We start from the raw sequence: 70,328 nt of genomic DNA, 5'->3' as shown, positions 1-70,328 counted from the left end.
TGATCAACTCTGAGCTCCGGGCAGCCATGGGAGCCAAGCCAATAAAACCCACTTGCATTTGAATTTAATTAAACAGAGAGAGAGAGAGGAGAATAATTTAGAACTGTAGATCTTTCTAAGCAAACAGTAATAAACCACTTCACTTCCTCCCTCTCTTTCTCTCTCCTACCCAGGTACTCCCAGACGTGCTTTTTTCTGTTTGTTTTGCTTTTTTTCAAATCCATAGAAACCATCTGCTTCACTGAGGTTGTTCTCCTACCCTCTCTGTCTCTCTCTCTCTCTCTCTCTCTCTCCACACCCTCTCCACACCTACTCTTTTCCCCTGTATCCATCCATCCATCTCTCCCTCTCTCTCTCTCTGCATCGTTTTGACAGACTTTACTAAATGGATCCAATCTGCCCTGATTATAATTAGCCTATGACTCCCCCTGTCCCCCCAACATGGAAATAATACACACAGTAATGCATTCAGACACCCCCATCCCTCTCTCTCTCTCTCTCTATGTGTGCTGGCAGAGTAATACACACCTCCCTTGACCACACACTGAGTCCGTCCTTTATTATTATTATTGTGGATGTTGATGTTGGTCAGACATCAGACCAGGTGTGTCTGCAGGTGCGTGGCCCCCTCCGTCCTCCGTCCTCCATCCCTCTCTCTTTCCTCTCCCTCCCTCCCTCCCTCTCCCGTTGCCAGGCAGCAGCGAGAGGCTGAGCCGAGCGGCCATCTGTGATCTCAGAGCGGTGTGTGTCGCATCCAGACCCCTGCCGGCCCCTGTCTCCGCGCATCTCTCTGTCTCTGTGTGTCTCATTGTGTATCTCAACACAACAACAACAAAACTCCCCACAGCAATCTCTCTCTCTCTCTCTCTCTGTCTGTGACTTAAACAGTTTGGATGCACCGGCAGTCTTATGCAGCTGCTCCGTCTACCCCCCCCAAGGTAATTGGCATCATTAGTTACAGTAACCTGGCTCCAGTCTCCCTCTCTCTCTCTGATCGCACACACAGCATCCTTCTTGTTTGGTCAATGTGTTGTTGTGATTCAGTCCCCATTAGTCTCGGCTCACACTGCGCCGGTGACCTTTGGTGCCGCTGTTAATTTCCTGACTGCCTGCGAAATATTATACAGCCCATGTACTGGGGATCGATAGCATAACCACACACACACATACACACACACAAACTCACGACACACACAAAATAACAGGTAAACCGGGACCCTCACAGTAACACTCAGAAATTCTGTATCTGCAGTTCAGTATCAGCGGTTGTCCTTTACCTGTCTCTGACTGTGGGGCTGACAGACACTGAGCCTTACACACACACACACACGCACACGCACACGCACACACACACACACACACACACGCGCGCACACGCACACGCACACACACACACACACACACACACACACGCACACAGTTTATCCCTTCCTTTGTTTATAACCTGCTGTCTCCACTTTCATTTACCAAAAAAAATAAGCATAAATGCCTGCAATTCCAGCTCCCTCCCTTGCTCCCTCCATCCCTCCATCCTTACCTTGGCGGGCAGCAGCGGCGGTGCGGTGAGGAGGACAAGGCAGGCGAGGGGGAGCCAGAAGGGTTTGTTCAGAGGGCCCGACATCCTGAGAGGAGATGAGGCTGCCCTGGGGTCTGTGTGCGTCCAGCTCTGAGACTGAGGGAGGCGCAGAGGAGAGAGGGATGACAAGGAGGAGAGAGGGGGGAGGAGGAGGGGGTGTGGTCTAAGCATGAGAGAGAGAAAGAGAGAGAGGGGGGGGTGTCAGCATGAGCGCGATCAAGAGAGAGAGAGGGAGAGAGGGAGGAGGTGTGGTTTAAGGATGAGAGGGAGGGAGGGAGGGAGAGAGAGGGATGTGTGATGTAAACAGGAGAGCGATGCTGGGGGGGGGCTGTGAGTCACTGCATACGTCAGGGTGTAAATGTCAGGCGTCGGAGAGACACCGTTACAGTGACGAGGAGACGAGCAAAGAGGGGTCCCAAAACACGTCTGTCTCAGTTGATTTATAAATGACCTGATGAAGGTTTATTGATCGTCGATAAATGGGATTATTAATGGAGCCCAGTGGTTTTATAAACTATTTACCCATCATCAATTAACGCCACTGTGATATAAAGTGTGATCAAACTGTAGATCACACGGTGGGGGCGTCCCAGAAACACATCCCCTGGGAAGCACGGATCACGATGATTCACTGCTTCAGCCGTTGTGGCCTGTGGGTTACAGTCCGACACTGAGTCCCAACAGGCGCCCGACTCCTCCACAGCTCGCCGGCCGCAGGCAGAGAGAGACCCCCCTGAAACACACTGACTCAACCCCGCTGCTCTGGGGCTGCGCCGGCTTTGTGAGGCCCGAGGGAGGGATCTGTGGCGCAGTGCTGCCACCTGCTGGAGGGATGGTGCGGTGCGGTGCGAAAGCGTGTGTGAACCTTTCATTTATTGTGCCCTGTTACATTATACATGCCGATGATCTGCACACGTTTACACGCATATGACGCTCTTTTCAAGTCTGCATGCAGATTTCTTTTGCACACATGCGAGTGTTTCAGACAGTGGTCTCATTCCCCACACCCCACACCCCACACCCCACACCCCACACCCCACACCCCGTTACTCTGCTCTTGACCAGCGCGACGAGCCCCACAGTGACGCAGGGCAGCAAACATTCGTTGGAACTCATCAATGCTCCTCTCCACGGAAGTCTTTAGTAAAATACTGTTTTTATTGTTGCAGTATTTTACATGTATACATGTGTATATATATATGTGTGTGTGTGTGTGTGTCTATATATATATGTGTGTGTGTGTATATATATATATATATATATATATATATATATATATATATGTGTGTGGGTGGGTGGGTGGATTCTGTACATTACAGAATATAAAACTGAGAATTCACTGCACTATTGCTGCACTGATTCATCTTCCCCGAATCATAAAGACTCGCCTGATTAATAATGTTATTCTGTTCTGTTAAGATGGTTTGTGGGTGGAAAGTGGCAGCAAACACAACAGGCAGCTCCTTCCGAAATACACTTCTCAGGCCTGGTCTGGAACCTTTCTTTAAGAATTTTCCAAAAAAGAACAATCATTACAGCGCAACTGAAAGCAGCTGTCTGAGGACATTTCTGCAGCATCTGACATGAACCTGAAGGGGAGTTTGATGGTTGTTTGTGGTCTGGGTTCGGGGGGCTGCTGTGGCTGAAGGCTGACAGTCACAGTCCGCCCCTGTGAATAACTACATTAATGAGCACATGCGTTTCTGAGTCTGTTAGTGGAAAGCGGAGGGTGACAGGGGTCTGGTGTTTGTGGTGGTCGGCACGTCTCTCTACGTCTTTAAGCAAAAACCTCTGCAACTTCCACAACTGTCCAGTGGCTGTTGCAGCTGTCAGACCCAGTGTTTCATGTCTGTATCTGTGAAAGACCAGGCGAGTCCAGCTTTTAATGATGCTAAATTATAATTGATCAACAAAGAACAAGTGTGTGTAAAACTACACAGTTATTATCTGGATGTGATTTGGACCCAGCACCAAATATTACCACCATGTCATACCCACAGTACTGCTTTCCTTTCTGTGCCATTCAAGAATTATGTGTGTATCACGTTTGAATATTTATATTTATACATATATAATAAATAAACACCTAATAATGAATTGTGTGTTCCAGAATATGACTAATTTCACAGTGAAACTAACACACATGGCTATATATAGGTCAGGGATGTGGCTTTAAATCACTCATATGGCTGCACTTCTTAGAAACACAGCAACACATGCTCACAATAGATGTGATGTTCTGGCACACCGAGGGTCTGCGGTGACGCCACTGGCTTGTCTTACTGGGGAAGTAGCAGGGCTTTGCGCACGATCAATAAAACTGTTTCAATCACGTTGATCAGTTAACCCTATGAACAGTACTGTGCCAGATTCCCATCTCTAGAGACACAGATCAGACGCAAAAGGACACTCAGACCCAGGACTTGCCAGCTCTGAGCCGAGCCCCTGCCTGGGGAGCCACACAGGACTGGACTGCCCTTACAGCTCTCTAAAGATCTGCTATATCCAGTCAATCCTCTGGCAGCAAAACAAGCACAAAGGACAGGTTTCAGAAGGACGAGACTGCGCCGGGGTTTGAGCCCAGGACCTGTGAGGCCAGACCCTCATGCAGCGAGACACACGGGACTTCATGCTTCATTGCTTGGTTGAACGTCTTGTATGTGAACCTCACTCTGCCTTCTGTGGCACTGAACCAGCAGAAACTATGATCAGATTTGCAGAAACAGATGCTGCGAATGGAATACATTCCCGATCCGATATACTGCATTCAGATTGACTGGAACCATAATTTAAATACGTATTACGTGTTAAATAATGTGTCCAGTAAACATGTGTTTCTACCAGTGGCAGGTGATTAACAATTAATTAACTGTGTGTAAGAGAGAAACAAACACAAGTGAAATTGTAGATTAAAAGTAAACGCAATGCAGTTTTCAGTGAGCCGGGCAGCTCTTGTTGGGACAGAGCTGATCATTCTTTAAAACTTATTCTGAATGCCCATATATCAAAATAGTGATCAATTGGTTATAATCTGACAGAGAACTATTATTCAGTATGTTGCCAAGTCAGGTGGTTGAAATAAATGAATACAATATCATGTCGAAACGTTTTTACTAAATAACACACAACCTGGTATAATTGTACTCTTTGTGTAGAAAGAACAAACGCCCTCAGAAGCGCTTCCTGTACAATAGCACAACGCAGATAACAGTTTTGCACAGTCATCATTACACGATATAATTTACAATACACAACCGACCAAAACTTCTAGCATCAATAAAGGCGCTTCCTATAGTGGCTGAAGAAGATAATTGAGATAATGAACATGGAAAATAATAATGTTGCATTTTCTACAGCTGTCCGGTCTTTTATTTTAATTGATATATCGATCTATTGATGATGAAACATCTCTCTGCACAGAGCACAGAGCTCCACAGCGCCCAAGAGCGCAGCGGGCGAGTGTGGTATTACACACACGAGCTGTGATTGGCTCTTCTCCTCCCCTAAGGGGGAGGGCTTTATGCTGAACACCGAGCTGTGATTGGTTGTTCCACTGGTGTGGCTGCTTGATTTACATATGAAGCCGTTAAAACTGGACCGTTAAAACTGTTTAAAATCACATTCAAATTCAAATTCTAATTAGCTTTATTGGCGTGACGTCAGTGCTTTACAGTGACAACACAACACAGTCATACAATCAGTTACATCAAGCTAAACCTAATCTATGAGGAACTCACATGTGCGTTTAGTTGTGGGACTGAATATTTTTAGCCTAATTATATAATAATTGTTGGGGTGGAGTGATTAAGCTGTACAGTACTAATGACATCTGTAGATGTTGCTACGTTTTTAGTCATTTATTTATATATATATATATATATTTATATATACCACACATAGTAGTGATTTCTCCAACCCTACACACATGCTGACATACACACACACATGCACACGCACACACACACGCACACATACATAGGCACTTGTTGTCTTCAAATTAAACATTCACATGCTTTGTAGCAAAAGCCATACCTGTCTGCTGTGCTCTGGGCGTTGGGGAGGTTTGTGTGAGTTTCCCAGGCGGGCGCTGTGCGTTATTATCCACACTTTCATTTTTAGAGGATGGCAGTGGCGGATGGTGGCAGACAAGATACAACAACTAAGACAATGAACTGAACAAGTTTCACAGACACGTGACTAACAGAAATGCAATAATGTATTCCTGAACAAATGGGGGGTCAAAATCAAAAGTCACAGTCAGTATCTGTTTGGCCCCCAGCTGCATTAAGTGCTGCACCCAGACCCAGATCTGCCAGTTCTTGTGTGAGATGTTACCCCTCTCTTCCACCGGCACTTGCAAGTTCCCGCACATTTCTGGGGGAATGGCCCTCGCCCTCCGATCCAACAGGCCCCAGACGTGCTCACTGGGGTTGAGATCCGGCTCTTCGCTGGCCGTGGCAGACACTGACATTCCTGTCTTGCAGGAAATCACGTCCAGCGCAGGTGGGTTTGTGCCCATGGGCCACGTCGTTGCCGGTGATGTCTGTAAGGACCTGCCGTACAACAGGCCTACAAGCCCTCAGTCCAGCCTCTCTCAGCCGATTACGGACAGTCTGAGCACTGATGGAGGGATCGTGTTCCTGGTGTGACTCGGGCAGTTATGGTTGCCGTCCTGTACCTGTCCCGCAGGTGTGATATTGGGATGTACCGATCCTGGGCAGGTGTTGTTACACGTGGTCTGCCACTGCCAGGACGATCAGCTGTCCTTCCCGTCTCCCTGTAGCGCTGTCTTAGGTGTCTCACAGTGCGGACATTGCAGTTTATTGCCCTGGCCACGTCTGCAGTCCTCATGCCTCCTTGCAGCGTGTCTAAGACACGTTCACGCAGATGAGCAGGACCCTGGGCATCTTTATTCTGGTGTTTTTCAGAGTCAGTAGAAAGGTCTCCTTAGTGTCCTAAGTTTTTATAACTGTGGCCTTAATTGCCTACGTCTGTAAGCTGTCAGTGTCTTATGGACCGTTCCACAGGTGCATGTTCATTCATTGAAAAAGCATGGAAACCATTGTTTAAACCCTTTACAATCAAGATCTGTAAAGTTATTTGGATTTTAACAAAATTATCTTTAAAATACAGTGTCCTGAAAAAGGGACGTGAGTATATATATTGTAGCGACCCTGGCTTGTGTGTTGTGCTGTGCGGGGGGCAGTGCCTGGGGTACATCAGGTGGCAGCTGCGTGTTTCTGGGCACGGCTGTGCGGGGGGAGTGGATGTGCCCCTCAGTGAACTCCCGCCGCACTGTGGCACTCTCTTTGCCCGGGGGTCGTTACAATATTATTATTTGGTGCGTTTAATGAAGGGTCTTACACCCACCTGTACTAAACCACTGACTCAGTGACGAGCAGTGCTGTCTCTGCCCCACAGACAGACTTCGCCAGAGACTCTAGTGTGAGTTTCTCTCACTGTTGCCAGATCGGGGGATTTTCCCCTAAATTTGGGGGCGACATTTGTATGGGGGAAATGTTGGGGGATATTATTCTGAACTTGGGGGAATTTAGGGGTTATGGCACAATCGATTTCTCCCCCCGCGGACCTCACTTCACCAGCAATCATATTTGGGGGGGATACGTGATTTGGGGGATTTTTACGACCAAATTGGGGGGGAATTTATGGAGAGGACCTGGGAACACTGGTTTCTCTCCAGAGTCACTTTCGCTCCCAAACTCAGTTTTTTTATCAAATGATCCAACCCAAGCACATTGTAAATACTTTTTCATGTGGAAGTTGCAGCGCCCGAAGTATCGCTGCTCTTCGGTACAAAGTGCAGCTCGTCTTCCAAGAGCTCTTCTCTCCTCCTACACTTCTCTTTCACTCCCTCCCTCTCTCTGAAAAAAGAAAAGAGGACCAACGCCCTGTCTTTCCGTCTGCGCTGTGAGCTCCAGTGAAGGACGACGCACAGGCTGCTCTCTCTCTCTCTCTCTCTCTCTCTCTCTCGGACGACTCGTCTCTGTCTGTCTGTCTGTCTGTGTGTCGGTGAGGGAGCAGGAGGCGGATCTCTGTCTCTGTCTGTCTGTCTGTCTGTCTGTCTGTCTGTGTGTCGGTGAGGGAGCAGGAGGCGGATCTCTGTCTCTGTCTGTCTGTCTGTCTGTCTGTCTGTCTGTGTGTCGGTGAGGGAGCAGGAGGCGGATCTCTGTCTCTGTCTGTCTGTCTGTCTGTCTGTGTGTCGGTGAAGGAGCAGGAGGCGGATCTCTGTGCAACAGTTGCGCTGCTCGGCTGCTTCTTCACTTCAGCTCAGCCGCGTCACTCTGCTGTTTCTCACTCAGTCCTGCGTCTCGGAGGAGTAGCGGTGGAGTTGCGCCGTAGTTGGTACTTTTCTCCAGCATGGCCGACACAGACGCGGACAGCCCGTCCGGGAACGTCATGGAGAGGCTGAAAAGTTACATACGGACCCGCAAAGGAGCCCTGCTGGCCGCCGAGATAGTGAGTACCCACCCGTCCCGCTGTGTTAGTGAGACAGTGAGGCCACATTGTGTTCGTGTGAGACAGCACGCGTGTCGCAGCTGTGTCCCTGTCCCGGTGTGTGGACACGTCCAGGAGCAGGACGGGGGCAGTGCGGTGCTGACGGCGGTCATACAGGCTGGGTACTGCGGCGCTGGCGCACATTTGTGATCGGGTCTTGCGCGGAAATGGTGAGCGCATGTGGTTGTGCGTCCTGGCTGTGGAAGAGCATAAACACCGGGGTGGTGCAGCACTGAGCCCGCTGTCCAGCTCGCAGTGATCGGGTTATTATCGCTGCGGTTCAGCAGCACAGGACCGACGCAGCCGCACGGATGACCCAACCGCCCGTGCCAGTCCGCCTGATCACAGCAGCCTGTACTCTCTGTACAGAAGGATTCAAATGCCACTGTGGCTCCAGCCCTGTAGCATCTCAGGGCGGTGGCTGAATCAATGCCCAACTAGTTTTACCCCCCCTTTCTTAAATGAGTGTAAGTATTATAATTAAATATGGAAGTAAACCACAAGCCTCTCTCTCAAGGGAAATGTAACCCTGGCACCAGGCTGCCGTGTGGGCACAGATCTGTGCAGGACGGTGCGTCTGAACAGTGCATCTCTCACCTCCGGGGAGCGGAGACAGGCCGTGCCATCCACCATGCCACCCGCCGCCTGGTGCGGTGTTTATAGCCAGGGCTCCGAGCGCCTGGCACCTCCTTTCATCCCAAAAATGTACAGGAGCCCCGAGTCTGAGGGCCTGCACAGACGGCAGCACCAGCACCCACCTATCCGGGGTTTGGGATCAGCCCAGGATCAGACAGGAAAGCAACACAGCTGAGAGAGAGGTGTGGCCCCGAGAGCCTGCGATTCTTGGAAAACAGAAGCGCTTTGGTTTTTGCGAGTGTTAGTTTGTGGTTTGTGTCTGTCTGACAGCACATCATGAGGTAACCATATGGTACATGCACAGCACCGCAGTCTGAGGTCCCTGTGAGTTAATGTGACAGACAGTGTGTGTGTGAGAGAGAGAGGGGCTCTCACTGGGCGGTGATTTATGACAACTCTCTCCTGTCTGTTGACAGTGCTGCCCAGTGTGGGACAGGGTGACAAGGTTGTTTGTTTTTCGCGCTGTGTGACACTCTGTGGGGCTGTGTGACGCTGTGTGACACTGTGTTCCACACCAGGCACCTCCTGTGGGGAGTCAGTGCTCTTCCTGGGCCCCCCAACCTCAGGGTCGTCCCCACACCACTCTGACTGGCTGGTATATTTAGCTCAATCTGTAAAGTCGCCCCCAGAGCAAAGCAACTATTTCTGAGGAAGACATTCGGTGCCATAAGGAGACCCATCACCCCCCCACACCAGGCTCTATCCTGGGCTGTGCAGCGGCCTGCACTCACTGCCCCGCTGCTCCAGCTGTCAAGATGGGGGGTGAAAGGTCATGACTCCTGCACAGCCACCTTCGCCCCTCGGAGAACATACTTTGAATTCCGAGCCCATGTGTCAAGAGCGGTTCTAATAGTTATTATTGGTAACAGCAGCAGTATCTGTAGTGGCAGTTACTCAATTTGAAGATGTGCATGGTTTTTAAAACGCTAATGTACAGTATATTACACACACACACACAGACACACAGACAGACACACACACACACACACACACTCACACACACACACACACTCACACACACTCACACACACACAATTACAAGGGTTGCAACATCCCTCTGAAGGAATCCTCTGTGCGTCTCAGTGAAATGTAACATCTCCGCACTACAGGGCAACTGTGCCGGGATTCGATGTGCTGTGCTGTGTTTGATGCACTTACAATGCACTGCGCTGTGGGGGGGGGCACAGACGCCCGTTGTGCAGCTGCAGACCCTCCTGCCCAGCCCGCCTCTCGCTGGTCTGCAGTATTTACTGCACCTGAGTGACATATGTGTCATAATCCGGTTTGATTACATTTGAGTAATAGTTTTTTTAGCGCTTAGTCTTGGTTTTTATTCGTGTGTGTATGTGGGAGGCGGCCGTTAACCTTTCCCTGTCCAGCTCTTACACTTCCTGTTTAAGAATAAGGAAAAAGTACAGTTTGCATATCTGTGGCAGTGTCGGAGCCGGGGGTGTGAGTCACTGCTAACGCCTCTTGACAGTTTCTTTCTGGAGTCATGCTGAAAACGGAAACGGCCACAGGAAGGAAGTGTTGAGAAAAAACAAACCAAAAAATGTACAAAAACAAAGCCGGCTCAGCAAGAGTTCAAAACACACCAGAAAAATAAACTGGGGTCACCAGGATTCCCACAATGCCCTGCAGCGTGGGCCTCTGGGCTGAACTGCACACTTTGTTCCCATGCTGGCCCGTGAGCTGGACTGTCAACTGTGCTCTCCTGGGTAAGATCACCCCCCACACCCAGGCACCGGGATGCAACAGACACTCAGACTGAACCCACAGTCCGCTTCGACCAACACACACACACACCAACACAAGCTGGGTGAGTTCAGTTCACTCTCATTCTGCGCCCCAGATCAGTGCCTGGCTGAAGCAGGGAGGGCCGCGCCACTGGAAAGAGTCCACTCCCCTCCCCTCCACGAATAGTGGCTCCATTGTGGCTCCCTGGCGCTCTGTGGGAGGGCTGTGCGGACGGCGGGGCCTGCCGGTGCCAGGCGCTCCCTCCCGGACGCATAAAGGGCCGATACATGCCTCACTGTTTCCACTGAGCGCTTCGTTCCTCCAGCCCTGGCACTGAGACACGGCTGCATAGGCGGGAGGAGTGTGTGTTTGTATTCCTGCGCGTGAGCGAGGGGAACAGAGGGCCTGTCTGGTGTTGTTGTGTGTGTGTGTGTGAACTCAGGTGAGAAGGGGAGAGATCATTTATAAAGATATGCTGGTGGTGACGCGGCTCCTCCCACGCTCACCTCACTAGCTCTTCCGGCAGCAAGAACCTCTTCCTCCCGACGTTGGTTTCCTCCCCCCCCTCCCTGTGTTCAGTCTGTTTTACCTCTCCACATGCGTGTAGCCAGTGCCATGACGGTGTGTGTGTGTCTGCCTCCGCAGGGCATCTGCCTGGTGGTGTTGATCTGCTACGCAGCCTCGTCATATGGGGGCTACAGCGCCGTGGCCATCTGTGAGATGATCTTCGCCATCATCTTCTTCGTCATCTTCATGATGGAGTTCGACAAGCAGTTCGCCGCCATCTCCTGGCCCTGGAGCGTGAGTGACCCCGGACACGCACACGTCGACACGCGTCAAACACACTAGCGCAGACGAGCAGGTTGACGGGGCCGGCCGGCCGCTCACACGCGTGCGCTTGTCTTTGCTCCCGCAGGACTTTTTCCGGGCGATCATCGGCGCCGGGCTGTTCCTCATCACATCTCTGATCTCGGTGATCGGGGGAGGAGACGGTGCCCGCATTGCCGGCGGGGTGAGTGGCAGCAAGAACGGCTCGCTGTGTGTGTGTGGTGCCAGCGGGACGTCGGCCAGTGTTCTCGGGGGGGCTTCAGTACTGGAGAGCAGACGTGTTTCCTGTTGAATAACCTGGGATTCTCTCTCTCTCTCTCTCTTCAGGTGTTTGGGTTAATCGCAGGGATCCTGTTTGCCTACGATTCCTACTTGGGCTACCTGGCCATCAAGGCCTCAAAACAGCACCATGCCACTGCCACCAGCGGTAAGACCCACACACACACACTGAGGAAGACATGTATTGCATGCACTTTCTCGTGGAGCACACTCTTCCGATATCGAGATGGGGGAGTGTCCCCCAGGAGCCGGAGCAGGGGGCCTGAAGGGGCCGGCTGGTATGAGCTTGAATGATTGATTGATTGGCTGTATTCTCTCGCCTGTACAGATCCAGAGTCCGGAGACTAAGCCGAGCCGGACGCCTCCTTTCTTGACGTTGACAAGAGACACAAGCACAGACGAGGAGGAGGAGATTACAGCGCGGGCGAGGCCAGGGACACACGGCAAACACGGAGCGAGGATACGCTGGGGCAGCCGGAGGAGAGGGGGATGGCACAGAAACCCCAAAAAACATTGTGCAAGAGTGCAGACCAATTCTGAGAACACACACTTTCTCACAGTCACACAATTTCACTCTCACACAGACGCACACTCACAGTCACACACATGCAGCCCCCTCCAAGCAATACTGGCAGCTTTTCACACCACAGCCATCAGAATAGGGACACAACGGTACTTTCTACCATCTCTCTCTCTCCCTCCATCCCTCTCCTCCTCACCGATCCCCCCCACTCATCTCTCTCCACACTGCTACTGCTGACAAATAATAACAACAACAACCATGTTTTTGCATTTTGTGTTTCAGGTATAATAATATTAATTACAAAAGTTGACGGGTGATAAATCGTTGTACTGCTGTTGGCGTGTGGGAGGCCGGGGTCTCGGCTCGGCCGTGTCTGTGGCCCTGGGGGGCCGTCGTGTGGAGTCACAGTCCAGCAGCAGCTAAAGGTCGACCCTCGATTGACGTTTGGGTCTGCTGGACTGTGGCTCTCCAGGACCAGGGGCCTACACACCCCCCTCTCCATCCCCGGTTACTTGATTCCCCTGCCGGCCCCCTCCAGCTCCACGCCAGATCCTTACTGGCATTTTGACACCAAACCAGTTCTGTTTTAAGTCGTCTTTTGTCGTTTGAAGAAGAGCGACAGTAAAGGGAAACACGGTTTAAAGAAACATTGTCATTGTCATTTTTGTTGTTCTGTATTAAGTTGTTTTTCGTTGGAAAGTAAAGTATATGTGTAAATCGGTATATTTCCTCGTTCGGTGCAAACATTAAGGGATTGTTTATTAATTAAGATATATTAATAAAACCCTCTTTGACAAACTGTGACTCAGTCTAATCTAGTTCTCTCCTGTCATTGGCTCACAACTTACAGGTCAACATGAAAAGACACAGTCAGTAGATAGTAGAGACACAGTCCAGTCCAGCAGGGTCTCTGCCCTGGTCCTGAGAGACACAGTCCAGTGCAGAAGGCCAGCTCTACACACACATCCCTGCACAGCCTCATGCAGCGAGTCTCAGGTTGACACAGTAAATAAGTGAGCCAACAGCAGGCAGGCAGTGCAGTGAGGGGGAGGGGAGCAGGCTGGCTGTTTCTGCTATATATGGGCTGCGTCTACTCTCTGCTCTATTATAAACACACTGGCGCTGCTTTGTTTGTGGGCGCCCTGCCACGCCATGCCAGGGCATTCCTTCCCCAGCCCTGAGAGACGGCACTGCAATGTGCGTGTGAGAGGAGGAGGCAGGGAGAGAGCGCGTTTCTGACCGTGTGTGTGTGTCCACCCTGGCTGTGTCTGTCAGCCGCTCCCTCCCCCTCCTCTGTGTCTCAGTGTCAGCCTGTTGTCCTTGTAGGGGCTGTGGAAGATTGTGTCTCTCAATTAAGGTCAATCCCTGTTTGTGGAATAACAGAGCTGTTTTCTAGGCAAACCCTTGCAGTTGACAACTGTTACACTCTACACCCATCTACACTGCAGTGTAAGACTCCTGGAGTCTCCTGGAGTGGTGGACAGACCAGCACTGTTCACTCACAGCCCCACCCCCGCAGAGCTACTGTGTGACACTGCGTGACAACACATTATATATATATATATACACACACACACACACTCTGCACGTATCCCAACCCCAAGCAGGATGTCGCGCTCGGGTTTCAGCCGCAGCCTCAATCTTCGCCCTGCCTGTCCAGGACCCGGCCCACTGGCACAGGAACCGCACCCACCGTAAATATTTACCCAACAGAGGTGGGTGTGTAGCTGCAGCCAGGAGGGCTTCTGTTCCCGCCTACACAAGGAGTCGGCAGGGTGTCATGTGACTAGGAGGTCAGAGGGCACGGGCCCATGCAGCGGAGGATGAGGGGCGGCCTGCGAGTCACACTAAGATGTCACGACATCACGGCCACAGAGGAGAACTGACAGAGACGGCTCTGCCCCCGAGACAAAACGCACACAGCAATGCACAGACAACACAGGGCCGCAGGGGCCAGGAGACTGTTTGTATGTGTGTGCGTGACTGCGTGCATCATGCATGTGCGTGTGGATTTGTGTAGTCCTTGATTTGTGTCAATGTGGGCTAAACACTCTGGATCACAAATAACAGTCGAGAGCTGAGTTCGAGCGCTTGATATTTTATTGTCTGATGCAGCTCAGCCTCCAACAGCTCAGAGCTCTGGAGCAACGGTCCACTACAAAAGCAACAGGAAACCAGGAAGGATTATGAAAACAATCTCACACACACACACACACACACACACACATATATATAATACAAAAATCACAACAGAAAGCAACACCCTATATAAAAATAGAAAAATAATTTAGCTGTATAAATTCAGAATGTTAGTCTAATTAAAATGATAACAGTAATAATTGTGGACCAGACTGTGGCCTTTGCTCTCAGTAGTTATTTTGTCTGTACATTTCCCACGGGGCGCTATTTACAGAGGATCACAATGTACAAGGGTTGTGTTCAGTTCTGCTCAAACACGCACACGAACACGCACACGCACACGGCCTGTCCTCTACAATGTCCTTTAATGAACAGCTAACTCTCTGCAGTGTTTATTGACTTAATTAATGTTCAGATGAAAGCATCTTCACAGTAATAACGGTGCCCGTGGCCGCTGCAGTGTTACAGTGAGACAGCGCATTACATAGCAACTGATATTTCCTGTCGATGAATCATCTCTGAGTCACCGGTGGCTCTGATGGTGCGACTGATACACACTCCGCTCACTGCACCCCCGGTGGACACCCGTGGCGCTGCGGCTCGGCTCTGACTGCAAATCTGCCTTCAAACGGGAGAGAGTAGTTTACTGCTTCCCCAAGAGGGTACAATACAGCCAGAGCCCACTGTGGCCCCCACAGCTGGACTGGCTCTGGCAACTGCATGTGTGTCTGTATGTGTGTTCCAGTGAGACCCGGCACCAAACCGGACTGGTGTGTTGATCTCACAGCGCCCGGCTCAAAGGTCTCTGCCCTCACCGCCCATCCCTGCCCTTGCGGTCTCTGCCCTGGTACCTCTGGGGGGAAACGGCAGTGAGGCTCCAGTCAGAGGGTCCGACGCCGCTCCGGCCACGTAGGGTGGGTACAGTGGCCAGTCCGTCATGGCTGTTCCACTCACTGTAACCACTGCATTAGAAGCAGCTGTTTTCTCACAGGTGTTGCTCATGTCACCATAAGGGTGTCTGACAGATTGTAGTTCATATCATATTATTATGATTTGTTTCATGTGTTCTTATCATCATCATCAGTTCTACTACAGGAGTCTCTTCCCTCATTCTCCACTTGTTGAAAGTGATGGGTGTGAGGCACGTCAGCAGGGGGCGCCAGCGCTCTCCCCAGCTCTGCGCTGCAGGCTCTCCTGACAGAGCAGTGAAATGGTCTGTTCAGCCAAAGACCAGCAGCCGCATCATCACTCATTACTGCCATGTTTTTAAGCACTTCAGTCTCCCTGAATATAGCTTTGTTTTGCGGTATAAAGCTGCAGCTCATGTGAGGCACAGCAGGGGGCAGCAGAGGGACACGGGCCAGCCGCACACGGGAAAAACAGGTATGTATGTCTAATATATATATGTCTGTTTTTGTTAGCGTGTGGAGGCGTGTTCTGAAGATGCTCAGATCTCGGGACCAAGCGGGAATAAGGGAACCAAGATAATAACAATAATAATAATAATAATAATGATGGAAAATAAAAACACAACTGGAGGCTTACTACACAATATTACAAACTGTGGTAACAAATATTTATGCACGATTCCTCAGCCCCACAGAGTCCAGTGTTCAATGCCCATTTGACACGGCGCAGTGTGGTGTAGTGTAGTACACTGCGGTACAGTGTAGTGCAGTGTGGTACAGCCTCACCATCACCAGCTGAACTCCCACAGAGTTGAGAAGCAGTTCAGGAGAACGGGATGAACAGACATTATGGAAAGACTGAAGATGAGCCCAGAACAGCAGTGGAGTCCGGAGTCCTGGTGGAAACGCATGGCTCTTGTAACAATCCTCTATCTGAACCCGTTGTGACCTCGTCCTCCTCGACCTGCAGGAGGCTTGGGTTGGGGGTCCGGGGGTCCCGTGATGAATCCTCAAGCCCGGGGCAGACCCGCAGTCCTCCTCACTCTCACTGGTCCACCTCACACCTCACACGCACACAGGGTTGCTCCGGGTCCGAGGTGTGGCACTGCGGAGCGCCGGGTCACACATGGACCTCCGAGTTGTGCCTAACACCGAAGATTCGTTCACAGTATCTGGCTGGTGTCCGAGGGGGGAGGGCAGGGAAGGAGAGGCAGAGTGAAAGAGGAGAGGAGAGGAGGAGAGGAGCCCGGGCTACGACAGCACGCAGTTCTTGTCCTTGTCTCTGCTCACGCTGTTTGTCCGCCCCCTCCCCCTCCGGCGCAGACTGGCGCGCAGGCCGCCCTCGCCCTCCTTGTCCCGCTCCCTCCCTCGCTCGGCGTCCGGGGCGTGGCGGGGGGCCGGCGCGTGGGGGTCGCGCAGCTGGGGCGGCAGGGGGATGGGCTGGCCCAGGAAGAAGCCGTCCTCCTCGGAGTCGGAGTCGGAGGAGCAGGTGGAGCAGGAGTCCTCGTGGTGCGGCCGGCCGGGTCGCAGGGTGAGGGGCGGCGGGGTGGAGACAGGGCCCCCCGGGGAGAAGGCCCTGCCGGTCCCCCGCCAGTCCAGCGCGTCCAGCCGGGGCCGCTCGGCGCAGGACTGCCGGAAGCGGCGCTCCGTGCCCAGGTGCAGACAGGACTCGGAGCCGGGGCGACTGCGGGACCCCCGTCGGAAACTGCGCTGCTGGTACGGCCCGTCCACTGGTGGAGAAAGGTACGTTAATGCTTTTCATGTGCTCTCTCTCCCTCCCTCCCTCCCTCTCTACCTCCTTCTCTTTCCTCCCTCCCCCCATCTATACCTCCTTCTCTTTCCTCCTTCCCTTTCTCTCTCACCCAGCAGGTCCATCTGGGGCGGGATCCGGCAGCCGTGTCTCTGGAATCGGTTTCTGCTCCGGCACCCGGCGTCTCCTCCGCCCTCCTCACCTTGCTCTCCCTCCACCTCCCTCCCCTCACCCCCTTCCTCCTCCTCTTCCTCCTCTCGCTGCCGCCGCTCCTCCTCCTCCTCCCCGTCCTCGTCCTCATCCTCCTCGTCCTCCACCAGGAAGCTGCTGCTGATCGGCTCCCGGAAGCTGACGCGGGCGGTGTTGGTGCGAGACAGTTGGGTGGCCGAGGCTGGCGGGGGCGGGGCCTCAAACCGGGATGGGGGCTGCAATTCGCCGCGCTGGGATCTGGGCAGTGAATCAGAGGGGTCCCCCTGGGGAGGAGGCGGGCCCTCCCCAGGACAGAGATGACTCCCCAGGTTGGGCATCGAGTAGCGCTGAGAGTGGCTGAAGTTCACACGCTCACCCACTGAGAGAGAGGGAGAGAGAGAGAGGGAAGAAGAGGGAGAGAAAAAAAAAAAAGCTTAAAATCACCGAGAGAGAGGACAAGAGAGATGGCAAAGGGGGGGAGAGGGAGAGAGGAAGTGAAGATCAAAGTTAAGAGCAGAAACACAAAGCAAAAGAGAAAGAGGTGGAAAGAGATGGGGGATGGGCAGAGAGACAGAGAGAGAGCGATTACAGGAAGATTCAGAAAGATGGAGGGAATAAGAGAGAGAGACACAGTTATAGAAAGTTACAGAGCAGAAAAACAGGAAGTTACAACCAGCACTGAGACCCCGCCCCCCTCTCACCTGCAGAGCCGGGGTCCCCCTTGGTCCCGGGGTCCCTCGTGGTCGACGTCCCTCGGGAGGTGTACCTGGGAGGTGGGGGGGGCCCAAACTCGGGGTTCTGATCCGCCGAGAACTCCAGACAGCTGATTGGCCGGTCGGGCCTGGGAGCGGGGGGTCCCCGGCCCGGGCCGCCGCGCGATTGGTCGGGGGGTCCGGCCAGGCCCCAGCCGTTGCTCAGCCGGTCCTGCGGGTAGGGCGGGGGGGAGGGTCTCTGCCCGTTGGCCAGCGGGAGGCCGTTGGGGACGGGGGGCGGGGACGGCGCTGCGGGGGGGCGGGGCGGCAAGAGAAACAAACAAAAAGGCAGGAGCCGGTCACACACGGCAGACTGAAAGCCCAGAGAGAGAGAGAGAGAGAGAGAGAGAGAGAGGGAGGGAGGGAAGAGGAGAGCGGCAGGGAAGGATGGCGTCACCATGACAACCACACACACGGCAGCTGGGAACCAGAGACAGAACGAGAGAGAGTGAAAGAGAGCGAAAGAGAAAGAGGGAGAGAGAGCGAAAGAGAAAGAGGGAGAGTGAAAGAGCAAGAGAGTGAGAGAGCGAAAGAGAGGGAGAGCAAAAGAGAAAGACAGGACAAAGAGCGAAAGAGAGCAAGAGAGTGCGAGAGAAATGCCAGTTTATTTATAATGCATCAGAGCAAGTGCTGGTACCGGTTCCACCCGCGATTTTGTTCAATTAGTGTTCAGCACCTTACACCCACCCAAGTGCTCACCTGCATTGGCAGCCTCCCTCCTGGCGGGGGCGCTGTTCGTGCCGCTGGGGGTGCTGGTCTGCGAGTGCGTCTTGGCGCGGCGCTGGCTGCCCAGGGAGTGTCCGCTCTGGAATGCGGAGTCACAGGAGTCGGAGGCGTCGGGGTCGTCCCCCAGGCTGCAGGCGCGGGAGCAGAAGATCAGGCCCTGCTTGGGCAGGAAGGGGCGGCCCAGGAGAGGCTGCCGGCAGCGGGCGCAGCAGAAACAGGCCTCGGTGGCGTGCCAGTGCTGCCCCTCGTAGGTCATCTGACCGTGGTCTATACCTGGGGGAGAGGGAGGGAGAGGAGAAGGGAATGGGAGGGAGAGAGAGTAAAAGGGGAGAGGAAGGGTTATGGGGAAGAAAGAGAGAGAGCAAAAGGAAAGAGGACAGGGTGGAAATAGAGAGGGGAGATAATTTAGAGGGGAGTCAGTCACCAACACGTGACACAAAACATGTTGTTAATTTTGACACATTCTTTGGCACACTGTGGTTTGATCTAAACGGCAGAAACAGATACACAACCCAGCATCACTGAGCACAACAGCACACAGACACGCACAGGTCACGCAGACACATGCACAGGTCACACAAGCACACACACAGGTTACATAGACATCCTCTCGCTTACAGACGGTACCTATGTGCTCCCCGCAGGTGTCGCAGTACTCGGCATACAGGGCCTCGTAGCAGCCGCAGCAGTAGGGCCGGCTCTCCCTCATGATGTAGCGCTGCCCCCCCAGTGCCGCCTCGCACTCGAAGCAGCAGAAGTGCTTCATGTGCCAGTGCCGGCCCTCCGCCTCCGTGCACTCGTCCGCCAGGATGATCTGCACAGGGGGTGGCACACCAGGGGTGAGCACTGTCACATCGTTCACCGGCGGGCGTTCATGGGTGCGTGTGTGGCTGTGATAATCCATGTGTGTGTGTGTGCGTGGCCCTCACCTCGTCGCAGGCCTGGCACCGGGGCTTGATGCTCTCAGCGTGGTGCCGGCCGCAGTAGATCTTGCCGTCCTGGTAGAAGTATATGAGGTCGACGAGCAGCTCGCTGCAGGTGGCGCACTGGAAGCACTGCGGGTGCCAGCAGGCCCCATGCCCCGCCCGTGTGGCAAACACCGCGATATCCCCCCCCCGGATCTGCTTGCCACACTGGGGGGGAGAGAGAGAGAGGAAGAAGGTTGTTAACTTTCTCCCATGTCATTTGAGTTGGCGTTATCCTACCTCTCAGTCTCCCTCTGCTCCTGCCCACCCGGCCCCCTCTCTCTGTACCTGTTCACAGATGGCTCCGGTCATGGTAACGGGGAACAGTCTGACCGTCCCCCTGCCCAGGTTCTCCCTCTTCCTCTGCTGGGAGAACATCCTCAGCTCCCTCCTCTCGTCCTCGTCCAGGGAGTTGCAGTACTGCGGCTGGACAGACAGACACACACAGAGACACAGTCAGCACCCTGGACACCCAGGAACAGCCGGGACGCCCACAGGCAGAGCAGCCATGTTCACAGGCCAGTGTCAGTTGGGCAAGACACGCTGTGGGAAGTGGCCAGATTTAACTCGGGGCAGCGCAGTAGCCAAAACAGAGCCACACCGATGAGGCGGTCTGTTTTTGTCAAGGTGGGTTTGCCGTACTGTTCCGAGGCGGGCTCCTAAAAGGACGTCGTTGTCTGTCCTGCTTTGGAGCATGCTGATGCCCTGTAATGGCGTGCAATGGCTCTGCAACACACATGGCAACTGCGTGGCTCAGAGGGATGTACATGCGGCAAGCCCATCTTGGACAAAGAAAAGAGGGTGCGACACGGCTGTGTGTGCGCGGTGGGCGTAGGACGCACCTCGCTGTCGTGCGCTGGGAGCTGGTGCAGCAGCTGCTTGATGCGGTGCCTCTCTCCAGGGCTGTTCACATAGGGCACCCTGTCCTCGGGGAGGCAGCTGAAGTACTGGTACACCTGCAGACACATCACACAGGGGTCAGCCTGCTCTGAGGGACGCCACAAACGCCAACCACCACCATGGCAAATAACTACCCAGGCCATTATTATTATTAAAAACTGTCACAAACTACATACATTCCCCAAACCTGCGACGTCTCACAATAAGTACAAAACCCTGACAAGATACGATTACAGTGAACTCAACTCCAGCACCGAGATCAGTGCCAGACTGTGGGCGGGGCTAAGGCAGGCGGCATCCTGGGAGCATGCCATACTGGCAAACGAATGCACACCATCTCACACAGGGACCCCTGGACCTCACGGGCACCGATCACTGTCCGCCGGACTCTTCCCCCCTGGTCCACATTGTGCTCTTGCTCTTGGGGGAGAGATGCTCTTACGCTGCACAATGGCTTCTGCTCAGAGCAGGGAGGGGGTTGCCACCAGGGTGTAGAATAACTCGAGCTAAACTCTCCTCCCTGAGATGCACTAATTAAACTTTAATCAGCAGTCAGGTAATGAGTCTCCGATTACAGTGCTGGTGTAGCGATGCTGACACACGCTTGTAGAAACAGGTAATAAATTAACCTGAACAGGGCGTCCCTCTCCACTCCCCAGATGTCACTGCGGAAACGCGGCCCCTCGGTCAACAATGGAGGCAGCTTCATGAATTATAAATACCAGTAGTAACCAGCCTGTGGGCCTCACCCTCTCTCCCCAACTCTCGCTTGCTCCGTCCCTCTCTCGACTAACTCTCTCCCTCCATCTCTCTTTTCCCTCCAGTGTCCCTCTCTCTCACTCCAGCCTCCCTCTCTACCTCCCGTCCCTCTCTCCCGCAGTCGGACCTGCTCGGGTTTGAGCCCGGGGGGGACCCAGGCGTACTCCTCGGAGGCGCAGCCAGAGTCGTCGTCGGAGATGGAGTGGCGCTGGAAGTCGGACACCAGCTTCACCATCATCTTCTCCAGGTCCCCCGGCACGGCGCGCACTGCATGCTCCTCACGCGCGCACTTACAGTGCAGGCAGATCTTCCTGTGGGAGAGGAGAGAGAGAGAGAAGGCGAGAGGAGAGCATTAATACAGTGAAATCAACAGAAACGCAGCAGAAATGAAGACAACGTGACCAGCTGACACCGGGGAGCCACTCAGCAAAAGATATAAATGTTCTGAAAACTCTGCAATCTGATCGACCCCAGACGATCGGCCCCCCTACACACCCAGCTGATCTGCAATGGCTCACTCTGCTATTTCCCAGCCCTGAACTCGGCTTAACATGCCACACTGACACACCGTGAGCCCCCCGGCATCGATGGACACTGAGGAGAGACGAGAGCGGCCTGCTGCACGGTGAGGCCTGATCAATCACAGGACAGACAAGCATTCAAACAAAGACACACATTCAGACACAGACACGCATTCAGGCCCGCCGAGAGCACGGATATGCATTCAGACACGGCGAGAGCACAGACACGCATTCAGACATGGACACGCATTCGGACACAGTGAGAGCACAGCAGAGACCAGCGCTATACAGGCCACTGTAACATTCCTGTGCTGGGCTCTGGCCCTAAAGCACACCCTTCCAAGATGACAACTCGAGACACAGGAAGTGTGTTTAAATTAATGAATACAGTATATAATTCTTGCGCCTGGACTACTGCAACTCCCTCCTGGCCGGCCTGCCTGCATCTACTACCCGCCACTCCAGCTCATCCAGAACTCTGCGGCTCGTCTGGTGTCTCTCTGCCCTGATTCGCACACGCTACTCCACTGCTCCGCTCCCTCCACTGGCTCCCGATAGAGGCACGCATTCAGTTCAAGACTTTGACCCTCACCTACCGCTGTCTCGACCACACTGCACCAAGCTACCTTCAGTCACATGTCTCTCCATACATCCCCTCCAGACCACTGCGCTCCTCCAGTGCCAGAAGACTAACTCTGCCTCCTCTCCACTCTCCTTCCTCCAGAGCCGCTCCTTCTCATCCCTGAACCCTAAATGGTGGAACGACCTGCCCACCGAAGTCAAAACAGCAGAGTCCTTGACCTCATTCCGGTGCTTACTCAAGACACATCTCTTCAGATAGTACTTGTAATATTAGTCCTCTATCCCTGCTAGATAGCACTTCAATTAAGAACGTGAGAAGCATAATAAATTCCTAATAATTTTCCTCCTTGCTCCCTTTCCCGTAGCCCTCGTCTGTAACCCGACATCTTGACAGCACTTAGCTTTCACCGTCCAGGATGTAGGAAGTCACTTACTGTACTTGTGTAAATTGTAAATTGGAATTTGTAAAATGTATTTTGAATTGCTATGTTTTAGCTAAGTTGAATTTGTAATGATTGATGCCTTGTACTGAACTGTATTTTTGCACTTTGTTTTGCACTTATGTTGTAGGTCGCCCTGGATAAGGGCATCTGCCAAGAAATAAAAATAATAAAAATAACAATATAGATCTATACACACTTGTACATTAGCTATAGCTGAAGATAAAGCTCTTCTGGAACAACAGGAAACTCATACATGTACAAATAAACAAACAAATACGCAAACATTGCACAGCGACCCAGACCGGACTTGTTCTGACACACTTTACTAAAGAATATTGATTTAAACCACTAGTAACCACTAACTAACCACTAATAATGAACAGATGAAGAATTCAACACATGCCGCCAACTCTCAGAGGCAAACATATGGATTTTTAAACCCTTTTGACGACTTCATACATACACACATGTACACACAATCACATACATATTCACATTACACAGCTACACACCCCCATGTACAGAACTCTCGGTCGCTAGACGGGACAGCAATGCCTCTGGTCTCAACACCTGACCCAGAGCGTGACACACACACTCTCTCACATACACACACACACACACACAAGCCAACCTTGAACGTCACCTGTCCGTGTCTCAATGTTGTTATTGTCTTGTGGTCTCTGCTGTTGTTATGTATCCCAGCCTCTCCCTGTTTCCTGTTTCCCACCCGCCGCAGCCCCCCAAAGAGGAGCACAGTCGCCCGCAGGACCCTGCGCTGAACGACACACTTGTACTGGGATGCGTCTCTCTCTCACAACAGATGGGCCAAGAGGCTTTCCTCTTCATCCCTGCGGTGTATAAACCCCTCAGCCCTGCGATATTCTCTCTCTCTCACCCCCACAAGTCACTCAGAGTTAAATAACTAATCACAACAGTCTGGACCAGCTGCTACGCTGTGTCGGTCTGCGTGTGTGTGTGTGTGTGTGTGTGTGTGAGAGAGAAAGATAGTGAGAGTGTGTATGCGTGCGTTAGGGGTTCCCCTTAACCCGCCGTTGAAAAGTCAGGGTGTGATTAATATACAAAAGTTAAGTCCGTGTGCGTGTGCGTGAATGTACGGGCGTTTCCGTATTGGTGTCTGAGTGAGTGTGCATGCATTTGTGTGTGTGTGTGTGTGTGTGTGTGTGTGTGTGTGTTTGAATGTGCGGGTAAAGCAGAGGAATCCTCCCTCCAGTCTCTCTCCTCTCTGAGCTGGTGTGACTGGTCCGCTCTGGAGCCCAAACCCGGGCGTGGCAGAGACAGTGCCGCAAGGGCCGGGGTGGGGATGGATGGCATCTCCGTCAAGGCATCACTGCGGTCGATCGCGCTGAGAGGAAACACTGTTCTCAATCCTGCTCCCTCCCCCGGGGGAAGCCACACACCGCCGCCCCGCCCGTCGGGAGGCATGAATTCTTATACACATGCACTGTGACGCCACGGGACGCTGGCACATAGGAAATGGTGAGTGTGTAGGTGGACAGAGACAGGCAGAGAGAAGTAGAGAGAGAGCGACGGAGGACGAGAGGAAGAGAGAGAAGAGGAGGGACGCCCCACCTGCCTCCCTCTTGCTCCCACTGGGGCCGGAGAGCTTAGAGCCGATCATTTAGGTTAAGCAGGGTAATGACTCCTGACAGAGCAGCTCCTAATTAGCAGACCCCTGCCACTTCCCATAATCAGCTCTCGAGGCTGATTAAGCGACAGGTCAGAAGTCTCCCTGTGCCGAGGGGGTGGGGAGTTTCCAGGCAGGGTGCGTGTCTGTGTCTGTGGGGGGGCCTGTGAGGTACAACCAGGGACGCACTGCGGTGGGGGAGGACTGCTGCAGGCAGTGAGACAGCCCCCGCATGGCTCTCCCCACAGAGAGCGGCGCTGTGAACTCCCACAAGTGTCATAGTGCGTGCCGGCGGACCGCGGATCTTCACTCTACATAGCGCCACACGGGCCGGATCCGTCGCTGATCCCTCGGGCTGGAGCCCAGAGTAGCAGGGGCAGGAGGCGGGAGCCCAGCTATAGTGATGCCATAGATTTGTGATCTGTGATCCCCTCCCTGGTCTCGGTCTATTTGCAGTCTCTCAGGGCTCTCAGTTCCCTCTCTTCTTCAGGAATGAGATCAGGGTTAACGTGTGTTGTGTTGGGAACATCTCTGACCCGCAGTGGCCAGTGAATTACTATCATTTTTAAGGACTTTGTAGCTAAAAACACATCAAGGAGTTCAGTTATGTAAACTATATTAAATATACATGACTGTCTTCTCTAATTGACCTCCTGGAAATGTGAGTCTGTCCAGTGAATCCAAGAGACATTCACCACGCAGTTCTCTGGCCTAAAAGCATGAAGGAAAAGCCAATGAAGTTGATTATCTAAAGCCCCCGAGGCTGTAAACCAGAGCCCGTATTCCCAGACCACACGAGCTACACAGCACAGGCAGCGTGCCACGCTCTCTAGGGCCCGTCCCCCAGCCTGTCCCTGCCCCATCACTAACCCACACTGGAGGGCTTCTGCTGAGTGTCGGCCCATCTGTAATTGGTCTCATTAGCTTGATTAATGACGGGACTCTGCTGCTCGAGACTCCGTGTGTCTCGGAGCTCCAGCCACAGCAGAGCAAGAGGAGCTACTGCATGACCAGATGTAGATAAAGTTTATTAATATATAATATTAAAAGCTTGAAAAGCTCTGGGGGGGTCCCAGAGGAGCTCGCTCTGTTGACAAACTTGAGGGCCTCAAAAAGGTCTGGGGTTCATCCAATAACAGATTAGTATCGACAAGCCAATCAAAGTGTGCGTCTGACTCAGGAACACGGCAATTTCATTAGCTTTCCCAATTAGGTTGTGAAAACAGCCGGGGGGGTTGAGCGATGTTTAGCCATCGGATTCCAATAATAAACACACCTGTGCTTCTTCACCGCTGAGGACAGGGCGGCCAGGACGCCCCCCCGCACACAGACGCACTCAATTCACAGCTCACTCAATTATTCCACCTTTCACTTGGATGTACAGAGAGAGTGGGGGGGCTGGCAAAGCACTGCAGTATAAAGGGACAGGAGACAAGTCTCACCCGCCTAAAAGGGTGCCTGCCCCCCTGCCTACATATTAATTATTCACTGCAATCGATGGTCAATGCAGCGGGACGGAGCTGGGCCCCCACGACACGTCTGCTGCTTTTAATAGAACATGCAATATTAATAATATGCTCAAATACACCGTGCTTATTGCACACGAGAGGTGCAAACAGCCCCTCGTCTGAGAGCCATTCGCACCCCAGTGAGAGCTGTGCCCGTCTACGGGGACCACCAGCAGCCTGCAGCCTGGGGACTCCTCTACAGACTACACACACGACTGTAAACAGACCATTTCAGCTCTAAACGCTATTTCTCCCTGTGTAGTAGGTCCAGTGATTCACAGATGCACTTATCACCCTCACACACTGACACACTCATTATTACTGCAAAGCTGTAAGGGTTTCTCTCCCACTGAAGAGCAGCACCTCTGTCTTCGTTAGGGCGGGATCTTATGCTGGTGTGACGACCTGGGGGACAAGGAGTGGACTGAGACCCTTCTGTACCATGAACCAGGACAACCGGTCAGGAGCATCCGATGCCACTACAGCACCGGGACAACAATGCTCGAGTCTTGCTTTCGATTAGGGAAACAAATCACATATCTGACAGATACATTCTAATAAATAAATCATGAACACAGCTGCAAAAACAGCGTAATGTGCAACTCAGTCAATAACTGGCTGATCAGGACAGTATGGCCCCTTAACCACACTTGCACAACTGTGTATATTATGACACATTCATAACAAAGTGCTGTATAAACTTATAGACAACAAGGCAGTGCAGTTAAACAGAGCCTGGGGATAAAAACCAAGCAGGGACTTACAGTGAAGAGCCCTGCATTGGGACAGCACCTCGACACGATCCACAAGAACCAACACACCGGCACCATGGACTGGACAGGAAGACTTACAGTATTACTGTGAGCCCTGGCACCCTCAGAAAAGCAAAGACACCAACCGCGACAGAAAACAAACTCAAAACCGTACCTCTCTTCAAACTTGCAGAAGTATCCATCCTGCTTTTCGAACATGATCCACAGACACAAAACGAAAGGCTTCCCTCCCGTGAGAACGGCCTCAAAAAGCTGTTGTCGTCCCCTCTATACCACGGGCAGGAGAACAGAACAAGCAGGGCAGACCCGGTCCCACAGTCGGACCAGAGCTGGGCGCACAGCCGAGCTGCCCGAGTCCAGAGAGAAGATGCTCATTGTGTGGTGATCTTAATGACACTGTCCCCTTTCAGACCTCCTCCGCTGGTCTCTCCAACTGACACTGCTGGCAAGCACACAATGGCCTGCACTCCCAACCCCCCCACCAACCCACCCAACACACACACACACAACAACAAAAAGACTCCCACCCTCCTCCCCTGCCCTGCCCAGAATCCTAGACACGTCCCCATACACCCCCGAGCGTCAGTCACTCCGGCCCCTCACTACGCATCTTGTATAAGCATCACTACACCTTCACTCAGGCTAAACGATCCCATTTGATGCCCCCGGGGCTGACGCAACACTTTAAACCAGTGCATGGGACCCCCCCCCCTCCGCTGTCTGAGGTCAGGAGGGGATGGGCCCCTGCTTCCCAACTTTCTCTGGGTCTTTGTTTGTTTTGGTTTTGTCCTGCACACAATGGCGGGTTTATCAAAGGGGCGACGGCCACAGATACCAGACCCCCTTTGAAAGGCGCTGCAGCCGAATTAATACGTGTCGAGAAGCGGCGGCGGATTCTGGCAGGAGTTCGGACACCACCGCGGTGCGGCCGAGGGGGAGGGAGAGGGAGAGACATGGAGGGACAGAAAGAGACATTCACCACAACAAACAAACAAACACACGGGTTTATTGCTGCACTTGTGTAATGCTTACATTTCTTATTGTGTAAACTGTGAGACATCCTGGATAAGGGGGCATGTGCCGAGAAACAGTTTATAAAAACAAACAATCAAACACACACACAAACAGCTCAGCTGGAGTGGGGTGGATGAAGCAAAGTGCAATCTAGTTCCTCATGTCTTCCTTTCCACGTGGCCACCTTATAGAGAGAACTGGGACTTCCAGCTGTGGCCCCGAGTCTGTGGGCAGCTGTAGTGCAGGAGCCGGTACACTGAACTGAGGATCGACCGGTGAGAGATGAACAGCAGTCCCGAAGGGTGGCGCGCTCAAACCAGACTCAGCCACAGTCACACGGCCCAGGAGTAGGGTGGCCGTGCAGAGTGGGGCGAGTGGAGGGGTGCCAGCTGTGCGCACGCGGTACAGAACTGACGTGGAAGAAGGCACAGGGCGAGGGAGTTGAGACTCAATAAAATCAATAAAATCAATCAATCTTGTTTGCCGGTGTCCATTCACTGCCGTAAACACGAGCGCCAAGGACAATACTTGCCGCCAGAGGAGAGGGTTTTAAATCAAGGCCGCCCTCACGCCCTCATTGTGCCGCCAAGCCACCCGCCCCCCACACATACACAGACACACAATGGCCCCACACCGCCACAATACCTCTCACCGCGAGACAAGCTGTCAATCAGGCGTCCCTCACAAAGGGCCCATTGTCTGGGTGTCCGTCACCTCGCTCCCCCTGCCGCACAACTGCTCACCAGCCTGTCTGCGCTGGGACACACACACACAGCCAGGACCGGTTATTGCTGTCGCTGTGCAGGGGCAAGCACACGACCAGGCCTGTCCACTTTCTCTACACAGAGAGTGGCAGGGATCTGGTGTGGGAGTCTGTTCAAGGGCATCTCTGAAGGAAACAACCAGAAACTCAATCAGACACTCGTTCAGCCGTGGGTCGAGGTTCAGCCGCTAGGAAGGGGTCAAGTAATTGGCTGCACAATCATGTCCGCAGAGGGCACAGGGCAGGGTAACTAGATTGCAGCCTGTCCTGAGGAATATTTACTATTTATATCACTCTGACTTAAGTGGGTTAAGCTGCTTTGTGAAACCCCCTAGAAATGCCGGATGTCCCGCTGGGTCGGCCAGGTGCCGGTCGATCTCCTTCACTCTCCTTCGCCCCTCGAGTCCCACAGAGTCAGGGCCATCGCTTTCACAACAGTGGCTTGCTTTCTGTGCAGGGGGATGTGTCCTCGAGGGGTCTGACCCGCACCCACACATATACACAAACACACATACACACACACACACACACAAAACCCTACAGCTCTGCCCATCTCTAGGATGGCAGTGAAAAACCTCGTTCTCTCTCGTCACTTGAGCCACCTGAGCGCAGAGAGAAAACGAGAAAGAGGGAGAGAGGAGGGCGCAGGGATGCGAGGGGCAGATGGCCCTGTTTGCCTAGTGTCGGTAATTGGTGACTGTGAATAAAAGGAGCACTAATGTGTTTGGTCTCCTGTCTTTTACCCCCTCTAATCTGCCCTTTGTGTGGCAGTGCTGGGGCTGCCCTCTGGGGCCAGGGGGTTAATACTAACTGGATTCAAGGGCACAGGGCAGCAGGGAAACCACAGGGGGGCTGACGGGGCACCTACACGCCATCCCCCGATTAAATAAGATTGATGACTTAACAAAAGCAAACACCAATAACCAACAGTGAGTTTCTTGTTATTGTCGGTGTGCATTTCTGCAGGTAACAAAAATGTCCACTATATTGACACTATGGGAGGAACAGAACTAGATGAAGTATCGCATGAGAAAGACCTAGGAGTCTATGTGGACTCCTCACTTTCTCCATCCAAACAATGTGGGGAAGCAATAAAAAAGGCAAACAGAGTGTTAGGGTATATTGTCAAAAGTGTAGAATTGAGAACAAGGGCAGTGATGTTCAGACTGTACAATGCACTAGTTAGAGCTCATCTGGATACTGTGGACAGTTCTGGGCTCCACACTTCAAGAAAGATATCGCTGCTCTAGAGGCAGTTCAGAGGAGAGCAACCAGACTTATTCCAGGTCTGAAGGGAATGTCCTACTGAGAGACTGAGGACCTGAACCTTTTCTCCCTGGAACAGAGGAGACTACGTGGGGATTTGATCCAAGTCTTCAAAATCATGAAAGGCATCGACCACATCAAACCAGAGGAGCTTTTCCAGATCAGCAGGGACACACGCACCCGGGGACACAAATGGAAATTGGGCTTCAAGGCATTCAAGACAGAAAACAGGAGACACTTCTTCACACAGAGGCGTCACAATCTGAACAAACTCCCCAGCGATGTGGCTGGAGAGACAATTTGGGAACATTCAACAACAGACTGGATAGGATCCTTGATCACTGAGTTATTAATGGACACCAAACGAGCACGATGGGGTGAATGGCCTCCTCTCGACTGGACACTTTCTTATGTTCTTATTACAGACCTGGTGACATTTATATCTCGAAAGATACGGTGCCCATCTACACAGTGGAGAAGCACGGGGTCATAAAGATGCTGAAAACAATTGATAACAAATAAGAACTGCCGAGCCGTTCCTGCAACTAGCGCCCCTTCAGAGAGGTCTGCAGCGTGCACAATGAGGACAGCCTCGCAGGTGACGCTGTTCTTTTGTTATTCTTTCTGTTATTGCACTCAAAGGCCTAGTTGATACAGAACACATCAATTTAATACATAAAAAACTCAATAATGAGATAAATAAGTAATGAGGAATAAGGCCAGGCTGGGAATGGCGCTCCCACAGTCTATTTATAGGGGGATTTGTGACCTCGAAGGGCCTGGTGTTAATCTGAGCCCGAGGATAATGTGTTAAAAACTGGGTGTTCCTGTGCCTCGCTCTCCATCTGTCAGACAGAGAGAGAGAGGAGGAGAGAAACGAGGAGAGAGGAGTAGAGAAATAAGCAAGCGAGAGCGGCAGAGTGAGACGGAGAGAAAGAGCTGGAGATGAGGGAGGGTATAAGAGGCAAGAGAGGCCGATACATACCACCCTGCCCGAGTCAACGCCCCTCACACAATCCCTGCGATACTATAAAGGCCCGAATCATTATAAGGCAGTGCAGGGGGCCTTTCCGAACACTGAATTGGTTCCAGCTCGATCCTGTTGCGTTGCGCTCTGTCCACTGAGTGATGTATCTCCTTTGTTTCTTTGGCTGACATCTTATATTTATATTGCAAACAAATCATGAATAAACAAATGCACAATCGTCTCCCAAAAACTGCGCTCCTCATCCACCCATAGGAACGAGACTTTGAGGCGCTATATAGAAGTAAAACAATTCAATCTAATTCAACTGAATAGTGATGTCACTGGAAATTGTGAAGGAACGTGCACAAATAAATTAAAACGAATCTTTTCTTTTCTTTTCTATTTCTCTCTCTCTCCACACACACGTCTGTGTCTTACTATAATAAATTGCTTCTGCCTGGCTGCCCGTGTCAGCCTCACTGAGGTTCATCTGCGTTAATCACTGATCCTGACAAAATATGTTTTAATGAAACAGGCGCTGGCGAGGGCTGGTGCCAGACAGACAGAGAGCTGCACCCCGGCTCTCTGCACTAAGTGCAGCCGGCGGGGAGATCCGGGGCCGGGCGACGCCGGGGTCAAGGGCCAGAGACGCGGCAGAACAACAGATCCGCCCCGAACAGCACGGAGGCAGAGCCCGGTCACACAGGCAGCCTGGGATGAGCTGCCGGCACTGGGCCGCCTCTCACATTAACACTTTAATTCTAGTTGTTTTGGGCCCATGTCTCTTCTGAAGGGGACTCCCAGGGGCCCGCAGCACTACAACTGTAAGAGCCGCCATTGATTATGCTGCCCAGCCCTGACTGGTTTAACTGATGACCGCATGACAACACCGGCGTGGCCGCCACGGCACACTCGACTGTGGATTTCACTAGGGCATGCTGCAGACAGAGCATGGCGCAGACTGAGAGATTAACACCAAAGTGCTGAGATCGCATTTTATTCTGTTCACAAGGGCCCGGTTTTATGTGCTCGGCCTGTGCGGTCACATGTGCTGTTCCTGTCTTTACTACTCGGGCACACATTACATCAGTACTCACTACACCCCACCCCGGACTCCAGCACCCGATCTCCCGGAAGGTGGATTTCTGTGCTGTGAATGGAAAGGTGAAGTCTTGGGGAATATTTGCTGCCGTTTTGCAACGGTGCTTAAAGATTCTTCGCTTCTGTAACAACAAGCGCACAACTATTTGAAGTTTCTAGTGAACTGGTGTCTTTATCAGTGCTATGCATTAGAAGTCTTGATTAACATCAAGGTTAAACTTGCCAATTCAGCTTCTTAATTTATATCCATATCTATATACATACACACACAAACACGCATATCTGCACAACCGCGCTCTCACCTTCACCCCGCTGTCACGAGTCAACACAGTCGTGAGATAACACAATCGCAGCGCGTGTTTCGTGTCTGTCAGTGCACTGCGCAGAGGAACGAGAAACAACTCCGAAACATGCACAGAAACTGGCAAAATCACGGCACGGAAGAAAAGGAGATGAAGGACAAGAAAAGAACGGACAGCGAGGGAAGAAAGTGGGAAAGAAGAGATGGGCCGGGCGGAGAGGAAGGGGGTTCATTTATGAATACATGAGAAGTCAGCAAAAGAAGAAAGGAGAAAGGAAGGAGGGAAGAGAGTCGAAGTGGAGAACAGAGGGACAGCTGAAGAGAGAGACCTTGAGAGGGAGAGAGAGGGGCGCGGGGGGGCACACAGATGTCAGGGATGCAGGGGCGAGTGGCGGACATCTCTATCCACACAGAATTAGCAGCAGGAATTGGGGGGCTAATCCTGTTAGTGTGACAGGGGGATTAGAGCATTAGGCAGGCCTGGCCGCCGCGCAGCGCCGCAGACAGGGCCCGGGCCGCAGGAGAGGGAGGACCGGGGGGGGCATGTCTGTGTGCCGATTCAAATAGAATAAACAGATGCAGGATCCCCGTCACCTCGACCCCCACCCGCTCTTTCTGACATTACTTTAAACAACATGTAGCTCAATAATCTGTACAGCTGTTTCTGACCAAAGTCCGTCTGATCGTCCGTCCTACAGTTGGAAGATGTTAATTATTATTATTATTAATAAGAACGGCCAGTTTCAATGCATGTAGTTCTTCTCTTATGATGAACACTACTTTTAAACTAAAAGTAATGTTTAATTTTCAGTCCAAATGGTTTTGCTTTCCAGAATAAACAATACTTTCTGTTTCAATCGGTTATTCAGGTATGATTTAATATTTGTATGCATTTATTTTTGGATGAACAAACTTCGTTTCACTGTGATGCCACAAGGGACCGTCTAGCTGGAGTTTATAAACCTGAATCTCTGTGCTGAACGAAGGGGGACATGACACCAACTCAACGCAACCTCTGGGTCCCACAAGAAATGCTGAGACATTTCTGAAACATGGTACCCATCACCCAGCAACACAACCGTCTGTGTCACGAGCCCCCGAGTGACGCTGTGAGATATTTACTGACCGTCATCTGGCACCCTGGGGCCACTTTCCCGGAGAGAAGAAAAAGAAAAGGCATCTTTCTATCAGTTGCTCTACAGTTTCCCTGGCTGCCTCCCGGCCTCACACGCACCGCCTGGTGCTCCCCATCCCGACGGAGGCGTGAGAGGCAGCAGACCGGCTGTCCAGGAACCGCATGGAAAGAGATGCCGAGTTTCATGAGGTTCCTGGAAACCCAAACTGCAAAGACTCGAATCGAGAAGAGTAATTGGCCTTGACATCTGCAGCACACAAAGCAGCAGCGCTCTCCGAGTGCGTAAAGGAGAAAACACTCTTCGGGGGCCCCTGTGGTCCAACCCTAGGTGCACCATATTGCTGCATACGCCTGACGGGGGCCCTGGGTCACGGCTGCATCTGTTTTAGACTCTTATTTATTCCTCAGAATCGCGGTTTGTTTCCTTGAATCTTCAGACTATGTCTTGTCCCCTTTTCTTTAAATATACAGCTCTGGAAAAAAGAGTGGAAGAGACCACTTAACATTGATTTCTGAACTGAACCAGAACTGTATATACATTCTACACATTCAGATCTGTTTAAAGCATCACTGGACAGGGTGCTGTGAGTGTAAGCGTTCAGTTGAAGACATAAAAGCAGAGAAGTGCCAGGGAGTGTAACACAGCCACAGGGAACGATTAACTCAATACCTAAAATACAGAACTGAGCACCTCTGGGATCAGCTGAAATTGGGGAACGAGGCAGGGATCACACTGTCTGCGTCCCTTAGTGTTCAGTAACGCTGTCACAGAGTCAACGAGTGCAACCATACTGCTGGGGACAGGACCAATCATCTCCAAGTGCTTCTGCACAGTGCTGCGCTGGGAATGGACTGAACACAGCCGACACACACACACACACACAGCCGACACACACACACACACACAGCCGACACACAAAGCACACGCACACACATTAGTACATGCCAGCAGGTGGCTCATAGCGAATAATTTATGGACAAACAAAAACACGGATGCCAATCAGGAAGATTAATCGTGATGGATTGCCACAGAGCGCAACACACGTCCTCTCATCCATAACCAGACGGGACGGGGCAGCACTAATTCAATTGCCACGATGGTGTTTGACACATGCGAGTGAGCGCACACTCTCGGGGGCTCAAGTGGCCCCCCAGTACAGCCCCCACCCGGGAGACAGGCCCACTGGCTCTCAGCTGGACCACCAGACCGATCGCTGGCTTCTCTCGTTCAGGGTAACGCCGTCGGTATTCTGCCCCGGCTGACGTTCCCAGGTGATGAGACATTGTGGCCTCCTGGCAGTGGGATGGAGACCCTGTGCTCTTGGGCCGAGGGTTCGCTGTTAAAGCAGCACCTGGTGAGCTAACAGTGTGTATAATGGACCTCTCCCTGAGCCCACTGGCCGGTGTGTGAGACCCGTGCATGTGGAGAAAGCGTTCCTACCGCCAGCCGTGCATCCGGAATCCGGGACACTGCTCCCCACAGCGGTGACAGGGCTGGCCTCGGTCCGGGTCCTCATGCTCGCCATGCTTTGGAGACATAGACAGAGACAGAGAGACAGCAGTCAGGCTTCTGCAGGCACAAACATTTTTATTTTTTGGTCCACAGCCTGACAATTCATCTCTTCATCCTTAGACAGCTGTTAGTTAGGGGCAGCTGATTAAATGATGTAACAGTGTAACATGCTTTTCACAGTCCTGTAAAACAATCACGGTTTGATAAAAGACACGGTAAGAGCAGCGGCAGTAGGGACCGGTCGAGGGCCCAGCGCAGACGCACGTCCTCACACAGAAGTGACCTGTCCTGCTTAAGCCTGGCTCCTGGAGGTTAATGCGCTCTAATACTCGATTAATCTCACTGACGAGCTCTTAGAGAGAGTCTTAATGGACCTCCAGGCAACATCTCTATCTGCGTTACAGACACGGCTTCAGAGCCAGTACGATGTGACCGCCAGCAAATACACTTACCAGGGTCGAGAGGCAGTGTGTGTGTGTGGGAGAGTGAGAATGTGTGTGTGTGTGAGCTCTGCTGTGAGTGTAAGGTTATAGCATCACTCACAGACAGCTCCTCAGGACGCACAGCACGCACCAAGGCAAAGGAACACGTAGCATCAGTGCATCAAACCACCGAAACTGGGTGCCAGCCTCTCACACCCCACTCAGTCAGCTAGCCAGGGAACAATAGTTTGCCGTGGCATCTGGCTGCGAGCAGTTTCATGCGAGGTATTCCAGCTATTGACACAGCGCTGCCTGCAGGGGCGCCGAGAGCAGGCCGACGAGCCCAGCTGCACAGCATGTGCCTCACCCCGAAAAAACTAAGCAACGCAAATTACAGGTGGCGAGGAGGGTAAATGTAAAACACGCAGAAAATGTCAAACCCAGTTTTTCATTGCAGTTTCTCCACTGGATATTAAACAGACGATGCCATGGTCACCAGGGGTATGCAGAGCCCGTTAAGAGGTCGGGGAGCGCGCCATGCCCGTCCTCGCCGCCAACACGCAGTGCCGAGCAGCGGCACAAAGGGGGTCAGGCTGCACACGGGCCGAACGGGGAGACACGCAACGGAAACACACACTCACTAACCCCACACATTCCTGCTGTTTCTAGAAAGACAAAACGGGCAAAACTAGAGCGGTGAAAGAAAAATATATTTTAAGTACATCTGTACAAATGTTCACTATGAAATCTCTCTCTCTCCCTCTCCCTCTCTCTCAGTTGTAAAGCAGCAGGCCTATGTGTGACTGAATTGGTTTCCACCGCCAGCAGTTCAGTGCCAAGCCCGTGAGCAGCACCGGCTGTGGGAGATTCCCTGAAGCTCAAGTTGGTTGTTTTAAGTGTCGTGTTGTTGCGTTTCCCTCCCCCTCTCTCTCCTCCCTCCCAGTGATTTACGGCCCTGACTGCGCTTCTCTCTCACGCACTCCCCGGCTCTCCAGCAGTGGCTGCCCTGAAATTCCTGCCACTGCTCAGACACTCGCCGGGCCGGGGACCGCAGCCCCCTCGTAACAAAACACAACACAGTCCTGAAAACAAACTAAAAACTGGAAGAGGTTTCACAGTGATGGTGAGCAGCTGCTCGGCACTGGTTATTGTGCACTCTGTGTAACGATGCGTCCTCGTGCTCCTGCTTATTTGTGTGTTGTTGGAGCCTCGGCTGTTGTACTGCCACTTCTCCTACGCCCCCCCACCCGCTTTAGCGCATACCTGGGACTGTGTCTGCACTTGTTACCTTATTACACTAGGATGTGTTTATTGTATTTTGTGTGGCTTGTACTACTGCACTTGTGTGATGCTTAAAATGCCGATTGTGTGAACTGTAAGTCACCCTGAATAAGGGCGTCTGCTAACAAATAATAACTTTCATCTGTTTTCCTGTGCAGTGCAAATTTGTGTCCACTTTTTCTGACTGAAGGCTCTGCCGATTTTCCTAAATAATGTTGGCAGCCGGTGCAGAAAACACTTCACCCGCCTTCCCTGGATTCCATACCGACGCTGTGCTCTGGGAGACGGGCACAGTTAACCCCCGATGGTCTTTTGGCCCGAGACCAAAATGTGCTTCCCACTCCTCCCCGGAAACACTGGAGACGTTGAAAATGTTTAAAGCGGGTGAATCGGTCTGTCCCACGGCGCGGTGCACAACTTCAGGGAGAGGGCTTCCTCCAGGGGCGACGTGAGACAGACAGAGAAGAGGAATGCAGGCCGCCATCTTTAAAGTGTTTACGACAATAAAGAAGGCTGATAAACACCATATAATCAATCAATCAATCATATTAAAAAAGTCAAAGGCACGGAAGTGAAAGGGCTGATGCAAGACTAGGTGTTGGGTGGGTCGGGTTGTATTTTCTGAAGCTGCCAATGAACACAGGTGTAGCTTGAGCTGGAGTTTTCCTGCAACCCAATCTGCTCCAGAGCACCATGGCTTGATCTTTTTAAGCAATCGAGGGGCGATCTTCACCGCCCAGCCCAGCGCGTCCCCGGGCCCCAACACCAGGACAGCCTGCCGGGACGTCACCTGCCCGCACAGGCCGCGCGGCGAGGGGTAATAAATCACACGGCTCCAACACGCCCCCACACGCAGGCGGAGAACCTGAATAATTACAGTGCCGAGGTGCAACCCGGAGGGCGTGTGGAGAGACGGAGCAGACGCGACAGGCACCAGGGCCACAACAAAGACCAAACAAACACACACCCTGCCCACAGTGGGGAACACAGGGATTGCACAATGGCACTCGAGGCTTTATTTATTTATTGAACAGCTTCTGTGCCTCTCTTTGTGCAGTAAACTGGCTGAAGGAAACCAAAACAAAATGAAACGCTCCTGCTACTTTGATCAACCCGCAGATTACAGCACATTACAGACTTGGGAGCCACCTGTTAGTGGACCGACAGTTTCAACACCAACAACACAGCGACAGGAGAAGCTCATGAGGGAGACGAGGCTGGGACCGGCCCAGACGTGGATCTGACCAGAACAGCAGCCCTCGGGACAAGTTTTACACCTCTCTCTGCCCAATTACAGTGCATTGGTATTTGCATCAAAACATACATTGCTGTTGCCCAAGGAAAACAAGTCAATCCCCCTTATAATTCATACTTGGAAGGATCAGCTGCAGGAAAGATGCAGCGCGGGTTAAATCCATCAATCTGCTCCCATTTAAAGCACAACCTCTGAGTGCGCTGGCCTAGGCCTGGCCAGCTCAGCATCTCGGTACTAAAGACCAATAAAGTGAGGATCCGTGGGACTGGTGTTCTGGCAAGGAGCTTAATTTAACCCCACAAATCAGCCTTTAGCCCTTAATCCCCAGTCGGCCCACGCAGATGGAGAATCCTGAAAGTTTGCACAGCAGACGCACAGATAAAAGACGCGGCGATGCCGGGGCCGCTGGCATGCTGGAGGCAGCTGTGTTTGCTTTTCTGCCTCACCTAACAAGACCCTCCATTACCAGGGTGGGGGGGCAGGGACCTGTGCAGACCCCCAGAGCCAGGCTGTCCCTGCAGAGGGTTCACTGGGACCATGCGTTCATTCAAAGAGTGCCGCTTCACTATCACCGGACCACAATCTATCTCACGGTCAAGTTGTCTTTCGGGAGCTTGGCCTCCCTCTCCCTCTCACTAACCCTGAGCGGACCCCCCTCCCTGGGAGCTGCACCGTGGCCTTGCCCAGTCGGCCGCGTCCGGTGACTCATTAACCTGAGCAGAGCACTCTGGGATAAGCATTAACCGAGGGAGCTAACCGGGCGTGGAGGTTGCTTGGCGATGCTCGGGTCGCCACTGCCTTCCCAAGGTACGCACCGCTCTGAACTCATGAGCACTGGCACCGTGAGGCCGTAAACAGACGTTTCGCTCTTCCTTCCTAGGAGCATCTCCTGGCTGATCTTCTGCAGGCCTCTCCAACACAACTCAGAGACACACAATGGGGTTAAATACGACTCCAGCAAAACTGAAGTTATGAGTTAATTGCCGGGAATGCAGAGAGTAGAGACACGGGGAGACCGAGGAAGAGCAGGGGGACAGGAATGAGAGGAAGAAAAGGAGAGGGGGGAGAGTGATGGCAAGCAGGAGAGTCAGACGCAGGAGGAAAACAAACAGAGAGAGAGAGAGAGAGAGATAGAGGGTGAAGGGGGAGGAGGAGGAGAGAGCAAAACAAATAGAGTAGTTCTGGGTGCCTGGGAGTCTCACCGGCGAGGACCAGAAGAGCAACAATAGCGAGGCGCTGCAGGAAGGCAGGGGCAGCAAAGGCGAGATCGGTTTCCTGCCCAACCCTGTTCCTGAGCAGCGCCGGTCTTGCTGGTCCTGAGGGTGCTCTCTACAGACCAGCCCCTGAATAGTTTACACTCTGGACATGGATTAATGAAGCCCCACGATTATCAGCTCGAAATAAAACTATATAATCACGATCATTATTATTATTATGGTTAAAAGGACACACACATCACAGTGCAGGGAACAAACCCTGTGGATAACAGGGGACTGGCGTTGAGGCAAACACACGGCACAGCTGCAGCCAAAACAGTCATTAAGGGCCCAGCCGCAGAGCCCTCAATTACAGGAGGCGCGAGACACGGACGAGCTGCACACGCACCGGCACACCGCACTCCTCCCCACCCGGCACGAGTCACAGCGCCTCACACGAGTGCACCACCGGCTCACAACTACACACTGGAGGAGCCCCGCAGAGACGCAGGGCCACGGAAGTGCACAGAAGGTATAATTATACATAATAAATACATTCAATACATCAATTTACGGATGCATTTATGCAGTCCCCTCTCAGCGTTAAAGGGGGCGCTCAAGAGCAATTTCTCCCACCTGAGCCAGACCCTCCCACAAGACCTGGTCCCCTCATCCTGTAGAGGCAAGATTCCCACAGGGGCTGCTTCTAGGAACCAATTAATTATAACCGGCAGGGAAGTTTTCCGACTGTGTGTCGTCCCCCGGGAGCACGCCCCCCCCAGGGTGGAGACAAGCGTGTCAGGGTTGGCGGGGGAAGAACTCAGTCCAGGGAGGCTGGGACCGATCCTGGGGTGAGAGAGTGAGAGCTGGGGGAGGTGGCAGGGTAAATGCAAACCCCCACAGGCTGAGGGCAGTATCCTATGGTGGGTGAGCGCAGAGGAAACCAGGTGAAGGAGCCGCTCTGCACTCGGCTCGGGGAGAGGAGTCAGAGGGAATAAGGAGTTCAGAGGCGGCAAGGAGAGCATTCCTGAGAACAGACGACGGCTGAGGTTCGGGAAGAGCAGAAACACTGAGCTCAGCACTTTATCACAACAGCTGCTGACTCTGACAAAGCAGGGCATTACAAATCATCCCTCCCGCTGCCTCACACACACACACACACACACACACACACATCTGAGAGAGAAGCAAAGAAAGAAAGAAAGTTAAAAGAAGGTAAAGGAGAGAGGGGTGTGTGCGTGTGTCCCTCATCGGGAGTGGAAGTGTGATGCCAGAGGAGGGCCTGGCGCGGTGCGGCCCGTTCATTAGGAACGCCACTCTCACAGGGATCACTGCGGGGAGACAGAGAGGGGCGGGGAGACACGGCAGCCTGTAAAAGTGCTTTAATGAGCTGTAATTGCAGTCTGACATGATACGGGCTAGCTGTGGCAGGCTGGAGGGGCTTCCGATAGGGACTGCACTTTCAAAACTGCACATGAGACACCCAGGAGAGAGAGAGGGAGGGAGTCTTGATGATATTATAACCTGGTGGAGACAATAAGACCGGGCTGGTGAAGTGGACTGAAACACCCTTGCCTGGCGAAGAGAGAGAGCGAGCCCAGGCAGGCGTGTGCCAGCGTACTGTATCTGTCATCAGCTTGTTCCAATTACGGAGCCCGATCGCTGCGAAACATGCGCGGTTTTAATTGGAAACAGGGCCTCGCTCCGATTACGAGCACAAATAAAACCTGAAAATGTGAGTTGTGTGTGCACAAAGACATTCCTTTCCCTCCCTCCCTCCCTCCCTCTCTCTCTCTCTCTCTCTCTCTCTCTCTCTCTCGGTGAACAAGTTTCCAAGTATTTCCTTCCAGCCACTGCAGATTAATCAGCGCACATTCTGACAACAGCGCCGCGTTGCTTCAGCGTCGACCTCCACCTCTCCCCAGTGAAAAACAGCAGCAGCATAAACAGAGCAGCAACTCGAGACTTAAGTACTCTACTACACAGATACACGGGCAGTCGTTCACCTGCTCCATTCTGACTGAAGGCCGACTTGGACCCACCCACTCATACCAAACCACACACCTGCATTGCATGGCGGTTGTGTTCACGATTAGTACAAGGAACCAGCTGACAAAACAAAACAAAGCCACCGAGCGAGTACAGGCTGGTGGTTTCCCATTAGCAGCTTTTATTTACTCCAAGCCTGAACCAAGACCAGGCCCAAGTCTCAACAACAGAATATTCTTTGCACTTCCAGCTCAGTGCAGAGCCGCTCTACCCACGAGACTGAGATCAACGACATGTAGCAGGGGAGACTGGACAGGTTTCCCAGAGTCCTCTCCTCTCCTCTGCCCCACAGTGCCCCTCTCCCCGGCGCATGGGCGAAGGGGCCGGCTATCAGACGCGGTGTCGTGAGATGTATACACACCGACGGGTCCCACCACTCTCAGTGACGGAGAGCCCAGACACATCGGGCGCTGCCGCTTCTGCCAACGGATCTGGTTCCCAGGCGGCGAGACGAGAAGGGATGAGGGCGAGAAAAAATACAACCACGAGATCCAGCACAATAATACGACAACTGCTACAAGTCTAGACCTGAGACGGGAGATCCAATAACTCATCGTGTCAGGTTATAATAAAAAAAAAAATAAACATCCTGCAGGGTGAGGAACGGAAGCAGACAGTCGCTACCAACCAGGCCCAGGACACAGGCACGGCTCGGGCAGGGGCAGCACTGTGTTCATCCGCAGGGCAGTGGGAGCTCTATCTATAGACACGTCTGTCCTCCTGTACTCAGAGCTCAGTGTTGCCCAGGTACACAGCGTTATCACTGCGCAGGGCTGTTTATCCATCTACCTCTATAACCCAGAGGGAAGACACCATTCAATGCCACTGTACCGAAATTACATCAAACGAGCAACTTATAAAAACATAATACTAGATTATACAATACCCGAGCCTGAAATCCAAAAACCAATGTTGCAGTAGCATTATATTCCTCAGGGAGAACTCTGTTGCTTAGCCATCCCTCTCTCCCTCTCTTCACAAGGCATCAGACCCATCAGCAATCTCTCGCTCTCTCCTACACAATAAACTTACACCTGGGTTATAACAAGGGTTGCGTAGTTATTTCCATAGGCACTAAATTAGCCTCGTCCCTATTATTCATCAGGCTGCACAAAAACACTCCTGGCAAGTGGAGAAATACCATTGGTGTGTGTGTGTGTGAATACATTTTCTGAGCGCACGAGTGCGAGAGTCTTGCGGTGCTGAAGATGGGAAGTGAGCCCCAGGCACAGGGCACCAGAGTGGAGCTCTACTCTGAGGAGGCCCCTGGTGGCTCCTGGGCCAAACTCTCTATCTGGGCTAGCCCAGCCTTACCCACCGGAGGACTGCTCTCTAGGCTGGCATATATACAGCTGATACGCATTTGAAATCTCACACCACCCAACCTGCCAGTAAGAGGTTAAACCCGTATTCATATACAAGTGACCGAGCAGTCTGAAGTCATCTACCAGCTTAAAGCACTAAGGTTTTCCCTGGACTGTTTCATACAATTGCACAGATGTGTAGAATAAGATCGAATCACACTCATACTTAACGAGCTACAGGAGTAATAAAGCGTGATTTGCGGTTGAAGAAAGAGGCACAAAGCGAGGGCGCAGAGAGAGAAGAAACTGTCCGGCTCCCTCGGTGACGTCATCTCTACCTGAGACAGGTAATTGCGCGTGCCCATCCCCCCCGCCAGTCACACACACACAGGGTTCACAGCACCCACCGCCATCTCCGCTTCATTGAAATGCTTTTCAGACATAAAGGGACCGCAATTAGCAAAAAACAGCCAATTAACCCTTAAGAGCCCAAGCGGCGAGCGGTGTCTTGGAAATGAGTTTCACAACAAAACGAGCCCCTCAAGTTACCCAGCGTGCCCCGGGACACCGCAGGACCTGCACAATCACCTGGATCAGCTGCCCACGTCACAGTGAACCCGAAGTATCGCCAGGTCGCTCGTTACAGTTACTGTAGCAGCAGCAGCACAGCGGACACACTGTGTCAAGAGACAGCAGCGGAGGACAGACACACACACACACACACACACACACACACACACAGACAGACACACACACACACACACACACACACACACACACACACACAGACAGACACACACACACACACACACAGACACACACACACACACACACACACACACAGACAGACACACACACACACACACACACACACACACACACACACACACACACACACAGACGGACAGACACACACACACACACACACACAGACACAGACACACACACACACAGACGGACAGACACACACACACACACACACACACACAGACGGACAGACACACACACACACAGACACACAGACGGACAGACACACAGACGGACAGACACACAGACAGGCTCTCACCGCCCGGCCGGACCGGCGCTTTCGGGACCCGCGGGTGAACATAGCGGCTCGGCTCCCGCATGGGCCGCGTCCAGAGCGGCGGGAGCTGCGCTGTTTAACCGGCTCTGCTGACGGGTCCGTCTCCGCCGGTTCTGTTCCTCCCGAAAAGTTCACAGACACGCAGCGCACCTACTGTCCCGGCTGCACTTTTACTGTACTTTACTGCACTTTACTGCACCGCGGCGCACTCACTCCGCTCAGTCCCAGCCCGACTCCCAAACCCCCGGAGAGACAGAGAGAGACAGCCCGGCCTGAGCAGCGCGCTGGGCGGAGCCTGGCTCTTAAAGGTGCCCCGCCGTCATCAGGGTACAGCCCGGCGGAGAGCAGGACGCAGGTAACGCACGCTGTGCACGGAGCTGCACACTGACCGCCCGGGGCAAAACCAGTGCAAAACCAGTGCAGGACAGCGAGTCAGTCCATCTTTTCACAGATTCAAATTGAAATAAACAATAAATAAATAAACCTGCTGTAGACCCTCCCTGTGGCCTCAGCAGGGTGTACTGCCACTTAAACACGCCCTGTGAAGGTCCTGTGCCCTCCAAGAAAAATGCATTAAGTTTCTACACTTCTCTCTCTCGTCTTTCTCGGCTCTCCAGGTTGCTCCTGCCCCCCCACCCCCACGCTGGGTTCAGATCTGGGCCGGCCAGGAGATTAATCTATAAACAACAACCACAGAGCTGCGGATTACAACTACAGGTTTTTAATTTGTATTCCTTTTTTAATAAAATCAGGGGGGTACATGGTAGAGTGACTGTGCTGAGAGACCTACCCGTAAGGGGGGGAACACAACCTGTTTCTCACCTGAACTGCAGAATCTCTTTAGATTTTTTAGGAACATGTCTTATTTCTATAACATTTCAAGGGCCGCCTCACACTGGAGTGATGTGCTGAGTTCTGTGATGCTACAGTGACTGAAGGACAGAGTGGACACTTCACTGTCCAGTCCTGTGTGTCCTGCTGAAGAGAGCCGACTGGACTGGACTGCTGCTGCATAGCCCTACAGGTGACAGAGAAAAGAGAGAGAGAGGGAGAGAAGACAGGAGGGAGAGGGAGACAAAAAGGGAGAGAGGGGGCGAGGCAGAGAGAGAGAGGAAAGCAGGGTGAAGGAGAGCAGCGGCAGCCGTGGCAGGTGACGGAGGAGTGTGCGCTGCAGATAAGGGGCTGTTGTTTGTCTTTCAGGACGGTGTCCAAAGCGAAGCGGGACAGGAAGCTGAGAGACGGACGTCTCGGCCCCGGGCCCGGCTGGGACCCAGTGAGCAGCAGCAGCGCCACCCCCCCCGCGGCGGACGCTGACGCCCAATGTCACCTCACTGCTTCCTGGACGTGTTGAGACTCGCCCTGACCGAGGAAAGAGCTTCCTGTTATTGACTGTGCAGCCCGGCTGGGTCCCGGAGAGCGCTCTTACTATTAAACTATGTCACTCTTTACTATAACACAACTGCACTTTCACAATGGGCCTACTGAGCCAAGGGGGGCTATACTACTACACTGTTACTACAGCCCCCTACTGTACCAGCACTATTCTACTGTACTGTTACTACAGACCCCTACTATAACAGGACTATTCTACTATACTGTTACTACAGGCCCAGCACTATTCTACTACACTGTTACTACAGCCTCTACTGTAACAGCACTATTCTACTACACTGTTACTACAGCCTCTACTGTAACAGTACTATTCTACTACACTGTTACTACAGCCTCTACTGTACCAGCACTATTCTACTGTACTGTTACTACAGCCCCTACTATAACAGGACTATTCTACTATACTGTTACTACAGGCCCAGCACTATTCTACTACACTGTTACTACAGTCCCAGCACTATTCTACTACACTGTTACTACAGCCTCTACTGTAACAGCACTATTCTACTACACTGTTACTACAGCCTCTACTGTAACAGTACTATTCTACTACACTGTTACTACAGCCCCTAGTGTAACAGCACTATCCTCTCAGTAAAGCCTTGACCCCTGTCAGCCTCTTGTGGCAACTCATAAGAACTACACTTGTACAGTAAATACAGAGATACACTACTACACACATTACAAGCATTGAAACAACTACTCCAGTATTCTACAGTTTTTCTCAATTGCGTACAAGCATTTTTCGGAACACTATTGTCATTTCTCAAAACAAGAGTGTATTTGCAAAATGAAAAAAACGCTTCAATGGCACGGAGGAATGGAGATGGGCCTGGAACCACTCTTGCACCGGGACACTGTGGAGGAACCGGACATTGTCCCAGATGATGACATAGTTAGATTGAGTCCCTCACCTGCTTCCCTCAGCCCTTGGGCCAGCCCATCGAGAAGCACCAGAAGACGGTCAGTGTTGTAAGGACCAATAATGGCATGGTGATGTATCACTCTTGTTGACCAATTGCGGTACACATAGTAATGTCCCCACACTGACCAGGGATGTCAACAGCTGCCCTCTGCCCGGTGACATTGTGCCACGCCTTCTCTGCTTTGCGAGATTAAAACCTGCTTCATCAACACACACTCTGTGGGACGGCACTGGAATCACTCTCCATGGATCTCTGTGGAGACAGTGCAGAAGTATCCCAGTGCAGCACATCATGTACAGCAGATCCCTGCTGGATTAGAAGGCTTTGGTTCATGTTTGCAGTACTGTACTCAGTACAATACAGTAATAAATGTAAACATACTGTGGCAAAGCTTTACAAACCTGAGAAACCTGGCACCGGATCTCCTTCAGCCTCTCAGTGCTCCAGTCACAGGGAGCTCTGCACACGTTTCATTCTGAAGAACCCTGTCTATGGTTGGCAAATGTTTGATCGTCTTCAATACTGTTTTGCTTGATCTTCCGAAGGCAAATGGCATTGTTCTCCCGAACCACGTCCACTGTTGCAGTTTCTTGTTCGTCTGAGAAGAGTTGCTGACGGCGGCCTCCACGTGCTCTTCTCTGAATTCTAGACCAGCAGACAAACGTTCTCGGTATTTACAGCACTAGAACAGATCGTTGTCCAGCAAGACCAGATAATCAAACATCTTGATTTACAGTACTGTACACACTGTAATTTGCTTTGTACATTGGCGCCAATAGAATAGTTTCACAAGTCTCCAAAGCACTGGTCGTCCCTCCTGAAGGTTCGGATGATTGAGCTCAATCGGTCTGGACAGATTTGGCTGAACACGTTGACCAGTGTCAACTATTGTTGCTCGAATCTCATCACATATGGCTGCTGGTCTTGCTCCTCTCTGACAGGCTTGTCCTCCTCTTCCTCATCTCTAGCACGACCTTCACCTCCCTCTCCCAGCTTCCATTGTGTCTGCCCCAAAAAGGGTCAAAATAGCCCACTCCCCATTATATAGTGCTGATTGACCAACACTGATTGGCCAGTTTAGAATTGAGCGCCTTGCGTTTGCTGACTGACTGAGCGGATGAACTTCAATTCAGCACATGACTTTACCAAAGTGCGAACAAAACACTTTTGAGTGCATTTTGTATTCATTGATGAAATGTGTATTTACAGTTTTGCAAACCAATGTCAAGGATGAGCTTTCAAAGTACAAAGGCAAGAACATGATGAAAAGCTTTATAAATGGATTTAGGGATTTTGCTTTTATGCTGTAGATTTTAGAAAAATGGTTGTACGCAATTGAGAAAAACTGTAAACAACATGCATCTTGTTAGTTAGTCTCATGTAAATTGTGTATATTTTGTGGGCACTGGGGGTGTGGTTGACTGGTATTTGAAAGGAAGCACTTCTGATCAAACGGCTGTAAATCCTCACTGCTGATTGGCTGTCAAACATATGATTTAATGCTGACTGGTTATTGACCACACTGTGGCAGGATCCACTGGGAGAGGACCACCACTGAGGTCCATGAGGTTTTGGGTGTTTATCGATCAATTCAAATTAATAATTATTGATAATATCCACACAAAACCACCTGCAGGGTTTCGTGGTATTGTGGCGAATCACTGTACAGAGTTTCTACCTTTCCTTACGTCCTTCCCCTCTGCATACATCATCTCTCTCCCTCTCTACCCCCCCACCGCCTCTCGCTCCAACCCTGTGTTCACTCCCAATACTGTAGCCAATCAGACAGACAGACAGACAGACAGACAGAGAGAGACAGACAGACAGGCATTAGATCAGCGAAATAAAGACATGGACACAAGGGATTTAAACTCAACAGGATAATTTCAATTTTATTTTTTATCTTTTGTATTTTTTTGCAATTTTTTTTTCACGTGGAGTCCATAGAATAGAATAGAAGAGAAGAGAAGAGAAGAGAAGACGAGAACAGTGGTTGTTTGAACGTCTCAGATATAATATATATATATATATATATATATAATTAAATTTCTCTCTGCGTCATCTTCAGAAGGTTAATATTAATAATACATCATACACAGTAACACAGCACAAACTTAGCGGCATCTCGAAATCACAGACACACCAGGAACAACTTACAATAGATTGTTTATATAGTTATCTATTTATAACAGAGAGAGAGAGGAAGAGAGAGAAGGAGAAAATGAAAGGCCGAGAGACAGCGAGAGGGAGAGAGAGAAGGGGCAGAGGGGAACGACAGAGAGACTGAGAGGAGCGGGGAGACAGAAAGAGAGAGAGAGAGAGAGAGAGATTGTGATGCATCTTATCAGTGTCTTGATTCTTTGTTTCTAAAAAAAAAAAAAATCTCAGCAAAAAAAAAAAAGTCAAGAACAATGAAATAAGAAAACGAAAGACACGACGGGGTAGAGGAGAAGAGGAAAGTGGAATAAAGGACTCCTGCACTGACTGGACACACAGCTGGCTCCCCACACAAGCCCTGACCCCTGACCCCCGCCTCACTCCAGCATCAACAGCCACGGTGTTGGGGCTGCAGGTGAGTCGACCTGCCTCTCCGTCTCCGTCTGCCTGTAGCATTTACTGTGTCGTGCTCTTTCACTCACGCACACGCACACGCGCACGCGCACACACACACGCACATATATATTATTCATGTAGGGGTTTCTTTGGATAAAATACATTGGCCAAATATATAATAGCAATAATGATTATTATTACAATAACAGTCATAAAAATAACATAAATAAATACATTTGAATGAAGAGAGCACTGGAGTAAAAAGAAAACGGGACAGAGAGAGAGAGATAGTGATGAGAGAGAGGGGAAGGGAGGGAGAGGGAGAGAGAGAGGGGGTTGTTGATTGGCTGTTGATCTGGGGGTCAGAGGCAGACAGACTCATGACCGCTGTCTCCGTCTGAGACGCAGGAGACGGGTTTAGACGATGAAAGACAATACACACAGACATGAAAGACAATAACCGGGACACAGTTCAGCTTGACTTGCGCTCATATTGTGTTCTTCATTCCAGTCGCGGTTTGAATGTCTCCTGCTGTGGTCAGCGGTGACGGCGCGCTGCTGGTCAATGTCACCGTCCTCTTGCTTTGCTCTCAAGACGCTGAGTTTTGGTCTGCGGGAGTGGGGGGGGGGGGGATTGTGATGTCATGTGATGCTGAGATTACAGCAGGTCTGGAGCAGTGCAGTTACACAAACCAGCCAGCAGAGGGGGATACAAACGCACGATGCCACAGAGACGCAGCCACAATCAGCCATAACAATAATAACGTCAGCAGTGAGAGATCAAGTATATAATCTCGGGTGATTGGCTCAAGCCTCTGACCTCTGACCTCTGAGATAAAAGTGGTGTGGACAGAGATGTGCCCCCCCCACACACAATGTCCGCAGGTGTGTTAAATTGTGTCGGTGTTATTAAGGATAAAAGCCTCTGCTAATTGAGTTTGTGGCTCAAAATACAGCCCCACATCACATCACATCTCTCCTCCTTCCTCCCTCTCTCTCTGTCTCTCCCTCTCGCTGTGTGTTTCGGTGCATCTCTCTATCTCTCTCCCTCTCCCTCTCTCCCTCCTGACTGCATTAAAACTCTGCAGATTGTTTTCTTCTCTTAATGTTACAGACGTTTCTGAAGACGGCTCAAATCACAGGTATCGAAAACGCGCCTCCTTTCTGAAAGCTGCTGAAAAGACGGGACACAAAACAGGGAGAGAGACGGAGAGAAGGACGGAGGAGAGGAGACATAATCCAAAGGAAAACAAACGCACGTACAAAATAAATGAATAAATGAACAAAATCGATCGATCGATAAAAAGATCACGTGGCGGGGGCAGCTGTGTGGACCGCTGTCCCGAACTGGCGGCCGATACTATTCACTACGTCATCTCGAGCATTAGTGTAGAAGCAGAAATCCATACACAACATATATTCATGTATATATATATGTCTTCATATTGATATTTACACAGCACAGACAAGTACATTCGCTCAAAATGTATCAGTATTATAATCATTTGAATGTCATCGTCATTTCTTTTTTTTGTTTCCCCCCCTTTGTGTTTTAAAACCAGTTCACTCTGTTTTGGTACTGTGTGGTTTTCAAGTTTGTTTATTCATTTATTTATCTATTTGATCTATCTATCTGTTTTTTTTGTGTGTTCTTGTGTTTTTTTTAAACGTCACTGTCTGGGAAAGGCTACAGGAGCAGCACACTGACACAAAGACACCCCCCCCCTCCCTCTGAGTGATAAACCCCCACCCCTTCTGCTCACGGACGGATAGATGGACAAACAGACAGACAGAGGGACAGAGGGATCTTCAGTGAAGCCAGTGGCTCTCTGCTACACACTATCCACCTCCTTCTGCAGAGAAAAAGCGGGAGAGAGAGACGGAGAGAGACGGAAACAGAAAGGATGAGAAGATAGATATATAAGTAAGCATCATATTGAACTGACACACTCATACACACACAGACACACTCCCCTCCTCCGGTGTCACTCACCGCCTCGCTGCTGCTCGGCTCGGGCCGCGCCGCTCACATCTGGTTGGAGAAAGAGGTGGGCGCCCCCTGCTGGCTGTAGCCACCCTGGGTGTAGTCCCCGCCCTGGTTGTAGCCGCCCTGCTGGCCGTAGTCGGGCTGGTAGCCGCCCTGGGATGCGGCGTAGGGATCCCCGCCCTGGCTGTAGCCGCCCTCCTGGCCGTAGCCGGGCCCGGGCTGACCAAAGGACTCAGGGGCGGGCTGCTTCTCCTGGGCGGGGGGTGGGTAGCGCATGAACGGGGCGGTCCAGCCGGTCTCCTTGAACACGAACCACAGGTTACCGAGCCAGAGGATGAGGTTCAGGAAGCCGAATACCTGGAGAGAAAGGCAGGGGGGCATCAACATGCGTCAGTGTTCCACTGCGTCAGTCTGACAACACCCCAGTGTGTCAGTGTGCCAGTGTACACCAGTCTCCCAATGTGTCAGTGTGTCAGTCTCCCAGTGTGTCAGTGTGTCGCAGTCTCCCAGTGTGTCAGTGTGTAGCAGTCTCCCAGTGTGTCAGTGTGCCAGTGTATCAGTGTATAGCAGTCTCCCAGTCCCAGTGTGTCAGTGTGTAGCCGTCTCCCAGTGTGTCAGTGTGTAACAGTCTCCCATTGTGTCAGTGTGTAGCAGTCTCCCATTGTGTCAGTGTGTCAGTCTCCCATTGTGTCAGTGTGTAGCCATCTCCCAGTGTGTCAGTCTCCCAGTGTGTCAGGTTGTAGGAGTCTCCCAGGCCCAGTGTGACTCACGACGGAGGTGTTGAGGCCAGACATGACGGGGTCGTGCACTTCCTTGCAGCGGTTCTCTTCACGCTCGCAGGCTGTCACCAGTGTGAGAACGCGCTCGGGGTCTGTGGCCGTCTTAACGTCGGACAGCCCCTTGGCCCAGGCGGCCGAGCTCACCAGCCACATGAAGGCAAATACACACGTCACGCCAAAGTCCTGCAATGCACACAAAGCCTGTTACATGCACACACAGCCTGGCCAATCACACGCAGAAAGAAGTAGAGAGACAGACAGAAGTAGAGAAACACAGAGACACAAACAGAAGTAGAGAGAGACATAGAGAGAGACAGATAGAAGAAGAGAGACACAGAGAGATGCAGAGAGACAGACACCCATCTGGGCATCCAACCCTGACTCACCACCATGGGGCCCTTGTTGTTCTCTCTGTATTTCTCCTGGAAGAAGAAGTAGATGAGCAGCGCGGCCAGTGAGTACAGGAAGGTGAAGACGCCGATGGTGACGAAGAACTGCGCCGAGGATGAGTAATCGCCCACCAGGAACAGGCGCTCGCTGCCGCCCTTAGTGCAGGTCGGTGCATCAAAATACACCTGGTGCAGCCTGGGAGGAGGGAGGGAGCAGAGGTGAGGCTCTCTACTGGGGCAAAGACCCAGACAGACAAACAGACACTGAGAGAACACAGAGGACAGACAGACGGATTCAACCACAGACAGACAGACCAACACTGAGAGATAACTGAATAACAGTTACACAGGGCCAAGCAGACACTGTACTGACAGACACTCTGACAGATACACAGACACACGGACAGAGAAAATGACACACTGACAGAGAAACTGACACACTGACAGATACACAGAGACAGACAGACAGTCTCATACCTGAAGGGGTACTCAAACTGCACCTCTATGCTGAGATCGCTCTCGTTGCGTGTCTTGCACTCCACGCTCATGCGGAACTCGCCGGAGTAGCTCCCACACGTGGCGAACGCAAAGATGGCAAACACCTGCAGGAGGGGCGGCACTGCGTCACACACACTGGCACTGCACTCTCAGCTCAAGGGTACCCCCCCACACCCACCACAACTCATATTCACTTTCATTGTTAACTCCTGCTGTGTGTAACAGAACCGGCAGGGTATTGCGAACATTACTGGACTGGACTGGACTGGACTGGACTGGACTGCTGCAGAGTCACACACTGAAACACACAGACTCACCCACACACACAAACTCACACTCACTCACTCTCTCACACACAAACACACAGTCACTCACTCACGCTGTCACACGTGTTCGCTCTCTGCAGGAGATTAAGCGTGTCTATTTTTACTGGTGCTCCGCAGAGCGGATTGAGTCTGGGATCCTGATATTAATCCCTCTCACTGGAGCACCATCTGTCACCCGCCCTGCGAGAGGGGCAGCCACACAACCACAGCCACAAGAACAACAAGCACTCACACACGACAACAGCAACGGAGGCTGGGATGACCACGGGGACAGGGATTGTGCGGCAGGACTGGCAGCTCAACACAACCCAGAGCCGAGAGGAACAACAAGCGCCCAGATCTGTGTCCCCCAAGGAGCTGGGGCTGTTGTCGGCTTTCACACTCCTATATGTGTGTGTAGTTTGTGTAAAACTCTGGAGTGGTTATACAACCTTGTGGGATTATACAAACGTGAGTGTGTGACAGTGTTTGGGTGTCTGCTCCGTGTCCTGATGCTCTATTGCACTCTGCACACGCTAGCTGCATGGAGGTGACAGCTGTGTGGCCAGAGCGCGTCACCGAGTCTGAGAGCGTGTGAGTGTGAGAGTCGGGGAGGGAGTCGGTAAAGGGATGAGTCATCCCCCCCCCACACACACACCTCACCCCCCTCACATCACACTGTAAAAGCGCTGTGCAGGCCAGTTTCCACGGCAACGGGATCCAAGAGAGGAGCAGGGGGTGACGTAGCGGTGCCGTTTCCACGGAGACAGCGATGTTCAGCACCTGAGTTGTAATAGGCGTGTCTGTGTGTGTGTCTGCATGTGTGTTTGTGTGTGTGTGTGTATGCGTGTCTGTGTGTGTGTGTGTCTGCGTGTGTTTGTGTGTGTGTGTGTGTGTCTGCGTGTGTGTGAGTGTCTGCATGTGTGTTTGTGTGTGTGTGTGTGTGTGTGTGTCTGCATGTGTGTGTGTGTGTGTGTGTGTGTGTGCGTAACTCTCACTCACACACTGTTCCTACAGCCCCCTACTGTAACAGGACTTTGTCACTACTGTTACCCCTCCTGTTATAACACACCTGGTTATAACTGGGTTATTACCTCCACTGAGGAGGTTACACTGCTAATGTAACAAAAAAGAAAATCTCACCTACTGCCCTCGGCTTTCCCTTCCTCCCCTTCTTCCCCCCCCCCCTCTCTCTCTCTCTCTCTCTCTCTCTCTCTCTCTCTCTCTCTCTCTCAATCTCTCTTCCTCTCTCTATCTCTCTGTCTGTCTCTCATTTAAGCCCTGCTAATCCCCTTTTTCTTACTAACCAAATACACACTCCCACATCTACAGACACACACACACTCTCTCTCTCACGCATACACACTCACACATCTATAGACAAACACACTCACATATCTGACACCCCCCACACACACTCACTCTCTCACACAGAGACCCTTGAGTATTTACACTGAGCACAGCTCTACATTTCTCACTGGCCAGAGACCTCGACACACAGATGACTGTGAGGCGAGGCGGCTGGCTGGGCCCTGTGACAGCTTCCTGTGTGACAGCTTGCTGTGGGACAGCTTTCTGTGGGGCTGCCACTCCGGCACGGAGACACGGCGCCCTGGCATGAATACACAGCTGCACTCCAGCCCCCGTGACGCAATGACATCTATCACTATACCCCCTGGACACGGAGATGCTGAACCTGACTGGACACACGGGGATAATCATCAAGTATTATCACTGATATTATTATACTGTCATTAGTAGTATTAGTAGTATAGTATTGTTATGGTTGTTATTTATAAAATCATTATTATTATTATTATATTCTTAGTATTATCAGTAGCAGTAGACGTAGTAGTCGCATGGTCTAGGTGAGACAGGGCTGGACACAGGGCAGGGCAACTATTTTTACCATATTTATAATTATAATTATATTATCATTATTTTTACTCCCTGCTGCTCTGTGACGAGGAGGAGGAGGAGGAAGGTGATCATGACTCACACAGAGCTGAACCACTGGGGACCAGGACACTGTGCTGCTAGAAACAGCACCGAGAGAGAGAGAGCGAGGGAGAAGGAGAGAGAGGGAGAGAGAGAGAGGAAGAGGGAGAGATATTTTTTTCCTTCTGTACTTTAATACATCTTATTGTGATTTATAATTATATTATTTATTTTCCATATATGTATGTATGTCCAATTGCTTTGACAATACAATTTTTTTTGTCATGTCAATAAAGCACTTTGAATTGAATTGAATTGAGAGAGAGAGAGAGAGAGAGAGATAGAGAGAGAGAGGGGGAGGAGAGACAGCCTCTCTGTACTGTCTGTGCTCAGCCCAGCCCTGTATAGTATGAGTCACACTCACACACACACACACACACGTACACACATAAGAACATACACACACACAAACACACACTTGCATACACAAGCACTCAATCACACATGCATATGCATATACACACACAGACACACACACACACATATATATATATATATATATGTATATATATGTATACACTCACGCATGCATGCACACTCACACACACACACACACACACAGCAGGTCTGACGTTCAGTCTCAATCTGTCTCCCCTCCCCCACCACACACTGAACAGCCTGTACACACTGCGGCCTAAACACCTCTCTGTCCTCTTCAAACACACACACACTCCTGTGTAAAGTTCAGCGGCCCGCTAATTTTTGTTTATTGTCTTTTCTGTTTTGAATACAACAAGATAATAATAATAATAAATAGGGGGATTATTATAATTATAATAAGCAAACTATGTAAAACATAAAGCCTGGCTGGCATTTCAGTCCTGGCAGTGCTTGGCAACACCAACACTGCCCTGGGAATCCCAGTCACAGGCACTTGTTGTTCACAGCCACTGTTTTTGTTCAATACGCAAAAACAGAATGGACTCTTTTCCCCTGGACACTGCTGGTCACTACTGGACACTGCTGGGCATTGTAGGACACTGCTGGGCACTACTGGACACTGCTGGGCATTATAGGACACTGCTGGGCACTACTGGACACTGCTGGACACTACTGGACACTGCTGGGCATTATAGGACACTGCTGGGCACTATAGGACACTACTGGACACTGCTATACACTATAGGACAATGCTGGACACTGCTGGGAACTACTGGGCACTGCTGGGCACTACTGGACACTGCTGGGCATTATAGGACACTGCTGGGCACTGCTGGACACTACTGGACACTGCTGGGCATTATAGGACACTGCTGGGCACTATAGGACACTGCTGGGCACTGCTATACACTATAGGACAATGCTGGACACTGCTGGGAACTACTGGGCACTGCTGGGCACTACTGGACACTGCTGGGCATTATAGGACACTGCTGGGCACTATAGGACACTGCTGGGCACTGCTATACACTATAGGACAATGCTGGACACTGCTGGGAACTACTGGGCACTGCTGGGCACTACTGGACACTGCTGGGCATTATAGGACACTGCTGGGCACTATAGGACACTGCTGGGCACTGCTATACACTATAGGACAATGCTGGACACTGCTGGGAACTACTGGGCACCGCTGGGCACTGCTGGACACTGCTGGGCACTGCTGGACACTGCTGGGTCACCAGTACAAGAAGGAGGGGCAGTGGTGAGGGATCAGAGTCTGTGTGAGTGTGAGTGTGTGTGTGTGAGAGAGTGTGTTATTGTGTGTGTGTGAGAGAATGTGTTATGTGTGTGCTGTTCTGTGCCTCTCTGGCTCTGTCTCCCACACTCAATAATTCAGCCAAACTGGCACCTTCTAATGCTGAGGTGACCTTCAAATACGCGTGGGGGGGGGAGAGAGAGAGAGAGAGAGAGAGAGAGAAAAGGTAGAGGAACAAAGAGAGAGACTCCCTGCTAAACACTGTCTGAGCATACACGTGTGGGAGAAATTGCGTGTTTTCATTCTGCATCTGTCCATGTGCGTGACTGTGTAATAGTGTGTCATTCAGCCATTGAGTGTGTCAGTCAGTCAGTCAGTGCGTCAGTCAGTCTGTGTCAGTCAGTCAGTGCGTCAGTCAGTGTATCAGTGTGTCAATCAGTCAGTGTGTCAGTCAGTCAGTCAGTGTATCAGTGTGTCAGTGCGTCAGTCAGTGCGTCAGTCAATCAGTCAGTCAGTGTGTCAGTGCGTCAGTCAGTCAGTTTATTCTGCAATGCACTACAGTGTGAGTGGCTCCATGCACCAGCCCTGTATGTGACGAAGCCCCACCCACAACGATCCCTCACAGTAAAACTGCACAGAACAGCACTTCTGCCATCCTGGATACACAGCCAGACGCCCCTCAGAGTGGAGACACGAGGGGTTCAGCACCGGTGTAACCCAGTGAAGGCATGGCAGTCTGGGGACCACAGTACAGTGCCCTCCAGTGCTGTGCTGTGCTGTGCTGTGTGTCAGTGCTGTGTTGTGTGTCAGTGCTGAGTGTCAGTGCTGTGTTGTGTGTCAGTGTTGTGTTGTGTGTCAGTGTTGTGCTGTGTTCTGTGTTGTGTGTCAGTGCTGTGCTGTGTTCTGTGTTGTGTGTCAGTGCTGTGCTGTGTTCTGTGTCAGTGCTGTGTGTCAGTGCTGTGCTGTGTTCTGTGTTGTATGTCAGTGCTGTGCTGTGTGTTGTGTGTCAGTGATGTGCTGTGTTTTGTGTTGTATGTCAGTGCTGTGCTGTGTGTTGTGTGTCAGTGCTGTGCTGTGTTCTGTGTTGTGTGTCAGTGTTGTGCTGTGTTCTGTGTTGCGAGTCAGTGCTGTGTTGTGTGTCAGTGCTGTGTTGTGTTCTGTGTTGTATGTCAGTGCTGTGTTGTGTGCTGTGCTGTTTTGTGTTGTATGTCAGTGCTGTGCTGTGTGTTGTGTGTCAGTGATGTGCTGCGTTCTGTGCCGTGTTGCGTGTCAGTGCTGTGTGTCAGTGCTTTGCTGTGTTCTGTGTTGTGCGTCAGTGCTGTACTGTGTGTCAGTACTGTATTGTGTGCCAGTGCTGTGTTGTGTGTCAGTACTGAGTGTCAGTGCTGTGCTGTGTGTCAGTGCTGTGCTGTGTTCTGTGTTGTATGTCAGTGCTGTGTTGTGTGCTGTGTGTCAGTGCTGTGTTGTGTGTCACTGCTGTGCTGTGTTCTGTGTTGTATGTCAGTGCTGTGTTGTGTGTCAGTGCTGAGTGTCAGTGCTGTGTTGTGTGTCAGTGCTGTGCTGTGTTCTGTGTTGTGTGTCAGTGTTGTGTGTCAGTGCTGTGTGTCAGTGCTGTGCTGTGTTCTGTGTTGTATGTCAGTGCTGTGTTGTGTGCTGTGTGTCAGTGCTGTGCTGTGTGTCAGTGCTGTGCTGTGTTGTGTGTCAGTGCTGTGCTGTGTTCTGTGTTGTATGTCAGTGCTGTGTTGTGTGTCAGTGCTGAGTGTCAGTGCTGTGTTGTGTGTCAGTGCTGTGCTGTGTTCTGTGTTGTGTGTCAGTGTTGTGTGTCAGTGCTGTGTGTCAGTGCTGTGCTGTGTTCTGTGTTGTATGTCAGTGCTGTGTTGTGTGCTGTGTGTCAGTGCTGTGCTGTGTGTCAGTGCTGTGCTGTGTTGTGTGTCAGTGCTGTGCTGTGTTCTGTGTTGTATGTCAGTGCTGTGTTGTGTGTTGTGTGTCAGTGATGTGCTGTGTTTTGTGTTGTATGTCAGTGCTGTGCTGTGTGTTGTGTGTCAGTGCTGTGCTGTGTTCTGTGTTGTGTGTCAGTGCTGTGCTGTGTGTTGTGTGTCAGTGCTGTGCTGTGTTCTGTGTTGTGTGTCAGTGTTGTGCTGTGTTCTGTGTTGCGAGTCAGTGCTGTGTTGTGTGTCAGTGCTGTGTTGTGTGCTGTGCTGTGTGTTGTGTGTCAGTGCTGTGCTGTGTGTTGTGTGTCAGTGTTGTGCTGTGTTTTGTGTTGCGAGTCAGTGCTGTGTTGTGTGTCAGTGCTGTGTTGTGTTCTGTGTTGTATGTCAGTGCTGTGTTGTGTGCTGTGCTGTGTGTTGTGTGTCAGTGCTGTGCTGTTTTGTGTTGTATGTCAGTGCTGTGCTGTGTGTTGTGTGTCAGTGTTGTGCTGTGTTCTGTGTTGTGTGTCAGTGTTGTGCTGTGTTCTGTGTTGCGAGTCAGTGCTGTGTTGTGTGTCAGTGCTGTGTTGTGTGCTGTGCTGTTTTGTGTTGTATGTCAGTGCTGTGCTGTGTGTTGTGTGTCAGTGCTGTGCTGTGTTCTGTGTTGCGAGTCAGTGCTGTGTTGCGAGTCAGTGCTGTGTTGTGTTCTGTGTTGTGTGTCAGTGTTGTGCTGTGTTCTGTGTTGCGAGTCAGTGCTGTGTTGTGTGTCAGTGCTGTGTTGTGTGTTGTGTGTCAGTGATGTGCTGTGTTCTGTGCTGTGTTGTGTGTCAGTGCTGTGCTGTTTTGTGTTGTATGTCAGTGCTGTGCTGTGTGTTGTGTGTCAGTGATGTGCTGTGTTCTGTGCTGTGTTGCGTGTCAGTGCTGTGCGTCAGTGCTGTGTTGTGTGTCAGTGCTTTGCTGTGTTCTGTGTTGTGCGTCAGTGCTTTACTGTGTGTCAGTACTGTGTTGTGTGTCAGTGCTGTGTTGTGTGTCAGTGCTGTGCTGTGTGTCAGTGCTGTGTTGTGTGTCAGTGCTGAGTGTCAGTGCTGTGTTGTGTGTCACTGCTGTACTATGTTGTATGTCAGTGCTGTGCTGTGTGTCAGTGCTGTGTTGTGTGCTGTGTTCTGTGCTGTGTTGTGTGTCACTGCTGTGCTGTGTTATGTGTCAGTGATGTGCTGTGTTTTGTGTTGTATGTCAGTTCTGTGTTGTGTGTCAGTGCTGTGCTGTGTTCTGTGTTGTGTGTCAGTACTGTGCTGTGTTCTGTGTTGTGTGTCAGTGTTGTCCTGTGTTCTGTGTTGTATGTCAGTGCTGTGTTGTGTGCTGTGTCAGTGCTGTGTTGTGTGCTGTGTTCTGTGTTGTGTGTCAGTGTTGTGTGTCAGTGCTGTGTGTCAGTGCTGTGCTGTGTTCTGTGTTGTATGTCAGTGCTGTGTTGTGTGCTGTGCTGTTTTGTGTTGTATGTCAGTGCTGTGCTGTGTGTTGTGTCAGTGATGTGCTGTGTTTTGTGTTGTATGTCAGTGCTGTGCTGTGTGTTGTGTGTCAGTGTTGTGCTGTGTTGTGTTGCGAGTCAGTGCTGTGTTGTGTGTCAGTGCTTTGCTGTGTTCTGTGTTGTATGTCAGTGCTGTGTTGTGTGTCAGTGCTGTGTTGTGTTCTGTGTTGTATGTCAGTGCTGTGTTGTGTGCTGTTTTGTGTTGTATGTCAGTGCTGTGCTGTGTGTTGTGTGTCAGTGATGTGCTGTGTTTTGTGTTGTATGTCAGTGCTGTGCTGTGTGTTGTGTGTCAGTGCTGTGCTGTGTTCTGTGTTGTGTGTCAGTGTTGTGCTGTGTTCTGTGTTGCGAGTCAGTGCTGTGTTGTGTGTCAGTGCTGTGTTGTGTTCTGTGTTGTATGTCAGTGCTGTGTTGTGTGCTGTGCTGTTTTGTGTTGTATGTCAGTGCTGTGCTGTGTGTTGTGTGTCAGTGATGTGCTGTGTTTTGTGTTGTATGTCAGTGCTGTGCTGTGTGTTGTGTGTCAGTGATGTGCTGTGTTTTGTGTTGTATGTCAGTGCTGTGCTGTGTGTTGTGTGTCAGTGTTGTGCTGTGTTCTGTGTTGTGTGTCAGTGCTGTGCTGTGTTCTGTGTTGCGAGTCAGTGCTGTGTTGTGTGTCAGTGCTGTGTTGTGTGCTGTGCTGTTTTGTGTTGTATGTCAGTGCTGTGCTGTGTGTTGTGTGTCAGTGATGTGCTGTGTCCTGTGCTGTGTTGCGTGTCAGTGCTGTGCGTCAGTGCTGTGTTGTGTGTCAGTGCTTTGCTGTGTTCTGTGTTGTGCGTCAGTGCTGTACTGTGTGTCAGTACTGTGTTGTGTGCCAGTGCTGTGTTGTGTGTCAGTGCTGTGCTGTGTGTTGTGTGCTGTGTTGTGTGTCAGTGCTGAGTGTCAGTGCTGTGTTGTGTGTCAGTGCTGTGTTGTGTGTCACTGCTGTACTATGTTGTGTGTCAGTGTTGTGCTGTGTTCTGTGTTGCGAGTCAGTGCTGTGTTGTGTGTCAGTGCTGTATTGTGTGCTGTGCTGTTTTGTGTTGTATGTCAGTGCTGTGCTGTGTGTTGTGTGTCAGTGCTGTGCTGTGTTCTGTGTTGCGTGTCAGTGCTGTGCGTCAGTGCTGTGTTGTGTGTCAGTGCTTTGCTGTGTTCTGTGTTGTGCGTCAGTGCTGTACTGTGTGTCAGTACTGTGTTGTGTGTCAGTGCTGTGCTGTGTGTTGTGTGCTGTGCTGTGTGTCAGTGCTGTGTTGTGTGTCAGTGCTGAGTGTCAGTGCTGTGTTGTGTGTCACTGCTGTACTATGTTGTATGTCAGTGCTGTGCTGTGTGTCAGTGCTGTGTTGTGTGCTGTGCTCTGTGCTGTGTTGTGTGTCACTGCTGTGCTGTGTGTTGTGTGTCAGTGATGTGCTGTGTTTTGTGTTGTATGTCAGTGCTGTGCTGTGTGTTGTGTGTCAGTGCTGTGCTGTGTTCTGTGTTGTGTGTCAGTGTTGTGCTGTGTTCTGTGTTGCGAGTCAGTGCTGTGTTGTGTGTCAGTGCTGTGTTGTGTTCTGTGTTGTATGTCAGTGCTGTGTTGTGTGCTGTGCTGTTTTGTGTTGTATGTCAGTGCTGTGCTGTGTGTTGTGTGTCAGTGATGTGCTGCGTTCTGTGCCGTGTTGCGTGTCAGTGCTGTGTGTCAGTGCTTTGCTGTGTTCTGTGTTGTGCGTCAGTGCTGTACCGTGTGTCAGTACTGTATTGTGTGCCAGTGCTGTGTTGTGTGTCAGTGCTGTGCTGTGTGTTGTGTGCTGTGCTGTGTGTCAGTGCTGTGTTGTGTGTCAGTGCTGAGTGTCAGTGCTGTGCTGTGTGTCAGTGCTGTGCTGTGTTCTGTGTTGTATGTCAGTGCTGTGTTGTGTGCTGTGTGTCAGTGCTGTGTTGTGTGTCACTGCTGTGCTGTGTTCTGTGTTGTATGTCAGTGCTGTGTTGTGTGTCAGTGCTGAGTGTCAGTGCTGTGTTGTGTGTCAGTGCTGTGCTGTGTTCTGTGTTGTGTGTCAGTGTTGTGTGTCAGTGCTGTGTGTCAGTGCTGTGCTGTGTTCTGTGTTGTATGTCAGTGCTGTGTTGTGTGCTGTGTGTCAGTGCTGTGCTGTGTGTCAGTGCTGTGCTGTGTTGTGTGTCAGTGCTGTGTTGTGTTCTGTGTTGTATGTCAGTGCTGTGTTGTGTGCTGTGCTGTTTTGTGTTGTATGTCAGTGCTGTGCTGTGTGTTGTGTGTCAGTGATGTGCTGTGTTTTGTGTTGTATGTCAGTGCTGTGCTGTGTGTTGTGTGTCAGTGATGTGCTGTGTGTTGTGTGTCAGTGCTGTGCTGTGTTCTGTGTTGTGTGTCAGTGTTGTGCTGTGTTCTGTGTTGCGAGTCAGTGCTGTGTTGTGTGTCAGTGCTGTGTTGTGTGCTGTGCTGTGTGTTGTGTGTCAGTGCTGTGCTGTGTGTTGTGTGTCAGTGTTGTGCTGTGTTTTGTGTTGCGAGTCAGTGCTGTGTTGTGTGTCAGTGCTGTGTTGTGTTCTGTGTTGTATGTCAGTGCTGTGCTGTGTGTCAGTGCTGTGTTGTGTGTCACTGCTGTACTATGTTGTGTGTCAGTGTTGTGCTGTGTGTCAGTGTTGTGCTGTGTGTCAGTGCTTTGGTGTGTTCTGTGTTGTATGTCAGTTCTGTGTTGTATGTCAGTGCTGTGCTGTGTTCTGTGTTGTGTGTCAGTGCTGTGCTGTGTGTCAGTGTTGTGCTGTGTGTCAGTGCTGTGCTGTGTTCTGTGTTGTGTGTCAGTGCTGTGTTGTGTGTCAGTGTTGTGCTGTGTGTCAGTGCTGTGCTGTGTTCTGTGTTGTGTGTCAGTGCTGTGCTGTGTGTCAGTGCTATGTTGTGTGTCACTGCTGTGCTATGTTGTGTGTCAGTGATGTGCTGTGTTCTGTGCTGTGCTGTTCTGTATGTCAGTGCTGTGCTGTGTGTTGTGTCAGTGATGTGCTGTGTTCTGTGCTGTGTTGTGCGTCAGTGCTGAGTGTCAGTGCTGTGCGTCAGTGCTGTGTTGTGTGTCAGTGTTGTGCTGTGTTCTGTGTTGTATGTCAGTGCTGTGTTGTGTGCTGTGTGTCAGTGCTGTGCTGTGTTGTGTGTCAGTGCTGTGTTGTGTTCTGTGTCAGTGCTGTGTTGTGTGCTGTGCTGTTTTGTGCGTCAGTGCTGAGTGTCAGTGCTGTGCTGTGTGTCAGTACTGTGTTGTGTGACAGTGTTGTGCTGTGTTCTGTGTTGTGTCAGTGCTGAGTGTCAGTGCTGTGTTGTGTGTCAGTGCTGTGCTGTGTGTCAGTGCTGTGTTGTGTGTCAGTGCTGAGTGTCAGTGCTGTGTTGTGTGTCAGTGCTGTGCTGTGTTGTGTGTCAGTGCTGTGTGTCAGTGCTGTGTTGTGTTCTGTGTCAGTGCTGTGTTGTGTGCTGTGCTGTTTTGTGCGTCAGTGCTGAGTGTCAGTGCTGTGCTGTGTGTCAGTACTGTGTTGTGTGACAGTGTTGTGCTGTGTTCTGTGTTGTGTCAGTGCTGAGTGTCAGTGCTGTGTTGTGTGTCAGTGCTGTGCTGTGTGTCAGTGCTGTGTTGTGTGTCAGTGCTGTGCTGTGTGTCAGTGCTGTGTTGTGTGTCAGTGCTGAGTGTCAGTGCTGTGTTGAGTGTCAGTGCTGTGCTGTGTTGTGTGTCAGTGCTGTGCTGTGTTGTGTGTCAGTGCTGTGCTGTGTTGTGTGTCAGTGCTGTGCTGTGCTGTGTGTCAGTGCTGTGTTGTGTGTCAGTGCTGAGTGTCAGTGCTGTGTTGTGTGTCAGTGCTGTGCTGTGTTGTGTGTCAGTGCTGTGTTGTGTGTCAGTGCTGTGCTGTGTTGTGTGTCAGTGCTGTGCTGTGTTGTGTGTCAGTGCTGTGTTCAGTGCTGCAGTGAGGGTGTGAGGCGGTGAGTCAGTGGAGGTGCGGAGACGCGCAGCACACAGCGACGGGGGCAGTTCTCGTTGTGTTCTCTCAGTTTTGCTTCTCCTGCCTGTTATTTTCTCAGAGCTACAGTCCACCGCTGCTGCGTTTGGGGTTTTTGGGTCCCGATCGAACTGACACGAGAACTCTGTGGCCCGCTGTGGGAAAAGCACACCGTGGCGACGTGCGGCAGACTCCCGCTGCTGCGTCAGGGAGTCTCCGTGTGTCTGATCACCGCCGACCCGACCTACAGCGCCCTGTGCGCACCACGGCACTCACACAGCATCACTGCGCAGACCCCCGAACTGGGACCACAGCAACAGAACCCCCACCGATTTATATCTGGCTTGTTTTTGGCTGAAGGAGTCATGGGGCACTTCTAAACTGAGGGAGCGCGGTGACAAACAGTGGACACTACACAGCCAATCGCGTTACTACGACACTGGACACTACTGAGAGAAATGGACACTGGACATTACTATACTGAGAGGACTGGACACTGGTGAGAGGAAAAGCTCAGGGACACCTGACTCAGTGGCGGACAGGGACTAAAGCATGCCTGTACTGCAAACCCTGTCCTCTGTGCTCTGACACCTCGACACTGTTGTCAGCAGCACGGCACAGCACCACTCTGCACTCACACACTGTCCACTGTGGAAGATCACGGCACGCTCACCCTCACTCCTGCACGGCCGCAGCCTCTCCTGTCTCTGGCTGTGTCGCTCCCCGTGCGTGTGGTGATTGTGGGTTGTGTGTATAGTATTCTGTACTCTGTCACACCGCTGTATACAATCATGTTAATTACCAGTCATTGTATGTGAAATGGTGTGTGTAACCCTTCCTAAACGATATGCACATATGCTATCCATGGATGTAATCAGATGTTTGTATTTAATTATGTTAAATTAGTAATTTATATAAAATGCAGCAGATATTAGGAGGCTCCAGCTGTCTGCAGTAGCGCCTGCGTCTCTGCTCAGCCCTGACGTGCTCTCTGCGCAAGTGCGTCTCCGCCGCCGCGCGCTCAATCCCCGTGACGTCACGGGCACCGTTTCGCGCGGTGACCTCCAGATGTGCGCGAGAAGGACACCACCCGTCCTCGCGTTACAGCGACAGCCATCATCATCATCATCATCATCATCACAGTACAGCCCCTGCCATATGCGCGACCCCCACTATATGAGGATGTTTTATTTTATTACACACGTGGACTTACCCATTGCAGGATCTTGATGAACCCCAGAGGCTCTTTGGCGACTTTAAACTGCCCAGTAGCAACCAACTGTCAGAAATAAGCACAGTTATGAAATTCAATATCATTACACGACAAATGCACACATTAATAAGGACTAGACACACCGACAGGCCACACAGGGCAGAGACCGGGGTTAATGATGATGCATTGTGATTATCCACAAGACTGCAATGCCGCTCCGATTGTTAATTCCGATTAATTGAGACCGTGTCTGTATCGCAGTGGAGGCGGTGTAATGGTGTAATTTGATTTTAGTGGCTAATAGCAGGGCGACACATTGTACCGGTCCCGGTACGCGCTTCATTCACGACGATCATAATGTCTGGGCTCGCCAGCGGGGCTGGTGCGCTGAGAGAGAGAGAGAGAGAGAGAGAGAGAGAGAGAGAGAGAGAGAGAGAGAGAGAGAGAGAGAGAGAGAGGGAATGAGAGAGAGAGATGAGAGAGAGAGAGAGAGAGAGAGGGGGAATGAGAGAGAGAGAGAATGAGAGAGAGAGAATGAGAGGGAGAGAGAGAGAGAGAGAGAGAGAGAGAGAGAATGAGAGGGAGAGAGAGAGAGAGAGAGAGAGAGAGAGAATGAGAGGGAGAGAGAGAGAGAGAGAGAGAGAGAGAGAGAGAGAGAGAGAGAGAGAGAGAGCTGGTGCGCCGTGTTGCTGCGTCTTGAAAGGTGCGCTCCTCTGGTTATTCGTACCGAACTGAAAGCCGGTGGGGGAGATAACCGGGGGTGTCGCCATCACTCGCGGTCTCTCCGACGCGCGGCTGCTGCTGAGGACAGGAGCCCGGGGTCCGCATCGCCAGTCCGGCTGAGATAGGGATAGGTGCACACATTCACAACCCCCCCAACACACACTCACACACTCACTCACACACACACACACTCACTCACACACACACACACTCACTCACACACACTCACACACACACTCACACACACACACACACACAGTGACACACACAGTGACACACACACACACCGACACTGCCCCTGTCCCGGGTGCACCCCACCCCCTCTTGTAGCAATGGCTGGAAATATGGCAACATCCATTTAATCAGCAGCAGCACCGGAATAAAAGCGGTGCGTTAGAAGTGTCGCAATGACATTTTTCGCCGCCTCTGAACCCCAGCCCTGCCTACACGTCACAGAAAATAAAGATTGATACAAATTGCCACCATCGACTCAATGAAGAGGACATTTTGCCCGTGAAAAACAGCTGGCCATTTTAATTATCCGGTGATGATGATGAAATTAATAACGATAATAATAATAACGATGCTGATTATATCATTAATAAGAATAATAATAATAATAGGTCCTGTCGCCTATGTGTTTGTGGCAGATCCAATCTCCTGCGGATTTCTGGGATTTTCCCAGTCCGACACAGCCACGCAGACAGCAGCAGAGCCGGGTTTCTGTGCCCGTCGTGCCCACACTCATCACACTCATCGCTCAATGTGTTTTTCTGTCACCCCGGACGCCCCTTCTCTGCCCGTCTCCCCCGCCACGCACATGCACCACAAAATGCACCAACACCAAATAACAGCCCGAGTAGCATCGCTATCAATGCTATGTGAATATATCAGATCTGCTGAACGATTCCTGTTGTTTTTGTAGAAGAGCTCCTACCTGATTCACAATATCCATCTTCGCCGCTCTGTCTCTCTCGAAGATAAGGAGATCAGCAGAGTGGGGGGAGGGAGGCGGTTTATCCGAACAGCCCCGCTGAGGGAGGGTCCACGGAACAGCCTATGGCGTCACAGGGTGAAGCTCGAGGACGGAAACGGGCGCCATCTTAGATACTGGCAGAGCAAGACCACTGCAATCATCCCTATCATTATTATTTATTTGTTAGCAGACTCCCTTATCCAGAGCAATACAAAGTGCAATCATACCTGGGAAGAGTAAAATACATAAATAAAACCACACAGACGTGTAAGAAATATTATAATTCCCAACCCATCTAAAAGGCACTGCAACCATAGCGGCTCTCATTCAAATGTACTGCCATATAAGTATGACTTTTGTTTTTCTAATATTTCATTATGTTATTATTGCTTCTGAAAATATCGGTCTCTGGAAGCATCTCGGCGTTGGCACTATTGCCAGGCTGGAGCGCAGTGCCGGGGGCTGCAGTTCAGGGTTGTTTGCCACAGTAATAGACGAGCCCACAGGCTGCCAGCTCACACAGACGGCCATCTGCCTCCGGGCCACAGCCAGGCTGCCAACTGGCCCCGGCGCCTGAGACACTTTCGGGCCAAACGGGGGGATAGTAACACCGCCCTGAACCCCAACAGTGAACGACCACTGTGAACCTGAATTGATTCGCTGCTAATTCAAGATGAAAACACGTTAAAAAATACATTTAAAGAAAAAGCCCAGAATATTTGCATTAGTATTTTTTATCTATCCATCACTTGCAGCAATCAGTTCATCACAGGTCCATTCAGCTGGTCTCAGCACCAGCACTGTCCCTCTCTGCGGTGGTCCCGTTCCACAGATAAACTACTTCAGCTCTGCGCGATTAGTCAGTGCCATTAATGAAACACAAAATACAGTATACGAAGAGACCAAGAGTTACATGAAGGTCAGCAGAACTGGGCCACAGGCACATGAAACCGCAGGGTGAATGGTCAGCAGTGCCGGAGGTAAGCAGGCCTGGCCAGTCTCAACACTCACTGGCTGGCTGCTGGAGAGAATCACATTATTAGACTTTTATATTCGGTTGTAAGATGTCTGCTCTTGAAAAAAACAATTTGCGTTTCTAAGACCTGGGTCTGTGATGGTGACTTGCGGGAAACACACAGAAGCTTTTCCACAAACACAACGTATGCCGGGCCAGAGAGACGCTGCAGAGCCCGGCTCCTGTCTGGGTGCGACTGCAGGACACTGTCCGCATACTGATCAAAGACTGAAGGCACTGTGGCTCAAGTCTGTGTTACACTGTGGTCTGTCCTGTTACTGTCAGTGACTCTGCAGCAGTCCAGTCTAGTCCAGTCCAAGTGTTGATAGCAGGTTGTATCTCACTCCAGACTCTTTTCATAAAAGCCTCTCCTATATAATTCCTCCTCCTCCTCCTCCTCGCAGTCTTAGACTGGTCGCTGGGTTCTGATGACACAGTGTGTCTTTGTAAAGGTCAGTGAAAGGATCGTAACTCAACAAGAGCCCAGCAGCACAGAAACACAGGAAACGAAGACAGAGACACGTGACAAGAGCCAAGACAAGACGGAAAGAAATCGGGAAAAATAAGATTTTAATTTACTACAAAGAATAAAAAAGAAAGATGTGAATCAGGGTCTTTATTCCTGCACACCAACCCCCCCGCCACCTCCCCTACAGCGAGGTCCTGGTGTTCTCCAGCAAGAGTCCAAAACAGGGACACGCAACGCACCGCTCTCAGGCCGGTGCAGACTGTGCCCGTCAGAAACTGGTGGAGAGAGGGCGCCCCATGAGACGGGAGTGAGCTCTGATGTCATCGAGCCCGGGAGCCTCATTCTGATGCGAGTCTCCAGAGAGCCACACATCCCACGAGGAGGACTGAGCGTTAGACCAGATAGAATCCCCGACTCCTGGCAACCTGCACCCCATCGCAAGCGCAACTCATTGATCGTCAGCGGCCATTTCCCACTACGTATCAACGGAACAAAAACATGGTGGGGAGAAGGAGAGCGAGAGAGAGAGGGGTAGAGGGACAGGCAGAAAGAGAAGCAGAAGGAGAAGGAGAAGGAGTTGGCTGTTCTTTGATGTGCTGACATGCTGCCTGTATTGAATTATTCCGCAGGGAAAGATGTGCTGATCTGTTGACGACTGGGATTAAATCTCATCACACAGAGCCGAGGCAAACAGTCATCGGCTGTAACTCATGAATCATCGCCGGTAGAACATGGAGAGCCGACACAGAGAGCCCGCGTGTGTGCGTGTGTCTGTGCTACGCGTTAATGATGTCATAAAATCAGTGTACACAGAGAAGTGCGGGATACAAAATGGCTACAAGAGATCAGAGTTCTTCACTCAGGGGCGGGGAGTGAGGCAGGGCTGCAGTCTGAGCCCAACACTGTTCAACATCTACATCAACGAGTTGACAACAGTGCTGGAGCGGTCTGACGCCCCCGGCCTCGCTCTCCACGACACAGAGATCAAGTTCCTGCTCTACACAGATGACCTGGTGCCGCCCACAGAGCAGGATCTGCAACAGAACCGGGCCCTGCTGGAGCAGTACTGTCAGTTTGGGCCCTGAAAGTCAGTCTGCACAAGAGCAAAATAATGATCTTCCAAGACGTCAGGGAGCTCCAGCCTGGCGGGGCATGCACGGCACTGTGGCAGGTGAGGGAGGCTGGTGTTTCACAGTAAAGCCTCATTGTTGCACTGTGTGTGAGGCAATGAGGCTTCGCAGCGGAGACGCAAGGTTTTAATTCAGGCCACTGCAATGGTGAGCTGGTAGCATCCCGCGGCTAAATGTGTCATGGATGTGCGCTTTTACATTTGTAATGATTTTTGGTATCGTAATGTGAGCCGCAGGCTTTAATCAACCCACACTCTTCATTATTTACAGTGGCTCACCCGAGGCAAATTATTTATTTTGATTGATACGATCTGCAGTCCAGTCCACGCTGTGTGAAAGTAGCACAATGTAGGAGCGTGGGCATCTTGCGGTCTTTCTTTCATTCTGTTTTAGACACTTTCAGACCTTTCAATCTTCTGCAAGGGATTTCTAACATTGTTTGTATTGTATTTTATGAAAAAAAAAACATTTTATTGTGTCATCCCACCTGTTTAGTGTTGTGCAGATCCAGGGTGTATCTCTGCCTCAGTCGGGAGCCGCTCAGTGGGCGGGGGGGCGCTGCTACACTGCGTGTGGTCTGGTGATGAATCTGTTGGGCTATCTGTGTGTGTCCGGTGTGACTCTGGGCTAATTCCCAGGAGCCCCTCTTCTCCTAAACCAGAGAAGAGGGTGGCGTAGTCAGGCACGGCCCACAGGGGGCGCTACAGGAAGGGGGCTCTCCTGTGTGAAACACTGCGTCTGTCTCTCGACGCTTGGGTTGGCGCTGCCCGGCCACGGCTGCTCCAGCTGCCGCTCTGTGCCATTAAGGAGTGTGGTGGAAATGTATTTTTCTTTGCTCCACCCCCCCTTCAGAGAGAGGAGAGGGAGGGACTGCACTGGCTTGATTTTGCCCACGTTAATGAAGCCGACTGCGAGAAGCCAGGGTGCGTGTGTTGTGTGTGTTTTAGGAGTGCCCTGGCTGTTATTGTGTGAGTAGGTGTGTGTGTGTGTGTGTTTCACATGCATGCCTGTGTCCTCGCTGTGCTATTGTGAATGTGTGCTTCCGTCCTCTCAGTGTGCCCGTGTGTCCTTGGAGAATTACACAACCTCCCCCTGCGCAGGACCCCTGCACTTGGGCCAAAGTATTGAATCGAGTGTTGGGTTTTTGAAAAAACATGTGTATCGTGTTTTATATGCATCATAAGATTGGGAGGATCTGGCAGACACGACATGGTGCCTTATTTCGTGGTGCCACGGTGATTGACAGCATCTCCCCAGGGCCGGCTTGTCGTTGGCATCTCTCGTTCGATGAGTGGTTAGGCGGGGGTGGGGGGGTCGAACTGACAGGCAGAAGTTCTACCTATTTCTCTCGCTCCTGGTACAAACACTTCCTTTGAGGATGAGTCAGCAGACGCACACGAGTGTAATGTGTGTGAAGGTGCTGTGGCTGTTTTTAGCACAAACAGTGTTCGTTCCCCCCTTCCGCCGCACAGGCGATCCTCCTCCGCTGTGTTCACAGTGTTTTCAGTGTTTTGGTGCATAATGAGCACAGCTATGGTCTTTAAACTTGTCACAGCACTGGTTAACACAGCCGTCGACACACTGACCAGCACACACTGGCAGGCATCACAATGGCATCATAACTGAATCGAGACAACTATG

At 51.4% G+C, this 70,328-nt stretch overlaps 4 protein-coding genes and 1 long non-coding RNA gene across 5 annotated transcripts in view; 2 read left to right on the top strand and 3 right to left on the bottom strand.

Moving 5' to 3' along the window:
- Positions 1–1,716, bottom strand: part of pcsk1nl (proprotein convertase subtilisin/kexin type 1 inhibitor, like) — a 5,699-nt gene extending 3,983 nt beyond the window's left edge. Inside the window, exon 1 of the mRNA XM_066710094.1 lies at positions 1,538–1,716. Within this exon, the coding sequence (XP_066566191.1) occupies positions 1,538–1,621 (84 nt within the window). The 5' untranslated portion in view covers positions 1,622–1,716. The remainder of the gene's footprint in view (positions 1–1,537) is intronic.
- Positions 1,717–7,479: 5,763 nt separating this feature from the next.
- On the top strand, positions 7,480–12,899 carry plp2b (proteolipid protein 2b). Its single transcript, XM_066710093.1, has 5 exons — positions 7,480–8,053; positions 11,111–11,266; positions 11,382–11,477; positions 11,621–11,720; positions 11,901–12,899. The coding sequence occupies exons 1-5, from the start codon at positions 7,955–7,957 to the stop codon at positions 11,918–11,920; spliced, it is 471 nt and encodes a 156-aa protein (XP_066566190.1). The 5' UTR covers positions 7,480–7,954; the 3' UTR covers positions 11,921–12,899.
- Positions 12,900–14,177: 1,278 nt separating this feature from the next.
- Positions 14,178–43,607, bottom strand: prickle3 (prickle homolog 3). Its single transcript, XM_066710092.1, has 11 exons — positions 43,289–43,607; positions 34,644–34,729; positions 21,311–21,494; positions 20,367–20,480; positions 19,813–19,950; positions 19,489–19,692; positions 19,187–19,373; positions 18,533–18,832; positions 17,783–18,082; positions 17,005–17,460; positions 14,178–16,872 (listed from the first exon to the last, which is right to left on the bottom strand). The coding sequence occupies exons 1-11, from the start codon at positions 43,328–43,330 to the stop codon at positions 16,394–16,396; spliced, it is 2,490 nt and encodes an 829-aa protein (XP_066566189.1). The 5' UTR covers positions 43,331–43,607; the 3' UTR covers positions 14,178–16,393.
- LOC136753744 (uncharacterized) lies at positions 43,573–46,272 on the top strand. Its single transcript, XR_010817465.1, has 4 exons — positions 43,573–43,661; positions 43,924–44,023; positions 44,190–44,330; positions 44,507–46,272. It is a non-coding gene; the product is annotated as an uncharacterized LOC136753744 (long non-coding RNA).
- A 1,217-nt stretch (positions 46,273–47,489) lies between these two features.
- sypa (synaptophysin a) lies at positions 47,490–66,095 on the bottom strand. The gene is made up of 7 exons (XM_066710091.1): positions 66,035–66,095; positions 64,375–64,440; positions 51,810–51,934; positions 51,330–51,528; positions 50,935–51,126; positions 50,171–50,521; positions 47,490–50,030 (listed from the first exon to the last, which is right to left on the bottom strand). The coding sequence occupies exons 1-6, from the start codon at positions 66,050–66,052 to the stop codon at positions 50,204–50,206; spliced, it is 918 nt and encodes a 305-aa protein (XP_066566188.1). The 5' UTR covers positions 66,053–66,095; the 3' UTR covers positions 47,490–50,030; positions 50,171–50,203.
- Between the last annotated feature and the right edge of the window lie 4,233 nt (positions 66,096–70,328).

Source organism: Amia ocellicauda, chromosome 7 (assembly GCF_036373705.1).
Source record: "Amia ocellicauda isolate fAmiCal2 chromosome 7, fAmiCal2.hap1, whole genome shotgun sequence".
Classification (NCBI taxonomy): Eukaryota; Metazoa; Chordata; class Actinopteri; order Amiiformes; family Amiidae; genus Amia; species Amia ocellicauda.
This window is presented reverse-complemented; position numbering and strand designations above follow the sequence as displayed.

Bases quoted from the DNA above. Each gene is read 5' to 3' on its own strand.
- plp2b (XM_066710093.1), top strand. From the start codon at position 7,955: ATGGCCGACACAGACGCGGACAGCCCGTCCGGGAACGTCATGGAGAGG. The intron at 11,478-11,620 runs GTGAGTGGCAGC...CTCTCTCTTCAG, and splicing joins GTGCCCGCATTGCCGGCGGG to GTGTTTGGGTTAATCGCAGG. The intron at 11,721-11,900 runs GTAAGACCCACA...TCGCCTGTACAG, and splicing joins CCATGCCACTGCCACCAGCG to ATCCAGAGTCCGGAGACTAA.
- prickle3 (XM_066710092.1), bottom strand. From the start codon at position 43,330: ATGTTCACCCGCGGGTCCCGAAAGCGCCGGTCCGGCCGGGCG. The intron at 34,730-43,288 runs GTGAGAGCCTGT...ATGTCTCCAAAG, and splicing joins AGCGCCGGTCCGGCCGGGCG to CATGGCGAGCATGAGGACCC. The intron at 19,951-20,366 runs GTGCGTCCTACG...CTGTCTGTCCAG, and splicing joins TCCCAGCGCACGACAGCGAG to CCGCAGTACTGCAACTCCCT.
- sypa (XM_066710091.1), bottom strand. The intron at 51,529-51,809 runs GTATGAGACTGT...CCCTCCTCCCAG, and splicing joins CAGTTTGAGTACCCCTTCAG to GCTGCACCAGGTGTATTTTG. The intron at 50,522-50,934 runs GTGAGTCACACT...CTTTCTCTCCAG, and splicing joins CTGGCCTCAACACCTCCGTC to GTATTCGGCTTCCTGAACCT.